Below are 60948 nucleotides of genomic sequence, written 5' to 3'. Positions count from 1 at the left end.
TATCAACCGTCCTTTCTGCTGTTAAACACGGAAATAAGTTTAAGTGAGAGTGGAAAATATGAATCTGGGATGTCTCCAGAGCGCTTCTACTTAGACTAGCATGTGCCAGCCTTGAAAAAGTAACAAAAACAAATATATATATTTATGTGTGTGTGTGTGTGTAAGGCACGATGAAATGGAAAATGAAATGATGATGAAAATACATATATTGGGTCGTTTATCTTTCCTTCGAAATCAGAGTTTGTTTTGCCTTTGCCTTTATTTTGTTTTGTATTTATTGAGTCCTTGTGGGAAGCTTTTCCTGCATCACGTGATTGGAGGTTAAAGCGAAATGCAATGGAAAGTTAAGAGAGAAGCTGGCTCAAGTTAGGAAATTTTTCTTAGAAGAGAATAAGCTTTTATTTGTACATACTTGAGGCATTTGGAATTTTTAGATGCGGAAAAATCATTTCTAAAATTAGTAGATATGATAAGACTTGAACTTTTAACTGTCCTTAGTAATAACAGGTTTTGAAGAACCGAAAGAAATCTCTCGGGAAAAAAAACCAAAAAATCATGCTTTCGTGCAGAATTTGCTTATACAAAACCCCGACAGAGGGCGCTGTTGCCCGTTCAATGACTTAGGGAAGGCTTCCTAAAAAAATTTCCTTTGCAATTTCAAGGATTTTTTGAATAATGCCCACGTTGAAAAATTAACTCGGACTTTAATGATAAATTATGTATTTCTTTGGGTATCTCTTACATATATGTATATATTTTAAATTTTATGCTTCATTCCTAATAAACCAGATTTCCGTTTTTCTGAAGAATTTACATAAATTTCAACCAAATATTTCAAGACATTTCTAATTTTTAAAATACACAATTGTACCACAAAATAAAATTACACATGGAAAAATTGAAATTCTCTATATAGGGCTATGTAAAATAGTTACCTTAACAACGTATTAGGGTAGTTGTTTATATAAAAGTATCCTTCTCAGGCTTTTTTGTTTGTTTCAAGCTTTAGAGTTTATTTATTTTAGACTAAGTCATGATATACCAAAAAGAGATTAAAAGGTGTTAAAAACATTTAGAGAAGAAAAGTTAAGATTTTTTTCCAAGTGCTTTTTATTTGGGTTGGAATGATCTTTAAGTAAAAAAGATAAAGGAATTATTGACTTGAAAGGGAAAAGAGCCATTCCCATTAATAAATTTTGTCTAGAGAATTTGAATTTCCAAGTCTATAATATTTGTCTCGGACAATATTGATCCGAAATTGGTTTTAGTTCTGGAAAGTCTGGAAAGAGAAGGTAAAAGCCCGTTTCAAGTCCCACCACACAACAAAATTAGGAGGAATGCCTGCCCATGTCCAGACTAGGTCAGGGAGCAAAGAAGGAAATCTTCGCTCAGGCTCCTAGCCGAAGATTTGTACAGATTTTGTATAATTTAAGGTGTTAATGTTTAAAGTAGAGAAGAGGAGGGAGAAAGGAAGTGGCGGGGAAGGAGTCAGGAAGGAAGGAAGGAAGACAGGATGGAGGGAAAAGGAAGGAGAGATGAGGCAGGGAGGGAAAGACAACATAAAAATTAAACTGGAAATGAGGAAAGGGTTCATTTCTGAAGTTCCTTCTGATGCACCTTCTTCGAGTTTCTTTCGTGTGACTTATCTTTTTAAAAAATAAATTAAAAATCTGCAGACTTGTTCATTCTGCACGATATGAAGCGTCTCCCCGGTTTTGATCGAATCGATATCCACCGCGATTGTCCGGAGCCCTCTCCTCCGAGCGCAAGGCAGCGCTCGGCAGTCCAGAGGTTTAGAGACAATCGCCCTTTGCAGATTCGCTCTTATCAGGTTTAATAACTTCCACCCCAAATTGCCCTGGTCCCTCCTCATTCCCTCCTGTCATTTATTTTCTGCCCCAGGGGCAGAGAGCCTCCACTGGACTTCCCTTCTGGCAGTGGGAATCCTTCCGCACCCTGGACGGTAGTAGAAAAATAGAGGGGGTGGGGAAGGGGGCAAGGAGGTGAGCGTTCGCTTCGGTGAAATTCGGAAACCCTGTGTCTTAAAGGGCTCCCATTTTCGAGGTTCTGTTAACTTTGTTCCTGTTGATGTTTATGTTTTTCTTAAAAAAAAAAAAAGCTATACAAATCACCTTACCAAGAAAAAATACACTCAAACGAACAAACCCCCACATATCTTAAAGTGTTTTTCAGTATCCTCTTGAAAAACATTCTGCTTAAACCTTCCAAGGGTTCAGGTGACCATTTCTTGATTCTCCGTGATTAAAACCACTTAAAAGTTATAGACAACAAATGCAGATATAAAATATCCCATCCCTCTGCAAAGAAGGCTTGAAAATAACATTTCGTGATTGTACACCTATGTTGCTTCCGACATCTGAAAAAAAAAAAAAACTTCATAAAATGGAGACTTCAGCCAAAGAAAGAATGGCACATGGAATCCGTTGAAAATACAAACAACCCGTAAAGGATGAGTAGGACAGACTTAGGTGGTTATACAGTATTTAAGTTTTTAAATGTGTTGGGCAGAATGACTAGGAAAATATAAGAAATGGTCATTGTGGTGAGCCGGCTTTTTTGTTCTACAGTGACTAAGGTACAGTGAAGAAAAAAAAAAAAAGTTGTGTAGCCATCAACACAGAGAGATCACCCTTAAAATCCCCAAATCCAGCTTTCAAAAGCCTCCTGCTGAACAAACAAGAACAGGAGCTTTTGTATTTGAAAATCTCAGTAATGGTCCCCTTTTAAAATCTACATAAGAAAACGGGGGAACTGTGGGCACCCTGGTTTCCCCAAATGAATTGTAAAGATTTTAAATTAGTGGGTACAATGATTCATCATTTTCAATATAGAGGTTTTAAAATGCGTATATTTATATTAATCATGCTGACCAACTCGCTCTTTCCTTTAAATGCATGTTTAGAGTCTGTAGACTCTTCGTGACCCAGGGGTGCTTATATAACTAAATGTGGGTGTCTGGGTGTAAATACGTGTTTATGATTTTTTAGAATATATATGTCTGTGGGTTGCATCTAACTCCAGTGTGTGTGATCATGTTTTTCTCTCAGCTGTGGCTTACTTCTCCAGCCTATTGTTTGAGACAACAGATATAAGTTGCGATGGGAGAGGAGCGTCGGATTTGGTGTGTATCCCCCATTTCCAATTATAGATGGATCATTACAGACAGCGGAGTCCTGAGAAGCCAGACATCTGCTCCTCACATGAATGCACTCACCTCCTAGAGACCAGGCTGCCATCATGCTCTGGAAGCTCGTGGAGAATGTCAAGTACGAAGATATCTATGAGGTGAGCCGACACCCCCAGATGCATCTTAGAGCTTTGCAGATAGAGAATTTGAGCTTCTTGACAGTGCAACTCATCTATATTTTTAAGCTATTTGCTTGTAGATTTCCGGCCGGTTTTCTCAGCTTTCTCTAACTTTTCGAAAAGCTGGCTTGGGGAGACTTCGACATTCTGAAAAGGGACTTTAAGGTGGAAATCTGACTACTTTAACCTAGGAGATTTCTCTGATTTTTGGTATTTTATTTTTCTTTCCCTTTTCCTCGCCCCCCCCCCACTTCCTTCAGGATCTGATGAGGAACGGGTGCTAGTGAATGTGGGCAGAGAAAATAGAGACCAATAAAGGCAGAGGCTCCTCGTTTTGAGTGTGGGAGAGAAGTAGACTTTCAAGCCTCCTTCGCAACAGACTCGGGCTTTGAATTTTTATTTTTAATAAAAATTTTGAGATCGATAACAAACGGATCCAAGTAGCGCACGAAAAATTAGAAAGAGGGTGGTCAACGGACAGACGGATAGATGGATGTAGAGAGCGCGCAAGCCAAGGAGCCGTAGCAGACAATTTTTTTTAATTTTCTTTTTTTCTTTCATGTTTCTCTTCTTTGAGACTCGGGGCGTACAAACGGCCCCATGTCTTGGCATTTTTAACGAAATTTTCTACCCGGGTTGAGTGCGCACGGTTCGTTAGCGCTGAGGCCAAGGGGACTCCCCCTCGGATGGAGATGCTGTCTGCGGCCCGGCGGGCGTCTGCCTCCTTGGGGCCGGGCGCGCGGGCCGTGCGCTCGGGGCTCGGGCGCCGACGGAGCGGCGGGGCGGTGGGGCTGCGCGCGAGACGGGCGGCCGGAAGGAGCGGGGACAGCGGCCCAGGCCCGCGGAACTTCGCTCCGAGCGCACCAGCCGGGGAGCCCCCGAATTAGGGGCTGGGGGGCGGAAAGGGAAAGCGAAGATTCCGAGGAGACGTCGAGAGAGGGAAGCGAGAAAGAAAAGGTTGGAGGAAGGTGAAAGGAAAGGGGCAGAGGAATTGGGGAAGGGGGAGGTGGAAGCCGGCGAGCGGGCGGTGGCTGGAGATCGGGAGGGAGTCGGAGAGGGGAGGTTGAGAAGCCAAGGCTCGGGCGATCGGCGCGGGAAGCGCTGGGTCGGACGAAGCGATCGCGGTGGAACGCAGAGGATCCCCACCCCGCGAGGGACACGCCACCCCGCCCGCTCCGGGACGATCCCGGAAAGGACGGGGAGCCGCCTTGCGGACCCTGGGAGTGGGCTCCTCCCGACTCCGCCGGCCCAGCCCCGCGACCCAGACCGTGGCTCCGAGGAGCCGGCGCGAGCCTTACTGCCACGGGTGGAGTTTCAGAGGCAGCGCCCGGCGCCCGCGCCAGCAATCTCCCAGCTCTGCCCAGCCCCGAGTTTTGATTTTGGGGTGTGTATGTGTGTGTGTCTGTGTGCGTGTGAGAGAGAGGAGAGAGGGAGAGAGGAGATTCGTCTTTCTGCGCAGTGATGACTTGGGGCTTTCCTTTCCTCTTTGTGGTTGTGTATTGACTGTAACGAGAGAGCCGCGCCTCCGCCTGGTGGGGTTTGTTTCGGTTCGGCCTCCTTTTCTTTCTTTAACAGCCGGGATAATGGTCAGTCGAAGGCGCTAGAACAGTCCTAAAGAATGTGAGCGCCTAAAGTGGGCTTGGCGCGGGCTGGGATGGGACCACGGTGTAAATAGCTCCGGGTATACAGAGGGGCTTCACTGGGTTCCGAAAAGTAAGCAGGATAAAACTCGTTCTAAGAGTCCAAAAGTAGACTAGCTAAATGGGAGGGAGGAGGGAGGAAGAGGGAGGGGTGGAGTGGAAGGGGGAAAGAGGGGAGAATAAAGAGGGTGGGAGAGAGAAGAGACTGACGGAGAGAGACAAGAGATACTGCAGGTACTCCTATCTGCCTAATTTTTCTGCTCAAAAAAATATAAGAGAACGCGAAGCCGGTGGAAGGAGGCTATTTAAGTCAGGAGGAAGGTTGAACTTTAACAGAAATGGCAGTCAGGCCAGTTGAACGGGTTCCTGAAACATCCAAAAAGGTTTTCTGTTGCCCCTGGCTTTGCCTGGAAAGGATAACTTTAGTGTACTTGAAGATTGATTGCATATATTTTAAATTGAAGTTTAAAAAATCAGACTGCAGGAGCACTAACGAGGGAAAGGCTACACAAGGGATGGAAAGCCCCCCATTCTCGCCTCTGTCCTTTAATAAATAAGCATCATCTCCAGTATACTGTGAAAGTCTGTAAACGTCACTGTAAACAGACGGGCCCACCGGTTCCTTTGCTCTCCCCTCCAAAGGGGGAGGCAACGCCTTTTTATTTTGTTTTCTAATCTGCACGCCAAGCACCTAGGGCGATCAGTTCTTCCCATTAGGAAAGTCCCTCTCCAGGAACCTAGACACCTACTGTTCAGCACAAGACCCCAAGGATGCTCTCCTCTTCACCGTCTGGTCCAGGGGAGCAGGGGCTGCTTTACGCGCGTCCCCGGCTCAGTTAATTGAAGTTCTGCCTCTTTCCTGCTAAACTTTTTCCCCCGGTCTGCCTTTGCCAGCCCCCTCGTCTGATTACATCTAGTAATTCTCCACTGAATGAACGTCATTTACAATAGTAGGGGAGCTCTGCGCCCGCTGCTGCTTCACGCTCCATTTGTCCTCCATTCTCCCTTTAAAGTACTCGTGTAATATTAATAGTCATGAATATCAATTATTATGAGGCGGTGTAGGCAAGCGGAGGGAGGAAGGGGCGCCCGAGCAGTCTGAGCCCAGCTTCGGGCGGAAGAGGACTGCTCCTGGAGCCCCGAAGAACCGCAGAAGAAAAAAGGCCAAAAAGACAAGCAAGAGGCCGATGAACAGCTCTGTCTGTGTGTGACAGGCGTCGCCAATCTCGTTTGGGGGTGGGGGGGGGGATTTTTTTTTTTTTTTTGATGGCTTGTCCTGGAAACACCTCAAGCTCGGCTCCTGTGTCCAGCTCGTTTCTCTGCTGGACTCCTTGAATTTTTTTTTTTAAATCATTGTTTGATTTTGAGCAGTAACCAGGCTTTTTTTTCCAGATGTTAGTCCACACCTATTCATCCATGGTGAGTCTGGATTCACGTTGTACCAGAATTGCATGCTCTCTCCTCTCACTGTCTCTCTGTCTCTTGTGTGTGCGTCTCACTCTCTCTCGTCTCCGTCTTCCTTCGAGCGCCTTTGGCTTGGTAATTTAGCACCATAATTGGACGAGGCTGCAGCTGCTTCTCTGCATTGTGTGTTCGTCTGAGCTCCATGAGTCAGCTGGGGAGTAGGGGGAGGCCGAACAGAAAAACTTTTTATTTGCCATTGCAGTTGGGAAATTTAGGTGACTATTTCTCCAGAAAGAACCATGGGGACTTTACCATGGCATTTCCAGAGAGGAGAGGGAGAAACACACACTCACACACACCTACCCCTTTCACTGAGTTCAGCAGTCCACTTAGGACCAACACTAAGTTGTCTAGGCCTTTTGTTTCTATTTTTTGGTTTCTCCCGCCCCTCCCAACCCCAGGTCTTTCATCTTCACACCCTGAAGTAGGGACAATATTAGATTTTGAAAAGCAATCTTAGAAAGAACTCCTTTGAACCACAGTTCAACTTAATTTAAGACGGACTCAGGATATGACTGTTGAATGAGATCCATTTCAACCCAACACTACATAAATTATTTAATTCCTCTTGGGGAGGAAGGGGTGACTGGAAACTCAGATCAGGCAGATTCCTAGGTGTCCTGGAATGACCAGGTGGTGTTGGGGAACTCCTGGCCAGCGGGCTGGGTTGCCAGAAAGGCAGAATTTGCTTTTGAACGAGAGGAGCAGCACAGAAAATAGTAGGAAGTTTTATTTGTTATGCTCTGGACCTCTGGACGAGTTAGAAAAACAGTCTGAAACACCCAGAAGAACAAATACCGTGTGTTAGACTCCTCTATTTTTCATTAGAGACTTGATCATTCCCCCCCTCCCCCATACACATTGTTACTTTACTCTCATCCCTTTTGCCAGCTTTGCACCCCAACAGAAGGCTTAGATGTTGGTTCAGTGGGTGAGTCGCCCCCATGTTCCCCTAAAGCCTCGCGTTTGGAATTGCTGAAATCATGTACCCTCTGAGTCAGCTTGGGAGGCTAAGTTTCAGACTCTCGTTTCCCCTGTCCTGGGAAGAAGATGCCCAAGCCGGGTTTCTCCATCTGTCGCTTGTGTTTTTTGTTTTTTGTTTTTTCCTTCCCCTTCTCTCTCTCTCTCTCCTCTCCGCTCCCAGGACCGGCACGATGGCGTCCCGAGTCACAGCTCGCGGCTCTCCCAGCTGGGCTCGGTGTCCCAAGGACCTTACTCCAGCGCCCCGCCGCTGTCGCACACCCCGTCGTCAGATTTCCAGCCGCCCTACTTCCCGCCCCCCTACCAGCCGCTTCCCTATCACCAGAGCCAGGACCCCTACTCCCACGTCAACGACCCCTACTCCCTGAACCCCCTCCACCAGCCCCAGCAGCATCCCTGGGGGCAACGGCAGCGGCAAGAAGTGGGTTCAGAAGCCGGTTCTCTCCTGCCCCAGCCTCGGGCCGCCTTGCCCCAGCTCTCGGGCCTCGACCCCCGGAGGGACTACCACTCGGTCCGCCGGCCCGACGTGCTCCTGCACTCGGCACACCACGGCCTTGACGCGGGCATGGGGGACAGCCTCTCGCTGCACGGCCTCGGCCATCCCGGCATGGAGGACGTCCAGGTAATGGCACACAAGCAAACAGTAAACAAGTAACAAATGCCCAGGGATGGGGGACGGGTGGGGAGGGACAGCTCTGTCTTTTGGGGGGGTGGAGGGGAAGGTAGTTTGTATAGGGGCAGCTGGACTCGATGTGTGTAACTGTGTATTACCTGTGTGACTCTAGTGGCATTTTCTGGGGTTTCAGTGACGAAAGCTAGACGTGTGAGAAATGAAAGAATGAAGGAGAAAAGTGTGCATGTGTTTTGCTAGTTTGGGATCATGAGAGTCAAAGCTAGGTGTTTTTGTCTTGCCTTAGCTAGGGGACTCCTTCCTGTTCTCTTGGCTTTGTGTAACCAGGCCGGGTGCCCTCGAAACCTATACCCCTGGGTCTGGCCCCCTGACGTGGCAGGTGGAATCCTGGCTGCCTGGAGGCTGGAGCTGCAGCATGGAGGTGCAGGGACCTCTACAGAGGTTCTTGCTCAATTTGCAAAGACTCTGTTAGGCATGACAATGCACACTAGAAGAAAAACGTGTTATTTTGTCCAAGCCAGGTCTTACTTTGAAAGTCCCATAAGCTGTAGAACTCTTTTCCAAGAGAATTGAGCTCCAGAGGCAGCATCTGAGCAATGGAAGATTTATGGGGAGAGACCCAGAAAGTCATAATTCTGTTTGGGGGTTCATGAGGACACATACAATTTTGGAGGTTTTTTGCCCCCTTTTGGACCATGAAACGGCAGTGGAACAACATTCTCCATGTCCTTCCCCAGTCCTTCTTTCTGCTAGTACCCTCCTTTCCCCAGTGTCACCAGTTGAAGAGGCATCACATGTTTGTTTCTTAAAACAAAAGGCTCCAAACACACCCCCATCCCATCACTATCCCATCTGCAGCCTACACAATGGAGCCTGATTTGGTGGAGAATACTTGGTTAAATTAAACAAAGAAACATCAAAGAAATGATTTCTGAAAACTAGGTGATTCTGAGCAGATCTCCTTTTGCTCTTTAAATAGTCTCTAGAAAAGATAAATATGGTTGAAAGGTTTTCAAGTGATTCTTCAATCTCATTGGCATGGCTGTCTGTATTACACAGCATTATAGACATGCCTCTAAAGCTAAGGGACATGAAATGGGAAACAGAAAGGGTGCATCAGTCCCTTCTCTTTACCTTGCTGAAGAAAATGTATTTTGAATAGTTAAAATGTGGTGATAGCATTAAATGCTGTCTGTGTCTCGTCTGTGATGGTTTACTGATTTAAGGGAAATTTAGTTATTTAGTATTTCCAGAAATAATGGAATCACCTGAGTTGTGGCTGGATTACCCATAGTCATAAGTGGTAGTTTTGTTGATTTAACCAAGTTTAACTGTTTCTGTCTTGGAGGTATTGCTCATTTCAGAATTTCATATGAGAAAGGAAATATTCAATAGTGTGTGTGTGTTTGTGTGTGTGTGTGTTTTAATGCATTGGGGTAATACTTGTCTGGGGGGAAAGTTTTTAAATTAACCTTTGTGGGTATGGTTCAAAGTGCTAGATAATGAAAGTGGATCAACTCATCAGCATTGCTGTTGGCAACGCTACATTGGCTGTGTCACTACCACTCTGCAGGCGGGGTGGTCAGGCTACTAAACCCAGAGACTGCACCCAAAGAGGGAACAGATTTCTTTGCTTTTAGTCATTTTATTGTATTTTAAAGATAGAATTGTGAGAACTTTGGAGGGTTTGGTCAGATGCAAGAGGCAAGAATAAAACAGGTCAGGTTGGTGTGTGTTTGGGAGAATACCCTGTCGAAGTTGCGGCTGGAGCTGAGACCCGGGAGGTGGAGAGAGCCCAGAGCAGAGAAAGCGCAGGCCTGGGGCCCTGGCTGCTCCCCGCCCACCCCGTCTCTCCCCGTCCCTCCCCCGGAAGCATCTCAGCAGGTCCCCTGGTGAGGTGGGGAGGCCCGGGAGACTTTCTCAGGGTCGACCCTTAGTGTCAGAGGTCAAGAGGAATTCACTCCGGGCCTTCCCAGGAGAAAGGGAGGATCTCTGTCTCCCAAGCGATGACAGGCCTCCTGACGCCGGGTGTGCTTGACAAGACACGGGGCAGGTGACAAAGAAAGACACGGGAGGAGATGGACCAAAGATGAGACCCCTGAATCCAGAGGCTGCGCCTCCTCTGTTCCATCCCAGAGGCTCTGCTTCTGAGTTAGGGATCAGGAGTGCAGGGGACTATGTGGCAGGAGCGGCTGGCCGTTTCCGCGTTTCCCATTTCCTGCCTCTGCGGTATGGGTGGGCTGCGCCCCGCCCCCCATCTGTAAAAAGGGACCAGAGGTGCCTCAGCCTGAACCCCAGTCACTTGTCCCATCTCAGGGGCCTAGTGTGTGTCCGGGACCTATGTCAACCCAGCCGCGATCCGGCAGATACCAGGGAGCTGCCAGGCCAAGGAGGGGGGAGTGGCCTCTCAGCCAAGGGTCCTCACCTGGCCCAGGGTCGGGGCAAGATGTTGTGTGACCCAGACACACACGCAGGGCCACCGCCCCGATCGTGAGAGAAGCAAAGGAGAGAGCTAATTAACCAAATGCTTCTAATATTTTTTAAATGAAACTATAAAACCCTGTCAATTTCTATTTCAATTTACTCACAGGGGCTATTAAACCAGCAAATCGCTGTTTGGGTTCTGGTATGCTACATTTCACCCATTGTGTGTGTGTGTGTGTGTGTGTGTGTGTGTGCGTGCGCGCGCGCACGGGCAGGGACGCAGGGAGTGGGGACAGTGTTAAAAACTCAGAAAAACAGCATCAGAAAGAAAGAGAGCTGGAGATGATACTTAGTTTGGAGTTTGTTCAGTTGCTGTGAACACCTCTTTCCTTCTTCTGGTCTTTGCTCTCTTAACCTCTCATCACCTCTCCTACCTGAGTGTAAACATATGAGGATGTTAAGTCAAAGCCCCTACACACACACACACACACACACACACACACACTCAAACCCTACTGTCTTAAAGCAACCCCTGGTATCACTTTTAACTAAAGAAGTCTAGTAATTACGAGTCTGAGTTGTTTTTCCGAGCTTCCGCATGCAGTCCTAATTAAATCTTTACGATCCTCCCTGTGACGATTAAGCGCCAGCATGCTGCGTGAATATCCTGTACAAAAACCCAGCAGGCGGCCGTAATTAGATAGAAAATCAGACAAGAGCCTTCTCATTAACTACCACAACTACCCCACGTCGCTGATGAGGCGTATATACATATTTACGTACCGACGTGAGGGTGAGGTGTGGGGGCGCACGGTCCCGGCCCGTAAGATCGCGGGTCTGCCCGTCCACAGACACAGGCGAATATTTCTGTCCTGCGTGGACGCGTCGCCACTGCAGACACGTGAGGAAGGCGTGAATCTTGTGTGTGCGCGCCCGGTGTGCATGGTGGGGTCTCCTGGGAGTTCCGAACAAGTTACATGAAGCATTTTTTTTTTTAAGCTTTTTCTTTTTACTATTTCTTTAAGATGGAGATGGCATGTTGCAACATGGAAAATAGTTCTTATGGGGAATAACAATTTTCCTCATCTTTCTGAGAACAGAGGAGTGGCTATTAAAAACGAAAAGAAACAAATTAACATGCCCCTCCGTGATTAGATCATCTCGTTTCTAATGTGCTGCTTGTTTGGGGTAGACAATCTCTTCCTTGTGATGAACACACACCCTGTCTGGGGATGCAGCTTGAGTGGGTGGGAGGTGCTGTCTAAACACAACCTCCCTCTCAAGCCCTTTGCTTTTTACTGCTCTGTAGAGAGGGTGACAGATTGGTCCAAACTTAGGTTTGTAAGGATCAAGGAAAGCGGCTGGACATTGCAGGAAAGGCTAAGACTGATTTTCACCGGGGAGTAGAGGGTGGGAATCCACTACTTTTGGATGCCCTGGGATGCACAGCTAGAAGCCTAGTGCATCCTGACAGCAAGAATATCATTCTAACAGCCATTTCCCCTCTGAAGTGCAGCCAACATCTAGGGTCGAAATTTTCCTTCTCTGGAATGCAACTGGCAAGGAAGGTGACTGTTCTTTGCCATGACCCAGGTGCTGCACACCGGGAGATCCTGTGTGTGTGTGTGTGTGTGTGTGTGTGTGTGTGCGTATCTGTAGTTACTGCCTTTCTAACAGGTGTGCTTCTTGCTGGGCAGCAGCAGTGGCAGGGGGAGCAGATTGTCAGGTTCCTCGGAGGGACTGTCCTGCAGCAGGAAGCTCACACAGCACTGAGATGTGTGTGAACTGCAGTTGGGTGTGCGGTCCTGACGGCCTGCAAACGTGTTCCTATGTGTTGCTGTTTGCATTCCATTCCAAATTGCTCAGACTTTAATTAAAATCCTATAATGTAAACTATTATGTATTTGTAAAATTACTCTGGGGTTAAGATGCACTGGGATAGCATAGAAAACAGACATCGCTTTGACTAATATTGGTGGAAATCTTTCAGCGGCTGCCAAATTTTCACAATTCATAAGAGCAAATAATATAAGTTTATGTGTCTATGTAATATCTATGTTTAATATAATCACTAAACCAATCCTGCATCCCAGATGCCTCTACAGTTTCTTCTTTCCTCTTCTTCCATTGGAAGAATTTATAATTTGGGTGAATTTCATTTCTGTGTCCATTTGGAGGTAATAATAATAATAATAAAACCTCCCTTTGTGAATTAATATAAATGGAAATAACAGAAACTCCAGTTTGGAATGACATGATTTATGTGTGCGATTCTTTAATATCCAGTCGATTTGAATAGTGATGTTTTTATATTCACAGTCAGTTGAAGATGCCAATAACAGCGGCATGAATCTATTGGACCAGTCTGTCATAAAAAAAGGTATGGATTCTTCTCCGCCCTCCACCAAAGTAAGCAAAGTTTTCCTGTGCATTCATGTCTTTATGATGCGTTTTCACTTTGAAGGACTTCATTGTTTTATAAGACACCGGTGTTTGTTCACAATCATAGGACAGTGGCTATCTGGATGAAAATGCCTGTTGGGAGGAAGGGATGGGGGTAGGGACTGAAGGCAGAAACCCTGATGAGAGAGACAGAGACCACTGCCATTTTTCTCACAGTACATTTGCCAGCAGTCCTAGATACATCATAAATAACTGAACTACCATTATGTATGGTTGGGAAACACTGCTTTCAAAAATATGAGGTTATTATTTCATTGATAACTGGAGTTTGTTGAGCTAAACCCTGTGCCATTGGGGCAGCTCCTTCTCTCCTTGCTTTTGTATTTTGGGGTGGTAATTTTGTTCCCAGTTCTCTGTGTTTTACGAGTTGTTTCTTCAGATTTTTTTTTTTAACTGTGCCAAATGTGTCGCTAAATATGCTCTTCCTGAGAAACTGAGCTGGCCTCTGAACATTTCTCAATCTTCCTACATATGCATTCATGATTTAGTGTGACTGTGGAATCACCCCATACTGGTAAAGGGCATGTGATATTAACAAATGTTTGCAGTCTCTTGTACAGCTGTAAGCAAAATAATTAACTAATTAAACTAATTAAATGTAATTACAATAACTCATTTCGGGCGTATTGCAGCTGCTTAATTTTTCCCCCTCTTCTCTGACAGTCACTGAGAGAATGCCTGGCGATTAGTGTGGCTGCCAAAAGGCCCGAATGTCACTCACATGCCACAAATTTAGGAGCTTGAATGTGTAAACAGTGCAATCTTTAATTATCGCAAGAACCGGTATTTGGAGCTACAATTTTAACTACTGTAACCCTTTTTTTATCGATGCTGGAGAAGGCCTGTCCTTCTGTTTGGTGTCAACAGTCCCTAGCTGCAGTCACTTCTGATTCATTTGAGCCAGATGACATTCACAAAAACAATTAAAAGGGAAAGGATGGTTTGAAAAGTAATGCGGAGTCAAGCCGGTAGAGTATGAGGGTTGTGAAGCAAGGATTACAAGCAAGATGAGGTGTGTTCAATTTTCTGTTCTTAGAAAAGCAGAAAAAGTCACTTTGAGAGGTGGGAGGTGGAGAGGGGAGGCTGTGCTTGAAATGTTGCCATTTGGCTTTTGAATGTAATATCCTGAAGAAGACTAGTAGGGTTTGGGGTAAAAGTATTTAAGTGTTCCTCCAAATGTCTCCGACTCTTCCTTAGATAGTATCGTTTCGGATTTGTAATGCCAGGGTTTGGGTTTGCTGGGACACTTGGGCTTGCGTTTTGATTTTGCACTGACAGCTCACTTCACCATTCCCTCCTGGGTCTTCTCTTCTGGTTAATTGCTGGTTGATGGGATGGGGGGGTGGGGGTTAATATGGGGGAGGAGGAGAGGCGCTTCTTCATTGGCTTTCTTGGTTTCTTTTCTAGTTTCTGTCCCTTTTCATGGAAAGCTAGAATCCCTTAGCTCAGAGTTCTCTATGGGGGCTGAAACAGCATCGGGGCTGGCGGTGGGGCAGGCCCAACTGATGACCAATTAGAAAGATTATTAATAGGCCAATAAAAATATTTGGAACTTAACTTGCCTAACAAAATGGAGCTGAAAATATTCTTAGATGTGGGATGTTTTGGTTTCAGGGCTTGGATATGTTTGTCAGTGAAATGTGAATATGTATGTATATATGAGGATCTCCAGGAATAAGAAAAGGAGAATATTGACTAACGTGGCGGTTTCTGGTTTTGGAAAGATGGACTACTTTTCATGCCCCCCGCAAACCATTTTAAAAATGCACAGCCTAACACATCTAAGTGGCACCCCGGTCGTTCTATTGATTTAAGGAGTGTGGTATGAATATGAAGTGTGAGGTCAAGTCCATTATTTAATATTTCAGGTATTTGCATTATTACATGACGGAAAGATCCTAATATTATATTTTTATCTTTAGAGAGCCATGGGCAAAAGTGGAATAAATGGTTGATTTACTTTTCTAGATCACTATGAACCACTTAAAATAAGGTTATGGATTCATTAGCTCTTTCCCTGCCCTCTGGTCTCCCGTCTTTGCCCCTCCCCCACCTTTATGAGGAAGAGATTAATTTCATAAAAGAGGAGGTGAGAACGTTTCCTGGACGAAATATTCTAAATTTCAACAACTGGCAAGGGACCTGGTTGCTTTATTTGTTTTTTAATGGGCTTTTAGAGAGATTTCTAAAGGTCTACCTTATTAATAAAGTGGCAGCAACCCGCCCAGGTTTAGGTTTCTCCGCCTCTGTGTGTATTTAAGGGAGAAAACTTAGACATAAAGGATATATGTCTCTGTGCGTGTGCGCGCGTGTGTCTCTCTAATTATGCAAGGTCTCCGTCCTAAAATTTAACCCTGTCCAGTTTTTCACCCGTGTTGATATCACCCCATTGATTGTAGGCTAGCTCTCTTGTTATGTTTGCTATCTGGGCTTAGCTGACATTTCTGAAGTAATTTAGTTAAGAGGAAATGAGTTGTTCCCAGTAGAGAGAGCAAACGAGTAGAGTGAAGGTAGCCAACGTGATAAATGGCTCTTTCATTTGAAGATCTCCAGAGCTCGTTTACGGCTAATTTTCTGTATTGGCCCCCTTTGAGCTATTAATGCAATCGGCAGGGACTGGGGCCCCTCTCCTCTTAGCTGCCCCATTAGAGCTCCCATTAAGCCAGCGAGTCTCAACTCCATGGCAGGAGTTGGGGGCGGGGGGAGTAATGAAAGGTGCTTTTTAAACTCTCCTAATCTAAACCGGCAGAGGGTGGTTAATACGATTTGAAGGGGGCTGGTCAATGAGCAATCAATAAAGTAATAATGAGAAGGATTCGGTACATTAACAGTCTAAAAATCCAACGAGACGTTAAAAAATCATTCTTAACTCTCAGTTCCATTAAGATTAGGAATCTGGGCCGGGCAGGGGGTGGGGTGGTGCCCAGCTCCTATAAATGATCACTGCCACTCTCCTACCAGCCTAAAGAAGGCTCACCTAGGCTTTCAGAAAAAGTTTTTGGTGCAATTAGAGGCCAATATGCAATCAACTGGACATCTTAGACAGCAGAAAAAGATGCTGGGATTTCTTGGAATGACTGGCATGGCTGGAGTCCAAGGTTCAAGTGTTGTGACTATGGGGCATTTTCACTGGTCTTAGGGATATCCTGTTTGGTTAGTTTCAGTTCAGCTTCTTGGTTCTCTCCCACTTTTTTCCCGTTAGTTCTGGCCCCTTCCCCACATAAACACTTTGATTGGTGTGAATTTTCTCTGGGTATGAGGAGAGATAGAGAAATTGCCAATTTCAATTACAAGGGGCTCTGTTGAGATTCCGCCTTCTGACCTAGGAGGTCAAAGCACCCAGAGTCTGTCAGAACCTTTGAGAAGGCTATGAGTTTCCTCTCAAAGGGAGAGGTTCACATTTTCAGAGCTGACTTGGGTCCCCATCGGCCTTTATTCAACTAGAGACTCTCAGCTACATTCCAGCCACCCAGGGAGTAATCAGAGTTCATAGAATTTCAAAGCTGGAAAGGTTAGACACTCTTCTCCAACTCCCACCCCCACCCTCCAGTGAGGAAACTGAGACGGAGAGAAGACAAATGACTTTCTCAAGGTCCCACATACTGAGTTAAATGATGGGATCCAACCCAGTTTCCAGCCTCTTAGGCTTTGCTCCTAAAGGATGCCAACACTGGATGTTTGTAGTTTTCTTATGTTCTGGCTTTCTCTGTGAGAATCCTTTTATGTTTTTTCTTTAGGATTTCAGTGCTCATGATTATACACATGCTCTTATATACATATGGAATAACATTTAGCCCTCAGGTAGATGAGAAGCAATGTAAGTATGAGGAAAAGGGTGATCTGCTGGTGAGAAGTAATTATTTCAAGCAATGCTCCACCAAGTGAAAGTGAAAGTGAAGTCACTCAGTCGTACTCTTTGCGACCCTGTGGACTGTAGCCCACCAGACTCCTCCATCCATGGGATTCTCCAGGCAAGAATACTGGAGTGGGTTGCCATTTCCTTCTCCAGGGGATCTTCCCGACCGAGGGATCGAACCCAGGTCTCCTGCATTGCAGGCAGACGCTTTAACCTCTGAGCTCACCAGGGAAGCCCCAAAAGATACCGCCAATAGCAGAGGTTGCCATATATAAGTCCAAGCACCTTTCAGAGGGACTTAGGCTTCAGTCCATTAGATGGGTTCATTTCTTCCTTCTCTCCCACCAACAGATCAGAACCACAGAAGACCTGCCTCCAGTCAAACACAAAGATATCAGAGCTGTGATTTCATACTTGAGTGTAAAGAGTAAAGATGAAACGCTACCTTATTAACACTTTAGCTCTATAGAGTCCACTAATGAATAAGATTTTCTCCAATCGGTTTTCCTTCTACTCTCTCAAATTAAACTCCAGTCCCTGTAATGAAATATTGATCGATTTTTAAACCTCTGTTCTTCTGCCCCCATATAATGCAAGTTAAAGGGAGGGGGGCAAGTTTTGTGGGTGTTACATCCAGAAGTTGGCTATGCTATCCAACTGAGAACTGAAGAGGAAAAAAAATCCCACCCAGTTTTAATGTATGCACAGAAAATTGTAAACATGTAAAGAACTGAAAGCTTCACGCTGAGTTTTGCTATGCTCCATTTCCTTACCATTTCCTGCTGTCGCTTTAAACCTATCTTAGTCATCTCTGGGTTCCGTGAGCAGGAGCAGTGTGCTCATAATTACTAACAAATCAACCGGGCCCTGTTGCTCTCTGGGTTTATTGATAAGCTGGAGGAAAGCAGAAGGGAAAAGACAAAGAGAATAAAATATGGGGTTAATCAGCTGAGGAAAGCAGGTGTGAGTGGAGGGGAAGGTAGATTTTAACAGTAGGCTGGACTTAGAAGAGTGTGAGACAAGACATGTGCAGAGTCTAGTTTAGGAGACCATTCAAAGGCCAGCATTTAGCACCTGAGGATGAGAAAGTGGAGGGTATGAACAAGATTGATACTTAAATTCAAAAATAGAAATATAACCTGAAGTGCCTCTGCTCAGTCTTGTCGGGGGGTGGGGGGGTGGGGAGAGAAGGGGTGTGAAAAAACATCACCACTCTCCCCTTCCTTCTCCCCCTAGACAGCAGAGTGCTGAGGAATGCTGCCTGGGTGGGTGATATTTAGGTGATAATGTATATGCAAAAAGTACAGCCTTTGAGAGGGAGGTATGGACATTCCCCAAAGGAAATTGCTCTTGTCAGGTAAATCAGGCAATTAACAATAGTGAAATTGAGGGCAGGCTATAAAATGTCTCGAAAGGCCTGGCTTTTCAAGAGATTTGGCACCTGGGACTGTGAAAAGCAGGCAGAATTCCAGTTCTCAGCTGATATTTGGTTATCCAGTATGATAAACAGGAATTAACTTACTATTTTCAAGTTGCTTGGCCGTGGGGGATGGTTGTGTGTGTGTGTGGGGGGGGGGGGTTCTGTTAAAATGTTCTAAATACAGTAGAATTTAAATGTTTAAATGTTGCTGAATATCAAAGACAAGGCTTTTTATACAACTTATTTCTATAGTTCATACCATATTAAAACTGCAAAGGGCCATCTGTATTTTGCAGAAAAGTTTTCCAAGGTTACCATGATCATACATTATTTGTTTATAGTGCCTGCATATGAATCTGAAATACAGAAATCAGGACAGTATTGAAAAAAAAGACATTGAAATAGATGTGGATATTGTGTAAGATAATTAAATGACAGGGTGTTCCCACCCCAATCATTATTTTTTAAGTGACTTTAAATCCGTATTTACTCACATTTCCCTCAAATGGGAAGCACTTCACTGTGATGAAGGGAATCAGAAAGAAGAAAGCCCACTTTGTAACTGCCCCACCACCGTGACAGTGCAGAATATTCACTTGGTTACCTGACATCATTCATTCAGCCCTGGGAGAGACTATATAGACAGATCAGAAATTCTAAAATGTCTACTAAGAAGTAGAAAAAGGGAATGCTTGTCTCCCTGTCCACTTTCTTCAGGAAACCCTTTCTCCAGGCGTTTGTAAAGAGCCAAATGCAATTCATAGGAAATAGAAGATTTGAGACCTACCTTTTAGGAGTCCCTAAAATAGCATGAAGGTCTGAATGCTGGGATCTGTGGTAGAGAGAATCAGCTGTTTCGAGAACACTCAGGGTGGTTAGTTTGTTCTAGTAAAGGGAGGTTATATAACTTGCTTGACGTGTGGGGTTCTAGGTTCCAGGGAGTAGAAAAAGCATATCTTTCTCTTACCAGGATTATAGAGTGAGACAGAGTCTTTATTAAAAAGGAAGAATGGAAGCATTCTTTTTCATGCCAGAAACATTGTATGTTTCAATAAGTCCCCTGGCCTGGTGATCACTGGAGAGGTGCTTGAGGTCCCCATGGAAGAAGCTGAGGTTTAAGGCAAGCCAGCAGGGAGTGTCACCTGCCCAGTGGCCTGCAGAAAGAAAATGGGCATCAGCCGTGTAGAAGTCCAAGGGAGGGAGACTGCCAGGGGACTAGGAAGGTGACCGTTCACTGTTCCTGGCTCCCAGCCTCTTGTTCTACGAAGCCCCGCCTCTTCCTAAGGTGCAGATGACACTGAAACACAATTAAACAGAAATACAGGCTGGAGAGCCTGAATGCGCCTGGGTAGCAGTGGCAACCAGCTGTCAGCTCTTATTAACTTCTGCATAAAACATACCTTGAGTGCGGTTTGTTATCAATTACTTGCCGAAATGAAACAACTGGGGCAAGGCAAGACCGCCGCTCACATGAATTAGAGTGATTGGTTGATTGATCAGGGCACCTGTTGTAAATCATAACTGCTCCAAACAATCACCAGTCGGGTGCTTTACGTTAATTTGTAAACAAAATTCATGTCACCATGGAATTGCTTTCACTGGAGAGGAGCATTTGGGTTCATTTCTAAATGAATCTGTTGTTAGGATATAGCAAAGAATGGGATCCACTGTAGAGAAATGAGCAGCTCTTTTGGGCCCAACTGTCCCAATTTAATGGTATTATTACTTGGCTGTTCTTGGGCAGACTGACTGATGGGGCTCACCATCCTGATCTTTGCCAGTGATGACCATAGATTTGTATCAAATAGGAGAGGAGGGAAGGGTTCCCATAAAGACCATTGGTGTTACTATTTTATATCACTGATAGGGAGCATCGCCTTCAGGTTTCAGCACCAAATGTGATTATCAGGAGACAGATGAGGACATTAAGATTCAGAGAGGTTTAGTGAGATGTCTAAGGTCACACAGCCAACACGTGATGGAATTGGATTTGTCTGGCTTCACAGCACAATCCAAACTCTGGGTTGCGTGCTTTTCCTGATTTGTGTAGTGAGCGGGACTGTGGCAAGCCACTCTCACATGTCCACACACTTGGGGTAAGTTTCCAGAGGTGATGGCTTTTGCATTTTGTTTGTACACAGAGCTCTGAACGCACCGCGGAACCATGGGAACAAACACTTCCTCCTGCAGCTTTCCTCTTGGCGCCTGGCCGGTGGCCTCCCCCTGCGCCGGCAGCGACACATTCATTCTATCGGCGGTCACTAGGATCGAAACCCGGTCACCTTTATGGCATATTTTTTTTCTCTCTCTCTAGTTCCGGTTCCTCCCAAATCTGTGACTTCTCTGATGATGAATAAAGATGGCTTCTTAGGAGGCATGTCCGTCAACACTGGCGAGGTGTTTTGCTCGGTCCCAGGCCGTTTGTCTCTGCTTAGTTCAACTTCAAAATACAAAGTAACTGTGGGAGAAGTTCAGAGACGGCTGTCGCCCCCCGAATGCCTCAATGCGTCTCTCCTCGGCGGCGTCCTCAGAAGGTAACCCACCACCCCAACCAGGTTTTAATGCCGCGCGGTTGCCTAGCAACCGAATTCTGTAGCTTACAGCCGCCGCCGCCGCCGCCGCCGCGTGCTCCGCGGCCAGCTCGCGCTGCCTTGCCCTCCCGCCAGCCTTGTGGGCCTGGGGACCTTCCACTTTTCCCCCGTCCTGTACCCGGCGCCCCTCTTCCCACTCCCAGGACACTTCGGGGCAGTCTCTGCCTTGAATGGGACCCAAAATCTGCACACGCTTACCTAAAATAGGAGTATCATGGAGCAACCCCCTCCTCACCTGCAATGTGCTCCGATCTCTTATTTTGTTTTAAAGTGCACTTGGCGCCGACTAAGTTGATCCTGTCCCACTAACGCATGGTACCCCGCGGTTTGAAAAGCTTTGTTCTAGACTTGTGTGACTTCCTTTCCTCAGTACCACTACCAAAAATAACAATGACACCATTTTAGAAGTATAGACGGGTATTCCTTGGGGCCTTTCACGTGCTCCCCAGTGTTGGAGAAAGACAGTCCATAGACTCCTTGTGGAACTGGGGGAGGAGTTGGCTTTTATCTTAAAGATTCAAAGCCTCCCCAAAAGTTCCTGCCAACACCTGAACTCTTAGTGCCTCTGATATGAAGGTGTGACATTGCATGACATGAACTTTTCAAGTTAGCCTATCTTTGGAGTTGAAACTCCCCTTCTTCCCTAAAAGTGGCCGGGTGAACAGCACAGCAAAAGAAGTCAGAGTAGGTTTTTTCTTGTATTTTTAGCACATAAAGGGGGATCAACTGGGAAGAAGTAAGGGTGTGACCCACAGACTTTTTTCACTTTGAGTCCTTTTGCTCTGCTCTATTTTGTAGTTCAATTTCACATGAGTCCTTTGAGCTCTACAGTGTAGAAGTTTCTTTCAATCACCCCTAGGAATTGAGGGGGTGTGTGTATGAAACTTACTATGAGATTAAGTGAGATGATCAATATAAAGTGCTTATCATGCAACTAAACTCTCGTGCTAGTTTTACTGTTATTATGATTGCTAACATCATCATTAGTTTCATGTTTCAGTCTTCCTTCCCCTTTTAACCCAACTCCATTTTATTGTGACTCTTGACCTCTTACTCTCAAAGCCCACCTGTTTGAGGCTGAGCCTTCTCCTCTCTGAACCACCCAGTTCTTCCCATCTTTCGGCAAGGTTGTACTTGCCGGCTTTGGCTCACCTCTCTGGCTCCATGACCAGGAAAGAGCTGGGCTTATGCACGTGCAACTTCTACCTTCTCTGGACCCACAGCCTACATCCTAATTATTCCCATCTGGTGTCATTTTTTATTCTCATGAGATAAAAGAATGACTCAATTTTTTTTATGCTCTGTACTGCAGAAATTAAGCAAACCTCAGCAAACTATCAGCAAATAACCAAAAGGAAGAAAAAAAAAAAAGTGCTAACCTCAAGTTAAAACCTCTTCAAGCTCCACTGGGCTTTAGATTGCTAAATCTAAACTTTGTTTCGGGAGCACTCTGAGGTTAATCAGAATGTTAATTCTTGCAATTTCAGAGCCAAATCGAAAAATGGAGGGAGATCTTTGCGAGAAAGGCTAGAAAAAATCGGTTTGAATTTACCCGCTGGCAGACGCAAAGCAGCAAATGTCACGTTACTCACCTCCCTGGTGGAAGGTAAGCAAGACGTGTGGCCATTTCACGAAGTGGCAGAGTTTAACTGTTGGCTGAAAGCTGACATTTTACACGTTTCATGATTAACTGGAAATCATTGCAATTGTTGTGCCCTTATGAGTTGGATGTCAAGCGTTTGCTTGAAAAGTTCAAAGGTCTTTTTACTTAGAGGGAGTGGCAATTGTCCAGAGGCCAAGGGATGTGTGCACAGGTCCCTGCGCTCTGGAGAGTGCTCAGGTCTGGCCTCCAAGCCAGTGCAGGTGCCTCCAGGTGCAGGACATGGTACCTGAAACAACCTCTAACAAACTCAAGAATAACTGTAACCAGCAATCCCTTCTATACTCCTCTCCTTCCCAAATTTTACCTCCGAATCCTCAGTGGTAGTAAACACACTGTTGATTTGTGAAATTATTGTTGCATTCATGATCTCTAATGGTTATTTTAAAACTCATGTCACTTCCAGGGCCCCTATCTCCCGCTGATTACCTGGGATTTATTGAAATAGAGCTTCATAAGACCAGTGACCTAGGAGAAATACGGGTTGGGGATGAGGGGAGTGGGAGGGGCCAGTTAGGAAACATGGAGGGGAGTCATGTATGATCGTCAGTTGTAAATTTAAAGGCCCATACTTATAACAAGCACATTCTAGTTTGCTCATCATTTTGGGATTGGAGATGATATTTATGGTATGTAATAAACAGGACCTTCTCCAGAATCTAGAACAAGTGGATCTGCATTTGAATTTGTGGGTTGTGGAAGACACAGGAAATACAGCCAGAAGGGCCTGATAGAGGAAGTTGTAGAATCTTCTCTAGAGTCTAACATGTAGGTTTGGTTTTTTCTTCTATTTTTATGGGTACGATATTATGACATTCCTTCAGGGAGTTAGTTTTTGGAGCAGAGGATCTTAGAATATTTAGGCAGCAACCATAAAGTCATCACATTGACAGGCATTGCACTTTGCCATCTTTCAGGCAAAGTTGCCTGGCCCAAACTTATCCTCTAGAGGCAGAGGTGACCAAATTTCCAGACCACACTTATTAGTGGTTGCCTCTCAGCCTGGGGGTTTTACTTTTTGCCCTTTAGCATATTGCTAAAATCACAATCTTCGTTTTGAAAAGCAGTCAAGGTAATTTCAGCCCAAGACAGGGATTTGGGTGGAAAAGGAAAGGAACTGGAAAACCCACTGAAATGCCAATATTCCATTGGCAGTTTTCAGTGTTATGAGTTGTTGTAAGTTGGAAGTGTTTGGTTACTATGCTAATGATGATTAAAAGTAGTCATGCTCCTTACAAATAATGTGGCTATGGGATAATTCAGCACATCTCTTTTTTATGTTAAGATCTTCCCTTGAACCCCTAAGGCTGTGTTTTTAAAGGGTAATAATGCTTTATTCGAAAGGGGTTTCCACTAAATTGAGGAGTCTCTCCGCTGTCCAGGTTTTCTATAGCTGCTGTGTCATCTTTGTGCCGTAGAAAGTCCTTAACTAGGAGAATGATGGCAGGAACCTCTGAAGAGGAGAAACCTGAAACCTACCTAGCAGGAAACTGACAAGGAGAATAAATATTTCATTGCTGGATAGACACTGATCCATATATGATTTACATATTCTTTAGTATATGTGGACATAGGCACACAGGGATCTATATTTGTATGTATTAATTATAGGAAGATACAAAAGTTAGGAAGACTTAAATTTTATTTAAAGTAGGAGTTAACATGTTAGATGCTTAAAAAAAGGGTGGGGGGCAGATCTGGCTTGAATGTTCAGCACTGTCTGTCTAGGTGCAATTGCAGGGTGGCTTCCAAAAGTGGCCCACCTTTCCCTTAGGGCTGGGGTGTGGGAGACCCGAAACTATTCAGGGGATGCCTAGCTAGGATTTGACTGGAAGCGTGATCAGGGAGAGGCTGGAAGGAGCAGCAGGAATAGTTTGTTCCATTAACTTTAATCATGGCCTGAGAACCATGTTCATCTGGGCGTCTGTACCACCTTTGCTACTGCCCCCAAGACCTGTTTTGTGAACAATAACAATAGATCAGGAAACACCTCCTAATCTTGGGAAGGTCTTGGGTGCTGATTATTTCCTCTGCGGCTGTCTTTTCAGGAGAAGCTGTTCATTTAGCTCGGGATTTTGGGTATATTTGCGAAACGGAGTTTCCCGCCAAAGCTGTTTCTGAATATTTGAACCGGCAGCACACGGACCCCAGTGACCTGCACTCCCGGAAGAATATGCTGCTGGCCACCAAGTGAGTGTCCTAAACTCTTCCCTACTCCCATCCTGCGCAGCCACCTCATTTGGGAGGAGTCGGTGGGAGCTCCCAGCTCAGTGGCGAAAGCTTGCAGATTGCTGGTAGGGAGCCCTCCCAGCTCCACCCCGCTGTGCGTGCCCACCCCTCAGGGTTGATTAGGGGCTGTGTGTGTGCGTCAGTCTCCTCTGTTTCCGAGATTTTGAGAAGGATGGCTTTATTAATCGGAATCCAGGCTTTTTTAACAATTCACATCTCCAGCCCTGGGGGTGACAGGCAGACCTTTGCGGGGTGGGGGCCTTATTCCAGTTCTTCCTGCATCCCTGGATGCTTGTTTCTGCCCAGGTTGCACATCTTCCTGCCCTCCTCACACAGCCACGTGTGCTTGCTCAGGGTGTCTATATGTCAGCCACGTGTACCCATCTCTACCCTCAGCTCTAATTACTCTCTTTCCAACGTTGCTGTTTGGCATCTTCCACAGACGTAGAATTTACTACAACTCCAGAGGGGAAACTAGTAAATCTCTGGCTAAATTTAGGTCTAGAGCTCATTTGAACTTTTACAGTGGGTTTTCTATTTATTTGATTTACTCCTGTCTTTGGCTTCGATGTCATATTGCTGGTGTTTTATGGCCGGCTCAGGCCTTCAGTGGGCGGCGCTGCGTGCACCCGCACGTTTCTCTCGCAGGCGCGGCCCAAGCAGCGGCACTCATTTATTTAGTGCTCCAGGACGCGGTTTGTTCCGTTGACAGCGTAATTTAAAGAAATATATGGAAGGCTGAAAAATCATTTGCTCAAATTTGTCCAGATGTTTTTGAGACGTGATTGGAATTTGATTGCCCCTTTCCGCAGGGTCAAAAAATATTAATGTCCCAGAACTTTAATTGCTTACAGACCCCAGTTTGGGCTTTGAAGATTTAAAATGTTTGACTCTAAGCATTTGTTCTCCGCAGTTCAGAATTTCCTTTTTGGCACATTGGTAATGAGTACAAACTTCAGGAAAGCCTTTAACCATCCCTTCCAACGATCAAAACCTGGCACCCACCTCTTTTTAGAAGGTTTCCCTTGATGTACTAACTAGCAATATAATAGATCTTTGTCAGTAAATTGCCCTCCCACCCCTTGCCCTTGGTGGCTAGCGGCAGGGGAACTGTTTGGTGCTTTATAAAAGAGTAAAGGTACTTTGGGGAAAAACTAAAGCCAAACTGGATAAATTAGATAACAGGATTCCACAAACAACTCTGTGGTTTCCCTGAGGAGTGCTTGTGGCTTCTCTTAGGCCAGCATTTCTTAACCTGAGGTGAGCATCAGAATTGTCTGGGGAGCATTTCCAAGATAATTATTCGTGGACCTAGCCCCAGGCTCCCTGAATGGGTAACCCTAACCCTAACCCATTCAGGGAGGGTGAAGGTGTGAGTGGAGGCCTGGATGTGTTTGTTTGAACCCCACAGGTGATTCTGAGGAACTTCTGACTTAAGAAACTGCCCTATTTAGGTCAAAACTGTTACCTGTTTCTTCCTGGTTGGGATGATGTATGCCTGCATTTTGAACAGAGAAACCAGTGAGAGCATGCCTGGTAGTGTCTTCTACCCATCAGTCTTAAAACCAGAAGCCTTTTCTGGCTGTTGCAGGTGGGGGAGGAGGTGTTTTCCACTCCTTTGGCTGTTACTTCTCCTGGGAGTAATCCCCTTGGAATAGGTGCCCCAGAGTCATTCACATGAGCCTCCAGGCACTGGCCCTATTCATCTGTTGGCCAGGCCAGGTGTCACCAAGTGTCAGACCATCCCAGGGAGGCCTGGGGTTGGAGTTCTCTAGTTTTTCTTTTCTCACCATCCTGGAGACCAGGTGGAGGAAGGCTGACGGAAGCCTGCCAGTCTGTGAAAGGCTATGACCTTTGGGATGCCACGCCTCTGACCACAGCGAACCAAGCCTTTGGGCCTTCAGGGCTAAAATCCTTTTGTCCATCTCCTATATTAAAAATTTCTCAAGTAAGTTCAGTCCGTAGTTAGGCATGCAAGATTTCTCAGGCTGGGAGATTTGGGTGCCTTAAGGAATTAAAAACCTTCAACAAATAAAAATCTCCCCTCCCTGGAGTCTTAACCATCTAGCTTTAGTTTTATTTAAACAATGTGGGACTCCTTTTATATGGACAACAATCCTGTTGTACAAAGATCCTCCGTAGCCTACACTTTAAAAGAAAGGGGAAAAAAGGGGAGGTGGTGGTGGTGGGAATACCTCCCTTCACAAATACTGCAGGTAAACAGCTTTTTGCTTTGAATGGAATCAGCATTCTCTCCTGGAATAAACAGTTGCTTGCCCTGGGCCATGCACAGCTCCAGCAATCTGCTTCTGTGAGAGGGACAGGCTTGTGGCCCAGGGCTCTAAATCTTTCTGGGCTTTCTGAGCCTGATCGCCAAGAGGTTGGAGAGGCAGGAGAGAGGAGGGGGAAAGGGCTTTAAAGAGAACTGTCAAGTAAGAGCTAAAAATGACTGAATATTCCAAATCAAATGCTAAAAGCCTAAGGATTTTCCCAAAGCGGGGTTTATGCAATTTCCTGCATAATGAAGGGGTGGGGGTGGCGGGTGGCGGGGTGGGAAATGGGCAGGGGAGGGGGCTGCCGAAAAAGGCCAGGCTTTGGGATGGAAGGGGTGCCTCACCTCCCCACCCTCGCTTTCCTTCCAGTCCCAGCTGCTCGAGAAGGCCGGCCGAGCACTGGGAAAGGAAACAGAGCGGAATCGCCCGCATTAGCCTCGCTCCCCGGCTCTCCGGTGACCGGGCGCCTCTGGGCTTGTGTGAGCAGTCTCCTTTCTAATGCCAATGACAACGACACTGAGGGTGGTGTGTGTTTGTTTGTTATTGTGGTTGTTGTTCCTCTCCCGCCCCATTTACAGGCAACTTTGTAAAGAATTTACGGATCTGCTGGCTCAGGACCGGACTCCGATCGGGAACAGCCGGCCCAGCCCCATCCTGGAGCCGGGGATCCAGAGTTGCCTCACGCACTTCAGCCTCATCACGCATGGCTTCGGCGCCCCGGCCATTTGCGCCGCGCTCACGGCCCTGCAGAACTATCTCACCGAGGCGCTCAAAGGCATGGACAAGATGTTCTTGAACAACACCACCACTAACAGGCACACGTCTGGGGAAGGCCCAGGTAGTAAAACTGGCGACAAGGAGGAGAAACACAGGAAATGAAAAATTAAAAAAAAAGGAAAAATGTTTTAAATACAAAAGGAAAACAGAAACAAATTTTAATTTTAGCTTTAAAAATATTGGATTGGCTGTGGAAGAATTATATTAGGTAGATACACATACAATCAAAATTTTAAAAAACAAAACTAAATAACTTAAACAAACAAAACTGAGGCGTACCACGGAGCAACAGTATCGGTTCTCAGTGTCTATTTCAAGATACACTTGGAGACCACCGTCCGGATTTTCCACTTCGGTTCTTTCGAGCTTAGTAATACTGATAATAATAATAAAAACATGATTTTTTTTTCCCTTTGGAAAATAAACGTAAGACTAAACATGAGAAAACGCTAACTTATTGGAAGAAAATCGGAGAAACCTTGTGGTGTCAGTGCTTTGAGAGCTGGTTGACTGAGACGCACGAACTTTTCAAATTTTTAATATATTTTTAGGAAACTGGCAGTCCCCGCCTTTCCACCTCACCTCACCCCTCTCCCAGCCACCCTTTTCTACGTTGCCCTTCTTCCCTCTGGCTGTCACGGGAATCTTCTGGGATGAAAAGGCGTGTGGTTAGCCCCCAGGCACGGTGATTGCGGTCCCCTCGATGCCCCCGCCCCGCCCAGCGTCCTTAACTCACCGGTGCCCCAGCTCCCGGGCCGTTTGCATAATTAGGGAGGGCGAGGGCGGGCGGGGCGGGAGGCCCTCGGGGTCGCTGGCGGTGGCTGCAGCTCTGGGGCTGGCCGTCCGGCCGAGCGGAGGCTCCCGCAGCCGAGGAAAATCCGGACCAATAAGTTGATTCAGACTCATCATCAGTTGCTTTCAGAAACCTTACTAGTTCCCAGCCTTGCTGGCATCTGCCTACAGAGCATCTTGCATTTGTTATCCTATTTGTGTCATCTACCAATTTTAAGAACAATAGTAAAAGCAAAACACAATATGAATACGTTGATTTATGTAATTCCTTCGGAGGGGTATGTACCATTTCATTCTCTTCTGTTTTCCAAAGCTTTGCCCGCATGGTTTATGAGCTTCTTCAAAGAGGACTTGGGCTTCCTACACAATCTATAAGGTACAGAGAAAAAAAAATCCGATCCCTTTTTAATCAAAGCCTGTGTGTCAGAATTCTGCAGGTGCACTTCTTTAAAGAAGCTCAAAGGGAATAATTTAGAAAGTGGCCAATAAGAGATTGAAGCAGCTTTGAGTCTAGTAGTTAACAGATACTTCAACATGGAATTCCGGAGGAGTGGGGAGCAGCTAAGTGAATTTTAGGGGAGAGGAGTAAGGGTTCTTGGAGCCCAATATTTTAATATTACTGACTCGCCTTTAAAATGGATTCCATTTCCTTGAGCTCTTTGGCAATTTTGGGAAAAGCAGCAGCTTTGGGGGTGGTTGAGTGGTCCTGGGAAGAAGGGTGGTGCAAGCTCCTGTGTTTCAGCAGCAATTACTTTCTTAAAAGATGCTTTATAATGCCGCCCCCCCCCCAAGACATGCACTTGTTTTGACAATAATGGTAAAATAACGCAAAGTGAAAGGAGATGTACTTCAGCTTTGAATGTTACCGTCTGGATACACTGGGGCTATTCCCGGTGGATGAAGTCTCATGCACTTAATATCTCTCATTTCTGGCAGCCCAGCTCCTTTCTTGGGCTTTACCTGAGCATTATCATGAAATAAAATCTGAAATCCATTGTTCCCACCATCCCCAAAGCAGTGGGAAATCCCCAGGGGTATAAGTGGGTGAGATCTCTAAAATAGAATGTGAATGAACGCATCTCTTTAACCAAAGTAGGCATTAGGAGGTTTGCAGCATCTCTTGAAGATAAAGCTCCAGAGGTCTGTTCTGCAGAATTTACAGTTAGGACCCACTGGGACTCTTAGGCCGGCACCCCTGGGGCCTTGGCCTGGGGAGGGGGAAGGTTGAAGGGTGGGACTTAGGAACCTGATGAAAGTTTTGCGCTGACATGTTTATGGGGGAGGGAGTTAGGGACCTGGTTTTAGGTCATCAGGAGGGCCCAAGCAACGGTTGATGTCAGACCCCAGTCCATCCACTGTCAGCTCCTTTGAGGACTTCTGGATGTGCAGGGCCCAGACATAGATGAGTTGATACGAGTACAAAGGTCGGGAGCTAGACTTCATGGAGCGTGTAGATGCTCCATCCCTTCCTAGCTTAGAAGCCTGCGCCTTTGTCCGAGGGCCTGGCCGCTTGCATAAGACGTATTCTGATTGCCAAAGGCAGAAAGGAGAAACTGCACTGAAAACCATCGTCTCCTTTCCTTGCAGGGCAACGCGCCCCACGCGTGTGACGTGCGAGAGACGCGATGGATGCGCCTTGCTCTTACTGTGCAGGTCCCGAGAGCGTGGGGGCCACTCGCGCCCAGTCGTGTTGAGGACATAGAATCAGCCGCTGGAGGGGCCGCGGGCCGCGCGGGCCCTTCCCGCTCTCGGTCTCACCCTAAGGGCTAAGGCGACCGAGAAAGCCCGGTGCTCCAGTAGGTAATGGGGCGGCGCCCCGAGGGCTGCAGGCTAGAGGGGTCTCAGTGCTGCTCGAGCCCCTAACTGCCAGCGGCTGCCAGGGGCGCCTGCTCCCCGAGGGCGAGTGGCCTAGAAATGTCCAGGGGATCGGAAGCTTCCCCCGCCTTTGCCAGGATGAAAACTCTCCACCCTCAGGCTCCTAAAGGCGGGTCATGGGTAGGAATTGTCTTACTGGGCTGCGCAGCCTCGTTCGTCGCCCCTTCGCCCCTCTCAGTGCGCGTTCCTCCCGCCCGGGCTGAACAGAGCCCTTGGCATCCCTTCCCTGCAACTCCCCACCCCACCCCACACACACGTGGATAGAGCTCACTGCCCCCTTTCCCTCCCTCATTTCTCCTTTCATGTATGACTCCCGCCTCCTTGCTTTCGTTAGGCCTGCTACGTTTATCTGATAATTGAGTTATTAAAAGATTTGGTTTCCTTGGGCCCATAAATCAATAAACAGTGGGATTAACGCAAGGCTTTGTCTTTTAAGTCAAGGGAAACGTTTAAAACAAGCCCCTTTGAGCCTTGTTTTCAAACTAAACAGGTGAGTCGCAGCTCTCCCCTGCACCCCTGCCCTCTTAAGACACTGTATCCAAACCTCTTAAGTGCCCTGTCCCAAAGTAAGAGCTAAAGGTAGGAAGGAAGAGTCAGGATATGGCAGCGCTGCCTTCACACTTTTCACTCTGTAAGTTCCTTTGGAGGTTCTAAAGGTTTTCTGACCAGTCTGTCCAATCCTGCCTCCTCTTATATGTATGGTGGCTCTCCTGGGAGGAGGAGAGAGAGAGAGAAAAGAAGGGCTGTTTTGAGTGAGGATTTCATCATCCAAGTGATCGTTAACTTCTCTCCCAAACTGGGAAGGTAATTTTCTCCCTCGCAGTTAGCTTGCATTTTCTTTTCCTTCTCTCTGACACCGCATCCTTAGCTTTCTCCACTTTCAAAGTTTCAAAGACATGGCTGTTTTATTTTCTTTGGCCAAGGAAACCACTTTCTCTCAAGCAATTATTTTAGATCCTATGAAAACTTTGTTCGAATGGAAATCCTGAAACCCCCAACTTATCTACACGCTGTTCCTCCGGTACAAAGCCTTACCTAAAAGGGCAATTCATTCCTACTTAGCGTGTTTATAGACAACTTGTCATCACATCTGATATTCTGTATGCATAATACATTATGTGGAAAGGAAATAAACTTAAACCATCTGATGTTGCCTCAAGAGCCCAGTGTTTCCCCCCCTCCTGTGCCGATGTATGTTAAATTATAGGGTTAAAAAAAATAACAAAATTCGTTTTGTTTTCTTTTAAAAAGTAGAATGAACACCATTCTTGAAATGCCAAAATCGACTCCTCGGTTGAGTTGGTCTCTCACTCACTAACGTTTTTGACACACAATCGAGAAATATCAATCTATTGACTCTTCAGGAGAAGAGCTCTGGAGGGTATCCATGTTAAGTTTGTATATATTTATTTATGCTTAATTTAATGGGAATGTGTAAATATGGCGAGCCAAGTAGTTTGGGATTATTTATCTGTGAATCTATACCTCTGTGAATGGGTGGTTAAAAAAAAAAAAAAAACCGCTTGACCCTAGGTAGAATCCTCTCTGAATTTTTCTGTTCTTTATAGACAAGCTGTTATGGTAATGGGTAGAAATTGGTTTATTGTCCAGTGTTGATCTGATTTACATAAATAAAAGATTGTTGTGTTTTTGTTGTGTTTTCATCTTCAGTTTCTTGAACATACTGTTTAATTCTACAGACAGAAAGAGTATAGCCAAGGTTTCCTTTTTGTCCCCCACTCCATCATATAAACACAGGCAGTGTTTTTCTTACAATAAATACAATAAATTTTGCTTCTCAGAAAAATGGACACTTTTGTTTTCACTAGAAGGTGTTTTTGACTTTTTAAAATTCCAAATTGACACTATTCTCTATTTTTCACCGAATTTGCAATAAAAACTCTTGTTAGTTGCATCTCTTGGCTTATTTTGCCCTTTAAAAAAATCAAGTTGTCAAATTATTTACTTTCTAGATAACTAAAAGACTCTGTGTCCCAGGCACTATGGATCTCTGGGTCCAAGTCAAAGAAGGTGCTCCCCTCTTGTTGCGAGTGAGATGGCATTCTGGCATGATGTTCTTTGAAGGAGATGGTGTAAGAAAGTAGCCCACCAGACCAGAGCTCCTGTGCCTTACACCTTGGGATCTGGGGAAGTTAACTGGCTCATGTCAGGACTGAATCCCACCCTGACCTCACCAGCAGTGCCAGGCCCTCCGTAAATAAGTGAGGAAAAGCTCCCTTGACCAGAGGAGGAAACAGGGTTCCTACCTTAGGCTCAGAGGATGACCAGAGAAGCCAGAGCATTTCTCATTTGGGTTAATGGGCTGCAGTAATCAAACATCTTCTCAATCTGTATTTCATCCCAAGGCTTGGTGTCTTCCCTAAGGCTAGGAAAGTAAATTTGTCCAAGCTGTTGCACACTTTGGACCAGTCACTGTTTCTCTCTGGACCTCAAAGTCTCTATCTGTAAAGTTCCTTTCCAACATTGTCTAGGTTTAATTATAGACAGCAGGAACAACAACATGTATATATATTTAAGGGTAACTAGCAAAGTTAAACCTAGGTAACTGGTAAACCCAGATTAGGACAGTGCTTCGCATATAGTTGGTACTCAGGTAATTAATAATATGCCTTCTATATCAATTTTCTGTTTTTCAGATGACTCATTCCCACTTGGACTTCCCTATAGGGAAAGACAGAAGGGACAATGGAATCTGCTTTCTGTGAGATTTTCCACTTCTTGACTTCCTTACTAATTAAAAAAGGGGGGTTATCCTGGCTAGAACTATAAATGACTGAATCAAGAAAGAGAAGGAAAGTAGAAGGAATTTCAAAAAAAAAAGCGTGATTAAGAGGGCCTGCAATGCATTTATCTAGAAAGAAAATAGGTGTATGCCTTTGTCTCTGCCTCAGGTATACTGAGTTTCGTTTTCTTTTGCTTTCTTGGCCAGCGAAGGGTTGGTTACTACTGGGAATTCACAAAGGGAGTGATGAGTAATTTCCATATCCTACCGCAAACTTACCTACTGAAGGGTTAACACCAGCTCTGGAGAAACAGACCGGCCATCTATTATTCCATAGGTAAATTCCAGATCATCCTCTCTTCCCACCACCATAAGACAATCACCTTTACTAGGCAAAACTCAAAGTCCTGAGGGGCCTGAATGTGTGGAAAGAACTGGAAGAAAGGGAAGAGGTAGGCAGCCAAAGAGCCTTGCCTAACAAAAATGGCCCTGGGCTGCTAGTTACAGCTCCTCCTCCCGTGCTTTTGTTACTGCCTTAACCAGGCCGCGGAAGTAGTAAGGAAAGAAGGGAAACTGGAATCGCTAGGCCGTGGACCCTGATCACGGGCCCTGCGGGGGTCCTGAGTGACCTTGAAGGAGGTTTCTCTGCCGCCCCCAGCCTGCCTGGAGGCAGCCATCCCGGGTGCGAGGCTTCCAGTGCCCCCGAAGTCAGCCTGCTCGCCCGCCCGCATTAAAGGCTTATATGGGCCCATTAAAAATAATGCTAGGAGGAAGAAGAACCGATTATTTTTTTTAATGCGGCCACGTTCTTTCTCTTCATTTGCAAAAAAGTCCCATGGGGGTCCTTCCCCAGGGACCGCAGGCACCAGCGCTTAAAGCCACCACGGATAGGACGTGTAATCTTCTTGGGGGCGCTCATGACTCCCAACGAAGGCTGCCTTCCACGAATGACTTCGAAGGCGGTTACCTGTCACGTCGAAGCCTCAGAAATTAAACGTGCGGCTCAGAAGTCCATTAATTTTAGCTTCCCATTAATCTATTTATAAGTGAGCCAGCGCTGGCTCTATAAATACAGTCCTATAAAATTGAACGCCTTCCCATAAATCTTCTACGTTGTTTATTTACATGTATTCTCTCGTCCTCCAACAAGCCTCGTTTCAGCTGGGGAAGACACTTGGCCATGGAGTGGGATCTCCCCGCCCCAGCTTCCAGGCAGGAATCCTGGGCTCCTTGGAAAGGAATTGCGCGGGGGCAGAACACGGAGGGAGAAAACTCATTTTTCCTTCTTGATTTTGTTTCGTTGAGTCTATCCCAAACTCACGTTCTCCATATTTCCCATCACAAGCTCCACATTGATTTATACTGTCATAAACAGCATTCTCGCGACTATAACTTCTCTTATAGCTTGGGGTGAGCTCCTTTTTCACTTCTCTGGCAGCCACTACTTTTAAATCAGGCCTCATAAATAATCTCAGCGCTTCCAGAAGAGGAGGTCAGTCAATCGCCTACCCGGGTCCACTTTCTTGGCTCGGGTCCCTCCGTGCCCCTCCCCCAGGTCACAGGCCGGCGCTCTCCCACCGTCTTTATCCCACATTTCCAGGACACAGCCGCAGACACCAATGCGGAAACTGGGCGCCCGCGCTCGGATATTCACACGCGGGGCCGTCAGCGTGTGCATGTACCGCGCGTGCGCCGCCGCTGCCCAAGTTGAGCGCAAGCACGCGGCGCCGCGGCCCGCGTCTAGGCACGCTCTACCAGTGCCAGGGCCGAGCGTCAAGGAGCACGCACGCGCGGACGCCTACGCACGCGCACGCACGCACGCGCTGCGGCCCTCCCCCCAGCGCGCGTATCTCGTGGCCCAACTACTGCCCAGGGCGCAGTCTGACCGTCAGGCTTTCTGCTGCGCGCCCTTGGGGTCAAGTTCGCGAACTGCCGCAGTGTTGGCAACCCTTTTTTCTTTTTTCAGACTATTTATGTTGAGATTGAGGGGGCCGTTTTGTCACACAAGTTCAACACATTTTAGGCTGGTTCCAAACTAGCAAGATCAGGTCGCGATTTCTGGCCTTGTACAGAACCTATTTGTTCCTGCCCACCGTGCTGCTTTTTGCCTTTTCTCTTCTCAGAAGGGCTGCTGCCTTCTGGAGCTGACTCGAGAGAGAGGTGTCCAGACCCAAATAGGGGTCACACTTGCTGCCAGGAGAGGCCTCTAAATAAAGATGCTTCTTAAAAAATTTTAAAAAGCCGCACAATAGCCAATGGACTTGGCACAGAGTGACTTGCTCGGGCCACACGGAGGGCAGGCTTGGCAGTCATCTGTGACTGGACCACCAGTTAACGTCGGAAACGTGCCTGTTCGCGGACGTATTTGCAAACGTTTAAAGGATGTGGCTGTCAAATGTCATTAGCCCACACGTTTTACTGGAAGGAGGGTACGACCATGGCGTGTATGCGTAGAATATTCTGGGGAGGGCAGAGTCTACCCTCTGTAACAGTCACATGTCCCTTCCTGTGCAGACTTTTATCAAATGACTGGAGAAAAGAAGCTGGCACATGAGCAGTGGGGTACGGGGGTGTGGAAGGAGTGCCTGCAAGACTTTGGGGGAAAAACTCGGACCCAAATCAGACACTACATAGAATGAGGTGGAGGACCGGATCGAGTCAACCCAATGAGTTCTAGCACTCCCTGTGTGAACCACCAGGTCCTGAATGCTAGAACCTGGCGTCCAGAAGTGCCAGTTGAGGCCAGGCAACTTGGAAAAACCTGGTGAGCCGGCTGTTCAGGTGGGCAAAGTGAGTGCGACTATAATCTGAGAGTCGAAAGAAATGGGATTCTAGATAGCTTCTACACAGCAGTGGATTTTATTGCTAGACTGACCACCCTTGTAGGGTTGGGCGGAAGAGGAGAGAGGTTGAACAGAATGACTGAGAAAATGCCAGTCAATGTGAAGAAAACGTGTAAAACCAAATCTTGTGCTCCACTAGCCAACTCCTCTTTACCACCCCTGTGTCAAAAGGTGGTAGTGCTAATTTTGAGAACGAAGTGTCAGTCTTGGACCAGTTTGAATTTTCTGTATACATTATCTTCATTGACAAATAATTCTACTAGAAACAACATGTGAGACCTGGGTAGGGGGAGAGTTGTAGTTACACACACATACACACACACCCATACCCTACTGCCGCATACACACAATATCACAATATGGAAATTCCCCTAATAGTAGGACTACAAAAACCGTCACAACGAAAGAGCATTTACCAATGTGAATTTTCTTTTGCACAGGAGTCCCATGAGTTAAGGGAACCCAGAAAAGATTTGTGGTTTTTTTTTTTGGCGGTTTTTGTTAGCTTTTGTTTTTTAGGTTTTAGGCACTTTTAAGAGACTTCTTTTGGCCAGAGATTCCTAAAGACAGGAAACTACCAAGATTTGAGGCAGAAGCACAGTTGACTCTGGCTTGGGTTGTTTTCACACATTTTCCCTTTTGCTGTTTTTAGGAAGAGAGGAGAGCACAGGCCGGAGCCATATCAACAAAATAGACCCACTGAATGATTTCATTTGCTTTTATGTGCAATCTAAATATTCTTTTCTTCTTCAAAGATAAGGGCCATTTCAGACAATGGGGTCAAATAATCCAAAGAGGGATCAAGTTGATCTGAGTCCCTGTGACCTTTGCCCTTCCTTTAATTCCCAATAGTGAACATCTGTGTTTGGTGGCCAGTGTCTGAAAGTAATAAAGACAATTAGAGCATTTTATTTTTTCTTGAGGGAGAGGGGTTTGGGTGTTGGCATAGAGAGGTAAAAACTTTGCTCATGATACTGCTCTAGGGATGAAACTAGGGAAGCAGCAGTCACTTGGCCTTGCTGCTTTGTAGGCCCTGAGGAGTTGAGTGTAGTAATGATGTACACTGAAGCTATAGGTACTTCATACTGCTCCTTTCTTGATGAGGCAGTCTTTCCTTACAGTCCCATCATTTGTCACCTATGCACCAGAAGAAGACAATGTCCACCTCTCTCTCCCTAGCCTTGCTCTGAGTTTGCTTCAAGCACTGACAACAGTTAATGAGGTTCCTGAACACATCCTCACCTCCCCCCTACTCTTGTGAAGACCCCTCTCTCTTGCGCCTAAGAACAAACTAAATCAAAGCCCAACCCAAACGACTTGACAAAACACCAACACCCACCACATGTTAATCAGTTTGTTGAAAAGTATTTCAGCTTCTACTGTGTAAAACTTCAAAGTCCACCCATCTTGAGGCCATTTGAAAGGGGCTCAAGTTCTGAAAGAATAAGATATTCCAGAGATGATCAATTAGAGAAAGTTATCTCCAGAACAAATGTCTAGTGAAATCACACATTTTCTTAGTCCATGGTATCCTCGTGGCACTCTGCTGTGGGTTTTTCGTGATCCAAAGTTTGTTCCTTATAAAGGACAAATAGCTGATCTTGAATGAGAAAAACCTATTACTCATGCATGCATAAAACTACATAACAATTTAAGACTCTTGGGTGAAGTTAAAGTTGAAAAGTGATAAACTACACACACACACACACACACACACACACACACACACACGGATATGAAAGCTCAGTTGAAGTGAAACTTTTTTCCTAAAGGAGTTCTTTGGAAAAGCCCTATTTTTAATATTCTAAAATTCGTACAAGGGGGTACGTCTAAGAATCAGAACATGAAACCTTAAAATAAGGGTAGAGTTTTTTTTTGTCAAGTAGACACTGAACGCCTTCTCTGCATGTCCTCACTCTAACATGTACACAGGAATGTGCATCTTCAGTGGAATCGTTCTGCATTTAATCTCATATGTGCCCAGGCACACACAGAAGACTGTTTTCATTCATCATTTCTCCTTGATGTTAAACATGTGTTGGGAATTTTGGAACTCAGACTTCTCCAGATCATATTTGTGACTTTGTTCTCACACATGCAGTTTAGAAACCTACAAGGTGATAACTAGGTTATTCTTCCTCTCTCTCTCCCCCTTTTTTTGCTCTTAATAACTCTGTCCTTCTTCCTTTCCTCTCCCCCACTGGTTCCCCCTCCCCAGCATTCTGTCAAGCAATAGGCTGTAAAATAGTTATCCAGACCAGCAGCCAGGCAAGTGCCGTTTGAGAGTAATTTCTGCCCCAAGCGTTTAGCCCAGGGCAAAGCAAGCGTGCTCTCTAACTGATCAACCTGGATATTTCATTATTCATTAATTTACTGTTTAACCAAATCCCACTCATTATCAGAGGCAACGCTTGGCAGAGCCCAGCGAACAGTAGCAGTTGGTGTCAGGCGTGGAGAATTGGCCCATTTGATCCTGGGCTGTTTTATTATTCAACACCACTGACTGGGAAAAAGGTCCATGAATAATAAAGAGCCAAAGCGTGTTTGAACTGAGAAGCATGACACAGCCTTACAAAACAGCAGTTAGAAAATTAAAGGCAAGGTGGCCCAGACTTTGCATTTTTTATCTTGGCTGTGGGCACAGACATTTATATCCCTACATTGTTTTCAATGATTTTTTTTTTTTTAAGTCCTGAAGACAGAGGCATTTGTTTCAGTCAGTCTCACCCTTTTAAAACAGACCATTGAAGAACTGAGGAGCAAACTCACACAGCAAGAAACAAACATGCCTCCAGATGGGAACCTGAAAACATAATTTCTAACCTCATAATCAGTTAGGTCCTTTGTGGCCCTTCTCAGCTATAGGGAAGAGGTGGGTGATTTTAATTCTTCTTTGGACCTGCCATCATTCATACCCTGGGTTGGTTTAATAAGATAATTCATGATGCTGATCAAATGCATGTTGAGTTTCCTTTCTGTCCAGTTGGTTTCTTCACCAGATTTTGGCTCTATAAGCATCTGGCCACAAAAGTACATATAGCAAGGGTTTTAGAGATCCTGTAGGTAATATCTAAAACCTCATTAATATGAGAGAAAGGTCTATGAAATATACGGATGTGAAGGGAAAGTTAATGTTCCCCAGAAACACCTTTTTTGAGTTTATAAAGGCAAGGGAGGTCATGAATTTTTTCTAGCTCTGTGAGACTTTTAAATGAACAGTTGTATTGAATATACTTGTTGGATTTCTTGGTGGTGGGTCTGAAAGTATGACTGTCTTTTTTTAATTTTTTTAAAATTTTTATTGGAGCATATGACTGTCTTCAGAACTGACCCATCCTGTCACTCTATTCATGCATCTTTTTTATTCACTGCATTATAGTCCCTGAGTAAGTATGATGAGACAGAAAACAGTAATGTTAACAGTACTTCTTGTATGTTGCCTTCTTCTGCCCGAATAGCCTACTTTCCATAGGGAAATAAAGCACATGAGCTGTGACTCTTTCATTTAGATGAACAATTGCTGTGTAGGAAGCAGTTTCTAAGGACCAATGAAGTCCATATGGGCTGCTTATACTCATAAAAGTAATATAGATATCATCTCCAGGATTTTTCAGAACTTGGTGAGGGTAGAACTGCCTTGGTATTAAGATACTTAAGTGAAAAACCTGTCCACTTAAGTATAAACCTGTCCACATAAAAGAACCTGTGCAAATGGGGTGGTGAGATCAAACCTTAAATGATTTTTAATGTCAAAATCTGTAAACAAATGTTGAAAGCACTAGGGGAGACTTGACCTTTTCTTACCTCAGGATATTCTCTTGCCTGACTTGGATGCATTTGGAAACTATTGCTAATATGTTGAATTTAAAGAAAGACAGAATGTTAACATGTTAATGTTTCTTTTAACGTCATCAGCCTGACCACTTCATTTTATAGATGCTTAGAGAACGGCTTGTTCAGTTTCATGCATGTAGCTCCTGGCAGAACTGCCATTAGAACTTTAGTTCCAAAGTGCCCTTTCCTCTATAGAAGTTCTTAGGACTTTGGTTTTTAGTTTAGATAACAGCATCAAATTGTTTTTCTACATATCTTTCAGTAGTTTTGAAGAAGAGGCGTTAACAAATTCTGATCCCATAGGACTGAAGTACAGTATTTAAAAAGTAGATCCCTTAGAGTAGATACTCTTCTGGCATTACAATTTTTTGTATTAGTTTCAAAAAGAGGGTGAAATTTGTTTCTCCAACTTAGTAGTTGGGATTGGAGGGTCAGGATCATCAGATAAAGAACTCCATAGTTTTCCCCTCCTAACGTGGTAGACCAGGTTGCTCACTTATTTTAAATAAGAGTGAGTGTTTCTGTTGTTATTTAGTTGTTAGGCTGTGTCCGACTCTTTTGTGACCCCATGGACTGTAGCCTGCCAGGCTTCTCTATCCATAGGATTCTCCAAGCAAGAATACTGGATTGGGTAGTCATTTCCTTCTCCAGGGGATCTTCCTGACCCAGGGACTGAACCTACATTTCCTGCATTGTCTGGAGGATTCTTTACCTGTGAGCCAATAAGTTAACATAACTCAGTGTGAATGTGATTGAAGCTCATGACAGAGAAAGATGATGCCTTGCTAAAATAGCTTGTGGTTTCAATCCCTGTTGATGCACTCTAGATGGTGAGCCAGCGAGCAAGATGGTAAATAGAACGAGTGTTTATGCCTGCATGCACATGCTCGATTCTGTCCAGCTCTGCGACCCCATGGCCAGTAGCCTACCAGACACCTCTGTGCATGAAATTTTCCAGGCAAGAATACTGGAGTGGGTTGTCATTTCCTTCTCTAGGGGATCTTCCTGACCCAGGGATCAAACCAGAGTCTCTTGCATCTCCCACTTTGGCAGGCAGACTCTTTACCAGCTGAGCCACCAGCAAAGCCCATGTATTTATAGATTGTCCCAGTTTCCTTTACTCTGGCTTCACCTGAAGCTAGGACATAGTCTATTTTTCAGGTAAGAATGAATTTGAAGTTTATATCTGGATATCTTAATATGGTACGCCTCATCAACATTTCCTTCTAAATCAAAGTATTGTTTATATAGCTTAAATAGTTGTAACATTTGCATTTTACCTTCTGAAGTATTTTCATTGACTGAAGTAACATCATTTACCTTGATTCTTGCAACAAATCTGAGATGTAAAATGGATGCAAAGGCGCTTCTTTTGACTCTACCAGGTGAGAAACCTAGGCTCAGATTGAGACTGAAGCTCTCCTTACAGGTAATCAGAGAACAGATAAGATCCATGCTCTTTCTGTTATTCCATACTGCCATACTTAATGTGACGATGTATCTGCAGGAACCACAGAAATATGCAAATACTGTTTTGTTACAGTTCTTGAAATGCAAAAACAACAAGGCTAGCATATTAATGTATAATAGCATGATATATATTTCGACACAGGCTAGTTTATATCGACTGAACAAAGAGCTGCATATATTTGTAAGAGGTTTGAACTATAGAATATATTAAAAGGATGCAGCTTTACCTCTTTCAAGTATACAGAAAAAGTGGACCTGCAATAATTAAAGAATCGTTTTAGAAATTCTTAGAGTACTGATTAATGCATAAGATAGCTTTATAACTGTACTATCAATTATTTGTATACAAATGGGTATCCTCAAGTGCTCAAGAGCACTAAAGAGAGTGTATTCTCTTATACACTTTATGTACTCTCCCTGTAATCTGTAGTTTACACTGGCTATTTGTTCAGCACGTCTTTTCTCTATTGATATGGTAAAGAAAACTTCTGCTCAGCCAGACCTTTGTCAGGCCAGAAATTCTGATTTAAGTGAATCTGAATTAATGAGGTTTTACTTTACTTGCAACTTAACAAGTTTTGCACCATATATCTGCTTTTATATACACTTATAACTTTATTAATATATGTATTTTTATACATGTAAAAATATTCTGCAGAGCTACCAACTTGATTTACCAATGAACCTGAGACGTTTCAAATTATTTTATAGCTTCTTAGCATAGATTTGCCTTAGTCCATCTGTGGCAGTGGAGGAAAAATTCTGTTTCCTTAAGTCCTTTTATGAGGGTGCCAAAAGGTATAAAAATATGAAGCCATTTAATAGCCAGGCTCTTTGAAAATACCGAGCATACACAGTGTGCATGCTAAGTTTAATCACACTGATGGATTTACATGCAATGTCTCAATTCCAGACTCCCTCATTAGTGCAGTCAATCTTGAAGTTCTCCCTGGTGAGTGAAGGGTGAAGGTGGCTTCGACACCCATGAAAGAATGGCTGGATATTGCCAACACCCAGAAAAAGACAGTGGGAAAAAGGTCTACCATATGAGGCTATAATCCTAGCTGTGGTCAATGTGTTGAAAGCTTTATATTTCCTGACCACAGGATCTTTCTATAAAATGAACAGGGAGAAGGGATATTCCCAGGATTAGCCAGCTGGCTATTTCTATATGCTTATTAAAATTTCTGGAAGAAATGGTGGAGCCTTTAAACCCTTTTAAAATATATCCACTGGAGAAATCATAAACTTCCCTCCTCACCTGAATTTAGTATAAGAGGGCTGCATAAAATACTTTCAAACTTAACTTTTGACAGTTGCAGCAAAGAAATGGGAATATAGAAAATGGTGGTAAAAACAGCGGTAGTAGTAGAAGCAAGGAGGGAGTCCAGATGTCACCTTCATAGGAAATCTTTTTCTCTTTTGAGGACCCGCAGGTCAGGCTTTTTAATTTTGGACAAAACACAGTTTCATTCCATCCCACGCAGGGTGCAAGGACGGTCTTGTCTTTTGGAGGCTGTGTTTGGAACCTACTGTCTCTTTGTATTCAATATCCACAAGCCATTTCTCTTGCTTGCTGAGAAAATACCCGCACAAGAGTGGTATTAAGGAGAGCACAGCACAGGCAATGCATTTGCCTCTTTGTTTAGGGAAGAAAAAGCAATTCAACAATTAACCTTCATCAGTAGACACTGGTCATCAGGCATCCTGTAGAAGTAGCATTAGAATCAGGTCCCCCAGTGAGAAATCCTCAGAGTGTTTAGTCAGACCTGCCAGATTCAGGGATATTCTGTTTCATGGTGTTCTTCCTTTTCCTTCTTCTTTTCTTTTCTTTCTTTTGATAAGTGAAGCCTAGATCTTCACTCTTTCTCTCTTTCAATCTCCCTCTTTCTCTTTTCCTCTCTTGCTCTTTATTTCCTCATCTCAAATAGACATAAATGTAGAAGTACCAAATGATCTTCTTTTCCTTCTTCCTCTTCTCCTTTGACTAGATCACTGAGTCTTCACAACCAAGTCTTCATTTTCAGATATAGGACTCTCAGGATATATGTAGGGGAAATCTCATGTTCTTTTCTGTCTTCAAGTTTTACCATTCCAGTTGAGAGACTATGTCTTTTTCTTCTAACTGGTATCCTTAAAACCATTGCATAACACATGTGTTAGACTGGTGACTTAAATTCAGAGGAAAGCTTTTTGTGGAAAAGTATAATGAAAGTAGTAGTTTTTATTTATTTAGGTTTTTACAGTTTATGTTGTGTTTCATTTAACTTTCCACAGCAAGTTGTCTGGAATATTACAAACTGCACAGAGCTGGCTGAGTAAAGGGAAGTCAGTGAGAGTGAATAGGCTTCGTCCAGTGACAAGAAATGAAGAGATTTTCAGCTGATTCTCTGGTAGTCTTCTTTGAGACTGCTACACCAGAGTCCTTTAAATTACAACAGAAAATCACTTATCAGTTCAACTACAGTAATGTAAGTGAATAATGAAAGAATGAATTAGGTGAATTTTCAGTGTGTATGTCTGTGTTTCCAATCATCTAGTTCCTAAGGAGAGAGATGTCCAGGTCAAGGGCAGTGCTACAAAGAGAAAGAGAGGGCTCTGATTTTTGAGAAGTATCTGTGCTTTCTGGCCTCTAATTATTAGGGCTTTGTGCACAGGAGGACAAAAGGTAGATTAAATGATTATCCACAGAGAGAAGAAATTAAGGGAATATAAGGATAAAAAAGAAAAGCAAGATGTCAGGACAGAAATAAGAAAAAAAGGAAAGACTGGATTCAGGAATGGGCTAGTGAGATGGTAATAATACCACTGTTCTTTCTCATGGAAAGCCTGATATTTAGATTACTAAAATATTATGTTTAAATTAGAGTTGGCCAGACATTTAATAAGACTTTGAGAGAAGAAAAGACTTCCTCCCCTTTTAACATCTCTCTTACTTGGTTTTGGATGCCAGAAATTTCCTTCCCATCAGACAGTTTTTCAATTCTCTACTACAAATTTAAAAATTTAAATGACAATGTACAGGTAAAAGAGTATATAGTATGGATGATTTTCAGTCAAAGTATAAAGGATGATTTCAATTTATTTCCTGTTTGGATATAAGAGGAGCATTGGTTTGGCCAAAAAGTTCTCTGGGATCTTCTGTAATGTCTTATGGAAAAATGTGAATAAACTTTTTGGCTAACCCAATATTTATAAATATCCTTTCTGCCTTTGACAATGGAATGGAGTTGCTATTGAACTGAAAATGAGTGGAGGAAATCAGGGAGCCTCTTAATACATCAGCGGAGAAACCTAGCCTTAACTGTCTTAATCAGGGGGCATGAGTCTCCTATTGTGATACCCTGAAAAGAAGAAAATGACATATTGTTACTGTGGACTGTGATATCTTGCAAAAAATGCATAATCTGGTTTTGATCACGAGGAAACATCAGATAAACCCAAATCTAAGGATAATATGCATGAGAAGTGGTCTGTACTCCTGAAAAACACCAAACTGCCCTGGTTCAAGTCTGGTCACTAGTTGTTTTTTCTGTTATCACCTGGTGTCACATTGATCCATGCCCCATCTTAATGCATTCCATATTACAGTGGCCCATATAGACATAGCCACTTATTTGTGTCAGAAATGATACATGAATTATGGAGAATTCTTAGCTCCTCCACAACAAACTTGAGCGTTTGAAGTGCAAACTCCTCATCTACTGATTTGCATGGCTTTAGCTGTTTGCTTCCTATCTCCTACTGTATAGTGAAAGTGAAAGTCATTCAGTCGTATCCGACTCTTTGCAACCCCATGGACTATACAGTCCATGGAGTTCTCCAGGCCAGAATACTGGCGTGGGTAGCCTTTCCCTTCTCCGGAGGCTCTTCCCAACCCAGGGATTAAACCCATGTTTTCCGCATTGCAGGAGGATTCGTTACCAGCTGAGCCACAAGGGAAGCCCATCTCCTACTGTATGGATTCATGTAAATCCTGGACATATGATTAGCCTCTCATTTGGTATTTATTTAGTTATTCTATAGCTGACTGGAAATAAATGTGTTTTCTTTGCAATAGCAATGGAAAAGTTTTAAAAATTCTCTTGGATGTAAGAGTGGGAAACAGAACAAACTTCAGGCTGAGCACTATTTAAAAAAAAGTCTCCCCCACTACTCAGAAGTCATTTACTTTATTGTTACTTCCTGTGTTTTGCTATCAACGACCCCCCATGACATCAGCAGCCTTTGGTTAAAAGCTGTTCACTGGCTCCCTTGACAGGCTTTTACTATTTAACTGTTTCATGCCCACTTGAAAATGTCATATACCCACACTTCCAAGTGCTCTCAATGAGGTTTCCGACGGCATAGGTTCTAGATTGAAGTCTTAATCTTTAAAGACAGGCCTGTTTTTAAAACTAGCAGGTTTAGAATTGAGCTGTAAGAAATAAAACGTGGCAAATGCACAGAATCCATGGGGCTTTCCTGAAATTTTTTTACTGTCAAATTTCCGCCATAACTAAGGGTGCATCCGGGTAGTACAATGACATGGGAATTTGGGGATTAGAAAGGAGGAATGTGGAATGTTTCTGCCTCTCTATAAACATTCTGAGCCCTGCCTTGCTCTCAGACAACTAATGGGGGTACAACTATTGAAGCTTCCACCTGAGCAATTTCTGCTATCTCTGAGTTAGCTCTGTGCCAGCATCAGTCACCATTAGCAGGGACTGTCACAAATGTGGGGGCAGCAACACAGGGAGAGCGATTCTTCCTTCAGCAGCAGCAGGTCCTTGGGGTCTCTATAAACATAGCCTGCTATCAGGTTGGCTTACAGATTGTCAAAGTGTTTATATATTATCCTGAAAATGAGATGTCATGTGAGGGGTTCCCGGGGTGCGACTCTTGAAATGAATTCAATATGAAAAATTAAAGTGATGTGGGATCTTAGTACCAGTCAAAAACCTATGTAGAATCATAGATGAAAGGGGCTAGTACTGTCAATTATGTTTTCATGGATGGGGAACATTTATATCAATCATTAGGGCTGGAGGATGAGTTTATACTTGGGTAATTGATGAGTCACATTAAAAAAAATAGGGGGGCCGATATAGATAATAGGTGAGTAGAAAATAATGCCCCTGATGTTTGGGCCTAAAGTTGTCCTCTGAGTCACAGTAGCTAACAGTCAGGAAATTATTTTTTTAACTGTGTGTGTGTGTGTGTGTGTGTGTGTAAGAAAATGCTGAGTACCTTTTCCTTTAGACATCCCTGAACATCCTAAGTCATCACAGGTGCTGAAGTCATGTAAGGATTTTAAAGCACTACTTACAGATTCCAGAAGAGAAGGCCTGTGTGGTCTGTTTTACTGCAAGCACAGTAAAAATTAGTGGGCCCTATTTATTCATTACTAATCTGGTGGCAGAGATGTATCTTAATTCCTCATGTGCTTTAAGTGCTGCTGCTATTATTTGTTGAGAAATTTTCCCTTTTTTTCCCCTAATAAATCTTCATTCCAGGAGTTGTGTTTATTTGGCACTAAGTTAAAAGGAGAGGATGTTGTTAAAAGAAGGGACCACTTTACTGTTCCTGTTAACACAGCTTCTCAGTACCTACTCCTACTAAAACCCAATTGATTCAGTCTCTGAAGCCTGTCATCAAAGGGTAATTTGGAAACTATTAGAATTCACAGATACAATTTTTTTTTTAATCTGAAAATATATATCATGGTCAAATGGTTGAAATTTTGTGGAATGTTATTTCCTTTCTCTAGATTTTGGTAATGGCCACATCATATTTTAATTTCTATGGGATTCATAGAATATGTTAGAGATTCTGTCCTAGAGGTGCAAATGCATTTTAAAAAAGAAAGGAAAACTTCTATTGATAAAAAGTTCTGTCTATGCTGACATGTAAGAGCATTTAAAATTGGAGCAGATGATGGGCAATTTCATATGATTGAAGTTGCTAAGAATGATATCTGGCCATGTTTTAAAACTGAAGTGCAGAGGGCAAACAGAAATCTACTGAAACCCAAAGGAATACTACATTCTTTTCCTGAAATGGATAATTTAATTCCTGAAATTTTCCTTTTCCCCGAAAGAACTTAAGTAACTAATAAGGTGAAGTTCCTGAGAAGCATTTTAACTTTCATATTGTATTATGCATAACTGAGTGAACATTCCCTCTATGGACTGAGCATTTGTGTATCTCCGCTTCCAAGATTCATATATTGGAAATCTATCCACACCCCCAATGATATTATTAGGAAGTGAAGTCTTTGACAGGTATTGGGATTACATGGGATTGTGAGGGTAGAGACCTTATGAATGGAATTAGTGCCTTTATATGTGTGATGAGAGAGAACATGCTTCCCCTCTCTGCTCTCTGAGAATATAAGGAGAAGCCGGGAGTCTGAAACATAAAAAAGAATCTCACCAGAACCTGACCATGCTGGCATCCAATTTGGATTTCTAGCCTCCAGGACTAAATTTCTGTTGTTTATAAAGCCATACAGTCTATGATATTTTTGGCTGTAGCTGACTGAGCTAAGACACTCTCTGAGAAATCCCTTTACTTTTTAACCTGGGCCTGAATCAATGTTTCCTTCTAATATGGGTAAATTATACCTCAGACATTGTATCTCACCAGCTTGTGCCTAACTCCCTGGCTCATGTAAGGGGCTCAGAAAGCCTACCCCTGGCTACTGGCTTGTTTTGATCTCAACCCAAGTTTCAGATGTCCTAGGAATACCAGAGTTTAAAGCTGGTACTATTTTTGAGGGTACCTGAAAGAGCCAGGTGAATACTCTGGTTTGTTGGTTTCTCCATGTTGTCATGGGTATTCTGGAAGTAGGGAGCCGTGGCCACTCACTGTGCCCTGGGCAGCTCCAGAGAGGACCATTTTATGACTAGTTAAGGTAAAAAACACTGAAAGTACCCTGAATCACATCAGTAGAAAACCATCCTAATAACATATTTTGGATAAAAATGAAACAGGAAATGGAACCAAAACATGTTTATTTTATCGGGGCTTAGTGGTACAGTGGTATAGAATCTGCCTGCCAATGCAGGAGACACAGCAGACCGAGGTTCGATCTCTGGGTTGGAAAGATCCCCTGGAGTTGAAAATGGCAACCTGCTCCAGTATTCTTGCCTGGAAAATTCCATGAACAGAGGAATGTGGTGGGCTAGAGTCCACAGGGTTGCAAAGAGTCAGACACAACTGGGTACACACGCTGAGCACAACATAACAGTTGTTTCAATGAACATCAGAAAGAACCATGATATGTGATTACTAGATATAATTAAGCTTTTGAAAAAGCCAGAACAAATTGCTGTGTTATCTCTCTAAGCTATGAAAATAGGTAAACAGCACATTAGAGATTTGTTTTGTCAGTGTGAGAAGAACACTAGACTAGTGGTCAGGATACTTGGGCATCAGTGCTGGCTCTGTCACTAAGTAGCTACTTGACCTGGTAAAGCTCTACTAACTTCCTCAGGCCTTAGTTTCTTCACCTATAAAATGAGAGAGCTGGGTTTGACCAGTTGGACTGTGCACCCTGCCTCTCTATACCTTACAAAGGCATTTTAAGAAATAATAATCATCTGACCTTCTTTATTTTATTTAACTTTTTAGTTCCCCTGTTGGGGTATGTACCCAGGTGACAGCTGGGGGCTCTGTTCTGTCAGCTTATTAATGAAAATATTACTGAGTTTGTTCAGAAGATCTACAGATATGCTAATTGGCAGCTGCTCCATTCTTCTCAGGGAGTGATTCCAAGTGAAATATTTGGAATTGGGTTTGAAATACTTCTTCCTTATTCCTGCCTGGGGGATTTATGTAAAAGAATAAAAAATTTACCCTAAGTCAGAAGATTCTCTGGTCTGATCCACCTCTTCGAGGTCTTTATGAGCAGGCGGGAAGGTTATGGCAGTTTTTCATTTTCTACAAGACTGTCAGAGCTTGAAACAATAATGGAGTCTGGAATTGCTCTTCATAAAAGTGTATGAAATTATCAGCAGAATGGAAGGGAAATGCAGCAGGTGAGATTGGAGATATAAAAATAATTTTCCTATTACAAAGTGGTTTTCTTTCTTTAAATGACATATAGTGCTAATCCACCCTGAAAGCCACGGTGGTTATTTATCTGGTAATATGTTGTTTTGCAAATAACTTCATGCTATATTCCCTGATGGCTCAGGTGGTAAAGAATCTACCTGCAATGCAGGAGACCCAGGTTTGATCCCTGGGTCAGGAAGACCCTGAGGAAGAGAATGGCTATCCATTCCAGTATTCTTGCCTGGAAAATTTCATGGACAGAGGAGCCTGGTGGGTCACAGTCCATGGGGTCACAAAGAATCAGACATCACTGAGAGACTAAGACCTTTACTTTTCACGTTTCATACTATATTACTATTGTGACAAATTCTTCTCTACCTAGAGCTTTCCCAAGTGGTCAATACCCTAAGCAGAGTAGCTTCTGTCAGTGATGCAGGTGATGGTGCATATTCTTTAAAACTCCAGACCATGGATGAAGCACTCCATGAAACATGACATCCCCAATTCTAATCAAAATGACTTTTAAAATCTTGACGAAGTTTGCAAGAGAAATGGGGATAAAGCAATTCGAGTATCTCAGGACAAGCCAACCACAATGCCTGCAAGGAACTGTGTTCATGTAACTCGAAGAATGTAAATTGAATAATAATTTTGTAGACTTTAAAGCCACAGAAGGATGCCTGAGGTCAATGTTAAATGTAGAAAAAAAGATACTGTGCTTAAAATTCTGTTATAGAAACTTGAAGACTTTGTCAGATTTCCAAGACTTTCTCTCTGCAGAAAAACCATATTCTGTTGAACACATGCATGATATATTATACATGCAGACATTCTAGGGGTTTATGGGTGGTGGTAGAGGGAGTAATTATGGACTGCTGTTCAGAGAAAAGGCAGAATAGCATCTTAATGTCATGTATTTGAAAGACAAGCTGAGACATTTTTATAAAGGGAAGCAGCTGAGTAGTAAGATGCAGAGTGGTCTCAGAAGAGATGTGGCCAGAGTTCTCCATATTATCCTCTGGAGAGTGGTCTCAGAGTCAGAAGCGTTGAAGACTTGGCACTTAAACATCCTTCGCTGCTTAGTTTCTCACTGGAAGTGGCCTTTCTTTTTTCTGTGTTTGCTTTTTCTCTTTTCAAGGAAAGATTTCAGCCCTGGCTATTAATTTCTCTTCAAAGAGTTTCTTTGATTTATAAAATTAAAAATTGTAATTCTTTAATTTCAAATTTTTTTATATTCAAAAGTCAAGAAGTCAGGCCTATTATAGGCAATTTCTGTGTAATTCAATTCTGAAAGACAGCCTACATTTCTTAACGTAGGTGTCAGTACTGGAACCGACAGGAATTGTTCTTCTGTTCCTAAGCTAGCTAGATGTTACATATAACACTTAAGGCATCTTGTAAAGAAAAAGCTGTCCTTCTCCGGAAATGAAAACTGTAGATTAAAAGTTTGGCAATAATTTGTTCTGACTCACACAAAAAGAAAGATGAGCAGCATTGGGTAGTGTAAAAGAACAGTGACCCTGGAGTCAGAGAGGCGTGTCTGGCTCCACCACTTACTAATTGTTAGATCTTGGAGAAAAGTACATAAAACGCATGCTTCAGCTTTCTCATCTGCAAAATGGGTTTATAGTATTTACTTAATACAAACGTTCTCAACAGTTTAGTGAGTAGGCAGCATAAATCACTCGGCACAATGCCTGGCAGATTACAGAATTCAAATCATTGGTAGTTTAGCAAGTTCCTCCTACTCCAATCCCTCCTTCCCCCTGAGTAAGAACTGTACTCACCTGAACAGAATTGTGTTCCCTCTACAATAGGTGACTCTAGTAGTGTGTAAGCAATGCAGCTGTATTTGGCTCTGAAGTGCAGTACTCCCAACTTCGTGGGCAGGGCCCCTAATGTCTCCCACCTGTTCTGTTTCTTATTAGCACCTGCCTCTTCTACTTTGCCTACTCAGGCCACAGATCTCTGTTCTGAGTGTAAACTAACTCAACTCTTGTTGGTTATACAGCAAGGTTACTCTTTCCAAGTGGCCTTCAATGAATGGTTTGGAGGGTTAACATAGAACCCACTACCCACTAAACTATAACATTTTTTGTACTTTTTCTGCATTTAAACTTCACTCTGTTGTCTAACTTGTTTAATTAAAGATTTTATTAGTCTTTAACTTTTATATTCATAACTATAAATACATAAAACAATATACAAACTATAATACCTATAGAATTATATTGGTACCATTTCTTTTTAAATTTTATGTTTCTTCTTTCCTCTTTTTAAACACAGTCCTCTGGGTAGGGGTTTGATGTGGTGATTGGCGGGAGGGATGATATCTCACTGAGGCAGGCAGGTGTTTTCTAAATTAAAGCTACCTATGATGGGACTTTTTTACTTTGGTCAACAGATTGCCCCTAACATAGATGAAGACTGGAGGCCTTCAGTATAAATCTGGCTGACATAATTCAATTATAAACTGTTTGAATATGGTTCCCATGTTGTGCGTGAAATGAATTTGTGATTTTTGCTATATGTGGCTTTTTGCTATGTATTTTAAAGAAAGAATGACACTTCATGGGCCTGTCCATTTAGGGCTCCAACCAACCAACAGGCCAACTCCCCCCCATCTCCCCTAGACAGCCTGAGGCCACAACTTGCTCCCAGGGTGTGTTTGCTGTCCTCCAATCCACTGACAGACATTTCCTTAGCCTGCTGCTGCTGCTAAGTCTCTTCAGTCGAGTCCGACTCTGTGTGACCCCATAGATGGCAGCCCATCAGGCTCCCCCGTCCCTGAGATTCTCCAGGCAAGAACACTGGAGTGGGTTGCCATTTCCTTCTCCAATGCACGAAAGTGAAAGGGAAGTCGCTTAGTCGTGTCCGACTCTTAGAGACCCCATGGACTGCAGCCTACCAGGCTCCACCATCCACGGGATTTTCCAGGCAAGAATATTGGAGTGGGGTGCCACTGCCTTCTTCTTCCTTAGCCTAGATCTCCCCTAAAGAGACTGAGAAAGGACTTGATTGAGGTCATTACCTGGGGAAGTGAACCCAAGGAAAAGGAGCGGGGGACTGGGAGGTGAGAAATCAGGAAGACAGAAAAGCCAAAGGGTGAGTAATGGAACCAATCATGATCACAACCGTGTGCAGCTAGGAGGTGAGAGAGCAGTGTGCCCTCTAGCTCCCTACCGCATGGATCCGGAGTTGCCTGTGGAGTGGAAATTGCCGTGTACTTTGAGGGGCACGCCTGCCTGGGAGGCTGCATGTTTCCTGAACACCCCTCGTGGGGAGTGGCGAGGGATGAGAATGCCTGGAGGCGCTGCTGGAAGAGGCTCTTCCTGGCCCCTACGGAATGTCTGGAGGAAAAGAAATATCCTGAAAGAAATAAGTCTCTAATCCAGAATTGCGCTCTCCTTTCCAGCCAGTCGAAGAATGACCCTGTTTCCCTGGGAAACTGATTTGGTGAGAAACTGGAAACTTCTGACTTCACTCTTACAGTTAAGGTCCCTAAGCTAAGCTTTAGTCACGTTAGGGTACTGTCCTGGGTTCCCCTGAGAGCAGAGCCTGCGACAGATGTTTGGGTAGCATTTGGATGGTGGTCTTTTATTTGGGCATTTTCATCGTAAGGATCCAGATTTCAGGAGAAGGGTTTAATAACGTGTGTACTTTGCGTGCTAAGTCACTTCAGTTGTGTCTGACTCTTTGCGACCCCATGACTAGCCCACCAGGCCCGTCTATCCATGGGATTCTTCAGGCAAGAATACTGGAGTGGTTTGCCATGCCCTTCTCCAGGGGATCTTCCCAACCGAGGGATGGAACCACGTCTCCTGTAGCTCTCGCACTGCAGCAGGATTCTTTATCGCTAAGCCACCAGGGAAGGCCAATGTAGGGAACTGGGAGAGTGAACTCAAGAATGCAGTGAAAGTGAAAGTGGCTCAGTCATGTCCGACTTTTTGCAACCCCATGGACTATACTGTCCTCAGAGTTGTCCAGGCCAGAATACTGGAGTGGGTAGCTGTTCCCTTCTCCAGGGGATCTGCCCAACCCGGGTATCGAACCCAGATCTCCCACATTGCAGGCGGATTCTTTATCAGCTGAGCCACCAGGGAAGCCCCAAGAATGCAGTAGATTGCATAATAGTTTGATTACCCAGGGATGATATGGGCTTCATCCTGCCGGGGCTCCTGAGGGACCCTGTGAAATGTCTCTTTCATTATCTTCCAGATTTACGGAAGGAAGTTTGGTCTGTCTCTTTAGGTCACAGGGCTATTAGAGACTGAAAACAGATTTTAATCCAGGTCTAGCTGATTCCCAAGGCCTTTATCTCTTAAATGTAAGGCTGTAGTGCTCGCTTATATTGCATATTTTCCTTACGATAATCAAATGTTCATGCAAAACCCACCTCTCTAGAGGGTAGTTAGCAGATAGGTAAGAGTAAAACTATCACACATTTTTAGTTATCAGGCATAGTTTTGATCTCTAATGGCATCTTTTATAAACACTGTAATGTCATTATGTCCTGTCTGGGCTAATTCCCAGGCTATTAGACATAATGTAACAGTTAAGGTCTCTTGGAGGAAAACATTACTTGTTACGTCCATTGTCATTGTTTTTGTTTGTTTACATGGAAAATAATTAGCAAATCTAATTTCTAGGGAGCTATGTGTCATTATAAAGACTTAAGAGTATGTGAGATGTTATATGCCTTGGATATTTTTCTGTAATGAGAATGAATACAGCTGTCAAAATAATGTTTTGATTAATCATAACATTGCCAATATTTTTGAGATTGTCTGAGTGTGTTTGTGGCTTCGTTGTTTATGTTCTAGGCAAGCTTAACCATCTGTGGATGGGGTTTTTTGATGTTAGTGGGAGAGTTGTTTATCTGTCTCTACAACTGCTTAGGCTCTGCCTAACCAAAATTACAAAGGGGCAATGTTTGTCTTTAATGTCTTAAGCTTCTTTTTGGTATGGTTTTCCCTTTCTCCACACTCTCAGATGCCAAGTACAGCTACTCAGTCTAGAAAGTCTTTGTTACTCATCAGATGTATAATCCACTATGGACTTAAATCAGTGTATTGGTATTATTACCCTTTGCCCCTCCTATTCTTGCTCCTTAGGCTCCAACAACCCTGAGTTATGGATGGTAACCTAAACCCAGCATGCCGGCTCCGCTCTTTGCTGTACTCCGGAGGCCCCCTTTGTAAGGCTCTCATCTCTGGTCTTTACTTGGTTATCTCAGCTCATCTTCTGAGACTCAGCTTGGACGTAACCTTATTAGGAAGTCATCCTAGATACTCCTGTCCTTTCCAGAAGGCTAGGAGACCCTTTTTTCTGGTCCAAAATCCTCTCTATAGATCTCTATTATTATACTTATCACATGTTTCATGGCTGTTGTTTCCGTTACACAGTGATCATCTTGAGGGCAACAACGGTGTTTATTCATATTTGTCAACTCAGCATCTGGTAAAAAATAGACACTTAAATGTTTGCTAAATCAAATTTGAATTTAAATTTAATATTTTAGAGTAGGAGCTCTTTCTGTAGCTCCTAAAATAATATAAGACTGCCTCTTCTTTCCCTGGTGCAGTATCAATATTTCTATTCTACAGTATCTTGCATTCAGGGTTTGTAACTTGGCGAAGCGCTTCACTCAATATGCCAGCAAACATCAAGGCTGTATATTGTCACCCTGCTTACTTAACTTATATGCAGAGTACATCATGAGAAATGCTGGGCTGGATGAAGCACAAGCTGGAATCAAGATTGCCGGGAGAAATATCAACAACCTTAGATATGCAGATGACACCACCGTTATGGCAGAAAGTGAAGAACTTTAGAGCCTCTTGATGAAAGTGAAGAGGAGAGTGAAAAAGTTGGCTTAAAACTCAACATTCAGAAAACTAAGATCATTACATTTGGTCCTGTCACTTCATGACAAATAGATGGGGAAACAATGGAAACAGTGACAGACTTTATTTTCTTGGGCTCCAAAATCTCTGTAGATGGTGACTGCAGCCATGAAATTTAAAGATGCTTACTCCTTGGATTAGAAAAGCTATGACCAACCTAGACAGCATATTAAAAAGCAGAGACATTACTTTGCCAACAAAGGTCTGTCTAGTCAAAGCTATGGTTTTTCCAGTAGTCATGTATGGATGTGAGAGTTGGACTATAAAGGAAGCTGAACACTGAAGAATTGATGCTTTTGGTGGGAGAGAGGTTCAGGATAGGGGACACATGTACACCCATAGCTGATTCATGTGAATGTATGGCAAAAACCACTACAATATTGTAAAGTAAGTAGCCTCCAATTAAAATAAACAAATTAATTTACAAAAAATTTAAAAAAAAGAATTGATGCTTTTGAACTGTGGTGTTGGAGAAGACTCTTGAGAGTCCCTTGGACTTCAAGGAGGTCCAACCAGTCCATCCTAAAGGAAATCAGTCCTGAATATTCATTGGAAGGACTGATGCTGAAGCTGAAACTCCAATATTTTGGCCACCTGATGTGAAGAACTGACTCATTTGAAAAAACCCTGATGCTGGGAAAGATCGAAGGCAGGAGGAGAAGGGGACGACAGAGGAGGAGATGGTTGGATGGCATCACCAACTGTATGGACATGAGTTTGAGTAAACTCTAGGAGTTGGTGAAGGACAGGGAAGCCTGGCATGCTGCAGTCCATGGGATCGCAAACAGTCAGACATGACTGAGCGACTGAACTGAACTTGGTGAAAAGTTAAGTTTGATGCACATAGTTTCATTTGATTAAAATAATTTTAAATTATAGTGGTGCTGTAGAATGAGGTTGGCATGGAGTAGCAAATGTGTTTCTGAATTTTAACTGATACAAGAAACGAATTTTCAAACCAAAAGCATATCCTCTGGTTTTAGTGATGATGTATGCCAATTCTGAGTCAAATGTCTATACTCTGTAGATGGTGGGATAGCCAGAAAGTTGTAACCTTGAACTTCTACACTCACTGCTCCTTCCCTGCTCCTTGCAATTCCTTCATTTATGGGACCATTACCATATATATATATATATGTAATATATGTATTATGTATGTATGTATATATATAATATGTATATATATATGTAATCGCTTATATTTGAATGTTTGAATTTAGTGCTTAGGCAACCTACATAACTCTAAATTTTAAGGACTGCATAAATACATGCTTATGGATTTTAAGGGAGTTTTCAATTCCCATTTCATAAATAATCATGTCATACATTCTAAAAGAACAGTGTTGGGGGGAAAATCACAAATCAAAGTCATTTATGTCTAATACTCTTAGTGAAAAAACTTTAATATTTAAAATGGTAAACATCAATTATTGCCACCACAATGACAACTTGGTGGAATGAACTAAAAAGTCAGGAATCTAGACAGATAAAATATGTGTTTTGTTGCATTTTAATTATTTAAAAGTTTTCCAATAAATAACATGGATATACACATTTTTCTCATTTCATTCTCTACTGGTTTTGTTGTTGTTGTTGTTCAGTCACTCAGTTGTGTCCAACTCTGCGACCTCATGGACTGCAGCACGCCAGGCCTCCCTGTCCTTCACCATCTCCTGGAGCTTGCTTAAACTCATCTCCATTGAGTCTGTGATGCCATCTAACCATCTGTCCTCTGTTGTCCCCTTCTCCTCCTGCCTTCAATCTTTCCCAGCATCAGGGTGTTTTCCATTGAGTTGGCTCTTCCCATCAGGTGGCCAAAGTATTGGAGTTTCAGCTTCAGCGTCAGTCCTTCCAGTGAATATTCAGGATTTCTTTGAATTGTTCACTTAGGAAGGCTTTCCTATCTCTCCTTGCTATTCTTTGAAACTCTGCAGTCAAATGGGTATATCTTTCTTTTTCTCCTTTGCCTTTCATTTCTCTTCTCAGCTATTTGTAAGGTCTCTTCAAACTGGTAGCACTACTAGAGTGAAAGTGAAAGTGTTAAGTCATTCAGTCGTTCATGTCAGTCATTCAGTCTGACTCTTTGTGACTCCATGGACTGTAGCCTGCCAAGCTCCTCTGTCCATGGAGTCCTCCAGGCACAAATACTGGAGTGGGTAGCCATTCCCTTATCCAGAGGATCTTTCTGGCCCAGGGATTGAGCCTGGGGCTCCTGCATTGCAGGCAGATTCTTTACCATCTGAGCCACCAGGGAAGCCGCCTATCACTACCAGCCTATTTTCAAGTCTTACTCAGTGACTTTATTTAAAAAAAATTTTTTTCCCAAGTGGTCTGTGATTTAATGGCTTACTCCTATAATTTTTTCTATTACTCAGCATTTGTTTATCTAGTTTATCTTGCATATTTCTCTGTGCATGTGATACTTTGTCACAATTTTAATGTGTTAGGTTTATTCAGTGATATCAACTGGGTTCCCAAATAGGAGTTTAAGTGTATATGTGTTTGTATGTTACATATGGTGCGAGTTTAAAAAAGAAGAGATGGTCCTTTCCACTTTCTGTGTGTATCAGGATTCACGCAGAGAAATAGAATTAGTAGGATGAGTGTGTGTGTGTGTGTGTGTGTGTGTGTGTGTGTGTACTATAAAGAATTGGCCTGCATGATTGTGAAGGTTGACTTAAGCAATTTCAAAATCTGCAGGGGAGGCAGTCATGAAGGGACGATTATGGTCAGGGTAGTACTCAGTGGGCATAGGCCAGAGCTGTGTCCACAGGCAGACTCAATTACTCTCTGTCTCTGAATCTTTAACTTTTATTTTCAGGCCTCCCAGATGGTTAACTCTGACCCATTTCTTAACAGATTTTCCAGCGTACTTTCTTTACTTAAACTCAGTTGATTAGGGATGTTGAATACATCTGCATAATCCCTTTGCAATAATCAACATTTGATTGAATAACTGGGGACTATAGACTAGCAAAGCTGACGTATCAAGCAAGCAATCACGCTACATTTACACTTTGCTTGGGAAGAAGGAGAGACAAGGTATACTTTAATGAAGCATCTGAGCGAGTGGATAATCCACAGCCACCGAGTGCCATTGGAATGCAAAGGATGTGAAAAACTATTGTTTACTGCCATTAACCTGGGAAGGCTTCAAGCTAGGTCTTGAGCTAGATTTGAGTATGGCAGTTGACCTAGAAAAGAGGCTATGGAGAATGTACCAGATTAAGAAAGATGGATATAGTCATTGATTAAAGGATGAGGGTCAGGGACAGGAATGAGATTAGGTTGACTGGAAGGAGTTGCAGACCCAAAAGTCTCTATGAACTTGGTCAAATGAAACTGTTAGTCACTCAGTTGTGTCTGTCTTTGTGACCCTATGGACTGTAGCCTGCTAGGCTCCTCTGTCCATGGGATTCTCCAGGCAAGAATACTGGTGAAAATGAAAGTTGTTCAGTCATGTCTGACTCTTTGTGACCCTGTGGACTATTCTCCAGGCCAGAATAATGGAGTGCATAGCCTAACCTTTCTCCAGTGGATCTTCCCAACCCAGGAATCGAGTTGGTTGCCATTCCCTTCTCCAGAGGATCTTCCCAACCCAGGGATGGAACCTTGGTCTCACACATTGCGGGCAGAGTCTTTGCCTTCTGAGCCACCAGGGAAGTCCATGAATTTGGTAGGTAATGTAAATTAGTGAAGTGGGCAGGCATGTTGAGTCAGTCAGGAGTGATGGGACTGTGCTGACCTGAAAAGTCATACCTAGTTTAAAGTCATTCAAATGAAAACAGACAAAAAGCATTGTTTGAGTCAAACAAGTACACTGGAGGCGTTGCTGTAGAATGAAAATGTTCCCTCCCTCTACCTGTACTTGGAGGTGGCAACTTTGGGAGGTGATTAGGTCATGAGGGTTGAGCCCTCATGAATGAGATTAATGCCTTTATAAAAGAGACCCTAAAGAACTCCCTTGTTTCCTCTACTATGTGAAGGTAGCCAGAAGAAGGCCACTTGCAAACCAGAAACTGGGTTCTCACCATGTACTGAGTCTGTCATGATCTTGGATTTCCAGCCTTAAGGACTGTGAGAAATAAATTTCTGTTGTTCATAAACCACCCTGTCTATAGTGCCGGTATTGTGATTTATAAGAAATACATGTTTGATCATTTGGGCATCTAAATATTAGATGACCAAATACATATAGATATATGTAGTACTTCCCCCTTATCCAAATGAGATATGTTCCAAGACTGCTAGTAGATACCTGAAACATACACTATATTTTTCCCTGTACATATGTACCTCTGCTGAAGTTTAAATTAAGCACAACATTAATAATAAAGTAGAGCAATTATAACAATTTATTGTAATAAAAATTGTATGAATGTGGTCTCTTTCTTTTTATAAATTTCATGCCTGTTTCATCTTAACTAAGTACTTACCAGATGCTCTGGCTGTAACTTCAAGGTGTGACAGCAAAACTAGCCTGAATTTCTTTTTCCTTCTTCACAATTTCATGGATAGAAAATTAGTTTCCACCACAGAGCAGCATACATTTTTTTTACTTTCCTTATTAAGTAGAGAACTTTCACTTTTTCACTTAAGGGAAGCATGTTAGGGCTTCTCTTTGGCATATCTAAATGGCTGGCATCACCACTTTTGCACTTTGGGATCATCATTGAGTAAAATAAGTTCCTTGAACACAAGCATTGTGAGGCAGTGACAGTAATCTCACAACCAGGACCACTACTAATGAAGGAAAGGTTGATGGCCTCTATCAGGGCACGTTTGAAAACAACGGTGGAAGGGGTGAAAGCATTTTCTATTCATACCCTTATCAGTTCAACCAGGTTTACTAAACACGTTGTTTATATACATAATATATTAAGACCAATAACAACTAACACATCCTCAATAATTACCATGAGCCATAATAATTACTATTAAGCACTTTCATGTGCTAATTATTTTAACCTGTCCAGTGGGTACTATTACTGTTCCTACTTTATAAATGAGAAAACTTCAGAACAGAGAAAGTAAATAATTTGCCCACGGTCACACACCTAGAAAGTCACATTCTCTATTTAATAGATGCCTTTGGTTGATGTCTGCCTTAATCGGCTCAGGCTGCTGCAACAGAATACCATTAAGTAAGTTCTAAGACCAGTTTCTGCAGGGAGAAGTGTTCCCTCCCCCCCCGCCCCCCCCCGCCCCATACACATACAATATCAGACACCAGCAAGGTGCTGGGGAATTCCAATCGATTCAATTCGCTTCTGACATGGCCCAGAGATAGCATCAGATTCTGCAGGTTAAGAGCTCAGACCTACAAGACTGCCTTCCAATTTAGGATCGATCCAGAAATTGTTTTCTCCTACTGTTGTTCCACCTTGTTTATCCATTTGTCTTTCCCCATTCCTTACACTGTTTCTGAGTTCTGTGGAGCTGATGGAAGGGATGATAGGTGAGGGGCAGATGCCTTTTAATTCACAAGTCCTGTGGCTATAGACTCTCTTGGCTGCTGGACACCCTCTGTCACTTCAAGAGTCTGATGCAGTCACTCTCCTACAGGGACCCATGGGTTCTTTCAAGAGTCCCCTCTGGGGACACTGTGTAGGTGCCATTTTAAGACTGACCTCTCGCCCTCTAGGTAGGTGCTTCTGTAGTCCGACAGGTAGCCTGCCTGGGCAGAGTCCTTTCAAGATGTTTTGGGTCTTT

General features: G+C 43.7%; 1 protein-coding gene across 5 annotated transcripts; it reads left to right on the top strand.

Annotated features, from left to right (window-relative positions):
- Positions 3026–32214, top strand: TFAP2B (transcription factor AP-2 beta). Of its 5 annotated transcripts, XM_013973886.2 has the most exons (10): positions 3026–3306; positions 6360–6386; positions 7576–8034; positions 12787–12847; positions 20521–20740; positions 22285–22403; positions 24506–24647; positions 27538–27797; positions 28842–28904; positions 30116–32214. In XM_013973886.2, exons 1-9 carry the CDS (start codon positions 3226–3228, stop codon positions 28901–28903), a joined length of 1431 nt encoding a protein of 476 aa, XP_013829340.1. In that variant the 5' UTR covers positions 3026–3225; the 3' UTR covers position 28904; positions 30116–32214. The 5 variants fall into 5 exon arrangements, with proteins under 5 accessions (XP_013829340.1, XP_013829341.1, XP_005696464.1 ...); XM_018039253.1 differs by having other exon boundaries at positions 3215–3306; positions 3588–6386; positions 28842–32214; XM_013973887.2 differs by lacking the exon at positions 6360–6386 and having other exon boundaries at positions 28842–32214.

The sequence above is a fragment of the Capra hircus genome, chromosome 23 (assembly GCF_001704415.2).
Source record: "Capra hircus breed San Clemente chromosome 23, ASM170441v1, whole genome shotgun sequence".
Taxonomy (NCBI): Eukaryota; Metazoa; Chordata; class Mammalia; order Artiodactyla; family Bovidae; genus Capra; species Capra hircus.
This window is presented reverse-complemented; position numbering and strand designations above follow the sequence as displayed.

Coding starts and splice junctions, on each gene's coding strand:
- TFAP2B (XM_013973886.2), top strand. CDS start 3,226: ATGCACTCACCTCCTAGAGACCAGGCTGCCATCATGCTCTGGAAGCTC. Junction 8,035..12,786: donor CCGGCATGGAGGACGTCCAG/GTAATGGCACAC, acceptor TTATATTCACAG/TCAGTTGAAGATGCCAATAA. Junction 12,848..20,520: donor CCAGTCTGTCATAAAAAAAG/GTATGGATTCTT, acceptor CTCTCTCTCTAG/TTCCGGTTCCTCCCAAATCT.